Genomic DNA, 72,089 nt, shown 5'->3' on the forward strand with positions numbered 1-72,089 from the left:
TGTTTTTTTTTTTTTTCTTTTATAATGGCTACTCTGCCAAAATCTTGCTTGTATTGCATCAGAATACAAAATTTGGGAATAAGAAGGCAAAACCGACTCAGACCCAGAAAACATTTAGGAAATTGCCGCTCAAGAAACCACAAATCGGCTGAGGCACCCAAAACAATGACAGCAAGCCAGAATTGGAGCAAGCCAACAGCTGTGCCCTGATTGAAAAAGAACCTTCCTCTTGTGCCCTGAACTCAATATACCAGCCTCAAAACCAAAGCTCACATCAGAAAATTCATTACAAACCATGATGAATAAGAAAAATGAGAAAAAAGCCAAAGAAATGCAGGAGTTCTTAGTAATATTGGGCTTGATTTATTGCCATGTGAACGGCTGTTTCCAGATTCATCCACACCTCCCAGCTGAGTGTCTGTGGTTTCTGACTGAATTAACCTGAATATCGCAGTGAAACTCGGTTTGGAGGCAATTAATATCTGTCACCTCAGCCAAAGTGTTCCATTTTATTTGCCAAAACTCAAAAACTCACCTTAGTCTTCTTACCTGTAGATTTCAAAACTTCAAATGCCTATTTGTTTTGTTTTTTTATTTCATAATTGCTACTCTGTCCAAACTCTTGTTTGTATTGCGTCAGAATACAAAATTTGGGAAGGAAGAAGGCAAAACCAACTCAGACTCAGAAAACATTTAGGAAATTGCCACTCAAGAAACCAAAAGTCAGCTGAAGAACCCACAACAATGACAGCAAGCCAGAATTGGAGAAAGCCAACAGCTGTGCCCTGATTGAAAAAGAACCTTCCTCTTGTGCCCTGAACTCAATATACCAGCCTCAAAACCAAAGCTCACATCAGAAAATTCATTACAAACCATGATAAAGAAGAAAAATGAGAAAAAAGCCAAAGAAATGCAGGAGTTCTTAGGGATATTGGGCTTGAATTATGGCCATGTAAATGGCTGTTTCCAGATTCATCCACACCTCCCAACTGAGTGTCTTTGGTTTCTGAATGAATTAACAAAAAAATCGCAGTGAAACTCGGTTTTGGAGGCAATTAATATCTGTCACCTCAGCCAGAGTGTTCAATTTTACTTTCGAAAACACAAAAACTTACCTTGCTCGTGTTACCTATACATATATAAGCTTCAAACGCATATTTGTTGTGTTTTTTATTTCATAATGGCTACTCTGTCCAAACTCTTGTTTGTATTGTGTCAGAATACAACATTTGGGAAGGAAGAAGGCAAAACCAACTCAGACCCAGAAAACATTTAGGAAATTGCCGCTCAAGAAACCACAAATCAGCTGAGGCACCCAAAACCTTGAAAGCAAGACAGAATTGGAGCAAGCCAACAGCTGTGCACTGATTGAAAAAGAACCATTCTCTTGTGCACTGAACTCCATATTGCAGCCTCAAAACCAAAGCTCACATCAGAAAATTCATTATTCTGTCCAAACTCTTGTTTGTATTGCGTCAGAATACAAAATTTGGGAAGGAAGAAGGCAAAACCAACTCAGACCCAGAAAACATTTAGAAAATTGCCTCTCAAGAAACAAAACACCGCTGAGGCACCCAAAAACTTAAAACAAGACAGAATTGGAACAAGCCAACAGCTGTGCCCTGATTGAAAAAGAACCTTCCTCTAGTGCCCTGAACTCAATATGCCAGACTCAAAACCAAAGCTCACATCAGAAAATTCATTACAAACCATGATAAATAAGAAAAATGAGAAAAAAGCCAAAGAAATGCAGGAGTTCTTAGTAATATTGGGCTTGATTTTTTGCCATGTAAACGGCTGTTTCCAGATTCATCCACACCTCCCAGCTGAATGTCTGTGGTTTCTGACTGAATTAACCTGAAAATCGCAGTGAAACTCGGTTTGGAGGCAATTAATATCTGTCACCTCAGCCAAAGTGTTCCATTTTATCTTCCAAAACTCAAAAACTCACCTTAGTCTTCTTACCTGTAGATTTCAAAACTTCAAATGCCTATTTGTTTTGTTTTTTATTTCATAATGGCTACTCTGCCCAAGCTCTTGTTTGTATTGCGTCAGAATACAAAATTTGGCAAGGAAGAAGGCAAAACCAACTCAGACCCAGAAAGCATTTAGGAAATTGCCACTCAAGAATCCAAAAGTCAGCTGAGGAACCTACAACAATGGCAGCAAGCCAGAATTGGAGCAAGCCAACAGCTGTGCCCTGATTGAAAAAGAACCTTCCTCTTGTGCCCTGAGCTCAATATACCAGCCTCAAAACCAAAGCTCACATCAGAAAATTCATTACAAACCATGATAAATAAGAAAAATGAGAAAAAAGCCAAAGAAATGCAGGGGTTCTTAGGGATATTGGGCTTGAATTATGGCCATGTAAACGGCTGTTTCCAGATTCATCCACACCTCCCAACTGAGTGTCTTTGGTTTCTGAATGAATTAAAAAAAAAATGCAGTGAAACTCGGTTTTGGAGGCAATTAATATCTGTCACCTCAGCCAGAGTGTTCAATTTTACTTTCGAAAACACAAAAACTTACCTTGCTCGTGTTACCTGTACATATATAAGCTTCAAACGCCTATTTGTTGTGTTTTTTATTTCATAATGGGTACTCTGTCCAAACTCTTGTTTGTATTACGCCAGAATACAAAATTTGGAAAGGAAGAAGGCAAAACCAACTCAGACCCAGAAAACATTTAGGAAATTGCCACTAAAGAAACCAAAAACAGCTGAGGCACGCAAAACAATGACAGCAAGCCAGAATTGCAACAAGCCAACAGCTGTGTCCTGTTTGAAAAAGACCATTGATCCGGTGCCCTGAACTCAATATGCCAGCCTCAAAACCAAAGCTCACATCAGAAAATTCATTACAAACCATGATAAATCAGAAAAATGAGACAAAAGCCAAAGAAATGCACGAGTTCTTAGTGATATTTGGCTGGATTTAGACACAAGGAAACTGGCTGTTTAAAGATTCATCCCCCCTTCCACTGACTGACTTTGGAATTCTGATTGATTTCACCTCAAAATCGCACTCACACTCAATTTGGAGGGAATTAGAATCTGTCCCCTCAGCAGAAGGGTTCCATGTCATTTTCCAAAACACAGAAACTAATGTTGATCATGTTGCCAGTAGATTTCTAATCCTGAAAGGGCAATTTCTGTGTTTTTTTTTTCTTTCATAATGGCTACTCTGTCCAAATCTTGCTTGTATTGCATCAGAATACAAAATATGGGAATAAGAAGGCAAAACCGACTCAGACCCAGAAAACATTAAGGAAATTGCCGCTCAAGAATCCACAAATCAGCTGAGGCACCCAAAACAATGACAGCAAGCCAGAATTGGAGCAAGCCAACAGCTGTGCCCTGATTGAAAAAGAACCTTCCTCTTGTGCCCTGAATTCAATATGCGAGCCTCCAAACCAAAGCTCACATCAGAAAATTCATTACAAACCATGATAAATAAGAAAAAAGAGAAAAAAGCCAAAGAAATGCAAGAATCAAGAATGATATTGGGCTTGATTTAGTCGCAAGGAAACCGGCTGTCCCCAGATTCATCCATACCTCCAGCTGTCTGCCTGTGGAATTCTGACTGAATTACCCTGAAAATCGCAGTGAAACTCAGTTTGGAGTCAATTAATATCTGTGACCTCAGCCAAAGTGTAACATTTTTTTTTGCAAAACACAAAAACTCACCTTGGTCATGTAACCTGTAGATTTTTAAGCTTCAAATGCCCATTTGTTGTGTTTTGTATTTCATAATCGGTACTCTGCCCAAACTCATGTTTGTATGGCGTCAGAATACAAAATTTGGGAAGGAGGAAGGCAAAACCAAATCAGACCAAGAAAACATTTAGGAAATTGCCGCTCAACAAACCAAAATTGAGCTGAGGCACCCAAAACAATGACAGCAAGCCAGAATTGGAGCAAGCCAACAGCTGTGCCCTGTTTGAAAAAGACCATTCCTCCAGTACCCTGAACTCCATATTCCAGCCTCAAAACGAAAGCTCACATCAGAAAATTCATTACAAACCATGATAAATAAGGGAAATGAGAAAAAACCAAAGAAATGCAAGCCTGTGGAATCCTAACTGAATTAACTGAATTAATCTGAAAATCGCAGTGAAACTCGGTTTTGGAGGCAATTAATATCTGTCACCTCAGCCAGAGTGTTCAATTTTAATTTCGAAAACAAAAAATCATACCTTGGTCTTGTGACCAGTACATATATAAGCTTCAAACGCATATTTGTTGTGTTTTTTATTTCATAATGGCTACTCTGTCCAAACTCTTGTTTGTATTACGCCAGAATACAAAATTTGGGAAGGAAGAAGGCAAAACCTACTCAGAGCCAGAAAACATGTAGGAAATTGCCGCTCAAGAAACCACAAATGGGCTGAGGCACCCAAAACCTTGAAAGCAAGCCAGAATTGGAGCAAGCCAACAGCTGTGCCCTGATTGAACTAGACCATTAATCCAGTGCCCTGAACTCCATATTCCAGCCTCAAAACCAAAGCTCACAAAAAAAAAATCATTACAAACAATGATAAATAAGGGAAATCTGAGAAAGCCAAAGTAATTCAAGAGTCCTTTGTGGTATTTGGCTGGATTCAGACAGAAGGAAACAGGCTGTTTCCGGATTCATCCCCCCCTTCCACAGACTGACTTTGGAATTCTGACTCAATTCACCTCAAAATCGCACTCACACTCAATTTGGAGGGAATTAGTATCTGTCCCCTCAGCAGAAGTGTTCCATGTCATTTTCCAAAACACAAAAACTCATCTTAGTCGTGTTGCCTGTAGACTTCTAATCCTGAAAGGGCAATTTACTGTGTTTTTTTTTTCTTTCATAATGGCTACTCTGTCCAAAATCTTGCTTGTATTGCGTCAGAATACAAAATTTGGGAATAAGAAGGCAAATCCGACTCAGACCCAGAAAACATTTAGGAAACTGCAGAAAAAGAATCCACAAATCAGCTAAGGAATCCAAAACAATGACAGCAAGCAGAACTGGAGCACGCCAACAGCTGTGCCCTGATTGAAAAAGAACCTTCCTCTTGTGCCCTAAACTCAATATGCCAGCCACAAAACCAAAGCTCACATCAGAAAATTCATTTCAAACCATGATAAATAGGAAAAATCTGAAAAAAGCCAAAGAAATGCAAGTTTTCTTAGTGATATTGGGCTTGATTTATTCCTAAGTAAACAGCTGTTTCCAGATTCATCCAAAACTCCCAGCTGAGTGAATAGGGATTCTGACTGAATTAACCACAAAATAGCAGTGAAATTCGGTTTGGAGACAATTAATATCTGTCACCTCAGCCAAAGTGTTCCATTTTATTTTCCAAAACAAAAAAACTCACTTTGGTCATGTTTCCTATAGATTTCAAAGCGTCAAACGCCTATTTGTTGTGTTTTTTATTTCATAATGGCTACTCTGTCCAAAATCTTGCTTGTATTGCATCAACATACAAAATTTCGGAAGGTAGAAGGCAAAGCCAACTCAGACCCAGAAAACATTTAGGAAATTGCCACTCAAGAAACCAAAAGTCAGCTGAGGCTCCCAAAACCATGACAGCAAGCCAGAATTGGAGCAGGCAATCAGCTGAGTCCTGATTGAAAAAGGCCATTCTTCCGGTACCCTGAACTCCATATTCCAGCCTCAAAACCAAAGCTCACATCAGGAAATTCATTACAAACCACGATACATAAGAAAAATGAGAAAAAAGCCAAGAAATGCAAGAAACCATAATGATATTGAGCTGGATATAGTTGCAAGGAAACGGGCTGTTCCCAGATTCATCCAATACTCCAGCTGACTGCGTGTGGAATTCTGACTGAATTAACCTGAAAATTGCAGTGAAACTCAGTTTGGAGGCAATTAATATCTGTCACCTCAGCCAAAGTGTTCCATTTGATTTTCCAAAACACAAAAACTCACCTTGGTCTTGTTACCTGTAGATTTCCAAGCTTCAAATGCCTATTTGTTGTTTTGTTTATTTCATAATGGCTACTCTGTCCAAACTCTTCTTTGCATTGCATCAGAATACAAAATTTGGGAATAAGAAGGCAAATCCAACTCAGACACAGAAAACATTTATGAAATTGCCACTCAAGAAACCACGAATCTTCTGAGGCATCCAAAACAATGACAGCAAGCCGGAATTGGAGCAAATCAACAACTGTGCCCTGATTGAAACAGAACCATCCTCTTGTGCCCTGAACTCAATAAGCCAGCCTCAAAACCAAAGCTCACATCAGAAAATGCATTACAAACCATGATAAATAAGAAAAATGAGAAAAAAGCCAAAGAAATGCAAGAATCCATAATGATATTGGACTTGATTTAGTCGCAAGGAAACCGGATGTTCCCGCATTCATCCACCCCTACAGCTGACTGCCTGTGGAATTCTGACTGAATTAACCTGAAAAATGCAGTGAAACTCAGTTTGAAGGCAATAAATATCTGTCACCTCAGCCAAAGTGTTCCATTTGATTTTTCAAAACTCAAAAACTCACCTTGGTCATGATACCTGTAGAATCATAACCTTCAAACGCCTATTTGTTGTGTTTTTTATTTCATAATCGGTACTCTGTCTGAACACATGTTTGTATTGCGTCACAATACAAAATTTGGGAAGGAAGAAGGCAAAAACCTCTCAGACACAGAAAACATTTAGGAAATTGCAGTTCAAGAAACCAAAAGTCAGCTAAGGCACCCAAAACAATGACAGCAAGGCAGAATTGGAGCAAGTCAACAGCTGTGCCCTTTTTGAAAAATAACCTTCCTCTTGTGCCCTGAACTCCATATTGCAGCCTCAAAACCAAAGCTCACATCAGAAAATTCATTACAAACCATGATAAATAAGAAAAATGAGAAAAAAGCCAAAGAAATGCTAGAATCCATAATGATATTGGGCTTGATTTAGTCGCAAGGAAATTGGCTGTTCCCAGATTCATCCACCCCTCCAGCTGACTGCCTGTGGAATTCTGACTGAATTAACCTGAAAATCGCAGTGAAACTCAGTTTGGAGGCCATTAATATCTGTCACCTCAGCCAAAGTGTTCCATTTTATTTCCCAAAACACAAAACCTCATCTTGTCCTGTTACCTGTAGATTTCTGAGCTTCAAACGCCTATTTGTAGTGTTTTTTATTTCATAATGGCTACTCTGCCCAAACTCTTGTTTGTATTGCGTCAGAATAAAAAATTTGTTAAGGAAGAAGGCAAAACCAACTCAGACCCAGAAAACGTTTAGGAAATTGCCGCTCAAGAAACCACAAATCGGCTGAGGCACTCAAAACAATGACAGCAAGCCAGAATTGGAGCAGGCCAACAGCTGTGCCCTGTTTGAAAAAGACTATTCCTCCGGTGCCCTGAACTCCATATTGCAGCCTCAAAACCAAAGCTGACATCAGAAAATTCATTACAAACCATAATAAATAAGAAAAATGAGAAAAAAGCCAAAGAAATGCAAGAATCCATAATGATATTGGGCTTGGGTCAGTCACAAGGAAACCGGCTGTTCCCGGATTCATCCACCCCTCCAGCTGACTGCCTGTGGAATTCTGACTGAATTAACCTGAATATCGCAGTGAAACTCCGTTTGGAGGCAGTAAATAACTGTCACCTCAGCCAAAGTGTTCCATTGTATTTTCCAAAACACAAAAACTCCCCTTGGTCGTGTTACCTGTAGGTTTCTAAGCTTCAAAAGCCTATTTGTTGTGTTTTTTATTTCATAATAGCTACTCTGCCCAAACTCTTGTTTGTATTGTGTCAGAATACAACATTTGGGAAGGAAGAAGGCAAAACCAACTCAAGACCCAGAAAACATTTAGGAAATTGCCGCTCAAGAAACCAAAAACAGCTGAGGCATGCAAAACAATGACAGCAAGCCAGAATTGCAACAAGCCAACAGCTGTGTCCTGTTTGAAAAAGACCATTGCCCCGGTGCCCTGAACTCTATATTGCAGCCTCAAAACCAAAGCTGACATCAGAAAATGCATTACAAACCATGATAAATAAGAAAAATGAGAAAAAAGCCAAAGAAATGCAAGAATCCATAATGATATTGGGCTTGATTTAGTCTAAAGGAAACCGGCTGTTCCTGGATTCATCCACCCCTCCAGCTGACTGCCTGTGGAATTCTGACTGAATTAACCTGAAAATCGCAGTGAAACTCAGTTTGGAGGCAATTAATATCTGTCACCTCAGACCATTTTATTATCTAAAACACAAACACTCACCTTGCTCGTGTTACCTGTAGATTTCTAAGATTCAAACGCCTATTTGTTGTATTTTTTATTTCATAATGGCTACTCTGTCCAGAAAACATTTAAAATTTCCGCTCAAGAAACCACAAATCGGCTGAGGTACTTAAAACAATGACAGCAAGCCAGAATTGGAGCAGGCCAACAGCTGTGCCCTTTTTGAAAAAGACCATTCCTCCGGTGCCCTGAACTCAATATGCCAGCCTCAAAACCAAAGCTCACATCAGAAAATTCATTACAAACCATGATAAATAAGAAAACGGAGAAAAAAGCCAAAAAATGCAAGAATCCATAATGATATTGGGCTTGAGTTAGTCGCAAGGAAACCGGCTGTTCCCGGATTCATCCACCCCTTCAGCGGACTGCCTGTGGAATTCTGACTGAATTAACCTGAATATCGCAGTGAAACTCAGTTTGGAGGCAATTAATATCTGTAACCTAGCCAAAGTGTTCCATTGCATTTTCCAAAACACAAAAACTCCCCTTGGTCGTGTTACCTGTAGATTTCTAAGCTTAAAACGCCTATTTGTAGTGTTTTTTATTTCATAATGGCTACTTTAAACAAACTCTTGTTTGTATTGCGTCAGAATACAAAATTTGGGAAGGAAGAAGGCAAAACCAACTCAGACCTAGAAAACATTTAAGAAATTGCCGCTCAAAAAACCACTAATCGGCTGAGGCACTCAAAACAATGACAGCAAGGCAGAATTGGAGCAGGCCAACAGCTGTGTCCTGTTTGAAAAAGACCATTCCTCCGGTGCCCTGAACTCCATATTGCAGCCTAAAAACCAAAGCTCACATCAGAAAATTCATTTAAACCATGATAAATAAGAAAGATGAGAAAAAAGCCAAAGAAATGCAAGAATCCATAATGATATTGGGCTTGATTGAGTTGCAAGGAAACCGGCTGTTCCCGGATTCATCAACCCCTCCAGCTGACTGCCTGTGGAATTCTGACTGAATTTACCTGAAAATCGCAGTGAAACTCAGTTTGGAGGCAATTAATATCTGTCACCTCAGCCAAAGTGTTCCATTTGATTTTCCAAAACACAAAAACTCACCTTGGTCGTGTTACCTGTAGATTTCTAAGGTTCAAAAGACTATTTGTTGTGTTTTGTATTTCACACTGGCTACTCGCCCCAAACTCTTGTTTGTATGGCGTCAGAATACAAAATTTGGGAAGGAAAAAGGCAAAACCAACTCAGACTCAGAAAACATGTAGGAAATTGCAGCTCAAGAAACCAAAAGTCAGCTGAGGCACTCAAGACAATAACAGCAAGCCAGAATTGGAGCAGGCCAAAAGCTGTGACCTGTTTGAAAAAGACCATTCCTCCGGTGCCCTGAACTCCATATTGCAGCCTCAAAACCAAAGCTCACATCAGGAAATTCATTACAAACCATGAAAAATAAGGAAAATGAGAAAAAAGCCAAAGAATTCCAAGAATGCATAATGATATTGGGCTTGATTTAGTCTCAAGGAAACCGGCTGTTCCAGGATTCATCGACCACTACAGCTGACTGCCTGTGGAATTCTGACTGAATTCAGCTGAAAATCGCAGTGAAACTCAGTTTGGAGGCAATTAATGTGTGTCACCTCAGCCAAAGTGTTCCATTTGATTTTCCAAAACACAAAAACTCACCTTGGTCGTGTTACCTGTAGAGTTCTAAGCTTTAAACGACTATTTGTTGTGTTTTTTATTTCATAATGGCTACTTTAACCAAACTCTTGTTTGTATTGCATCAGAATACAACATTTGGGAAGGAAGAAGGCAAAACCAACTCACACCCAGAAATCATTTAGGAAATTGCCGCTCAAGAAACCAAAAGTCAGCAGAGGTACCCAAAGCAATGACATTAAACCAGATTGGAGCAAGCAAAGAGGTGTGCCCTGATTGAAAAAGAACCATTCTCTTCTGCACTGAAGTCTATATTGCAGCCTCAAAATAAAGCTCACATCAGAAAATTCATTACAAACCATGATAAATAAGAAAAATGAGAAAAAAGCCAAAGAAATGCAAGAATCTATAATGATATTGGGCTTGATTTAATCGCAAGGTACCGGCTATTCCCAGATTCATCCACCCCTCCAGCTGACAGCCTGTGGAATTCTGACTGAATTCACCTGAAAATTGCAGTGAAACTCAGTTTGGAGGCAATTAATATCTGTCACCTCAGCCAAAGTGTTCCATTTTATTTTCCAAAACACAAAAACTCACCTTGCTCGTGTTACCTGTCGATTTCTAAGCTTCAAATGATTATTTGTTGTGTTTTTTATTTCATAATGGCTACTCTGCCGAAACTCTTGTTTGTATTGCGTCAGTATACAAAATTTGGGAAGGAAGAAGGCAAAACCAATTCAGGCCCAGAAAACATGTAGTAAATTGCCGCTCAAAAGACCAATAATCGGCTGAGGCACCCAAAACAATGACAGCAAGCATGAATTGGAGCAGGCCAACAGCTGTGCCCTGTTTGAAAAAGACCATTCCTCTGTTACCCTGAAATCCATATTGCAGCCTCAAAACCAAAGCTCACATCAGAAAATTCATTACAAACCATGATAAATAAGAAAACGAAGAAAAAAGCCAAAGAAATGGAAGAATCCATATTGATATTGGGCTTGATTGAGTCGCAAGGAAATTGGCTGTTCCCAGATTCATCCACCCCTCCAGCTGACTGCCTGTGGAAATATGACTGAAGTAACCGGAAAATCGCAGTGAACCTCAGTTTGGAGGCAATTAATATCTGTCACCTCAGCCAAAGTGTTCCATTTGATTTTTCAAAACACAAAAACTCACCTTGGTCATGTTACCTGTAGATTTCTAAGCTTCAAACGCCTATTTGTTGTGTTTTTTATTTCATAATCGGTACTCTGTCTGAACTCATGTTTGTATTGCGTCACAATACAAAATTTGGGAAGGAAGAAGGCAAAAACCTCTCAGACACAGAAAACATTTAGGAAATTGCCGCTCAAGAAACCAAAAGTCAGCTAAGGCACCCAAAACAATGACAGCAAGGCAGAATTGGAGCAAGCCAACAGCTGTGCCCTTTTTGAAAAATAACCTTCCTCTTGTGCCCTGAACTCCATATTGCAGCCGCAAAACCAAAGCTCACATCAGAAAATTCATTACAAACCATGATAAATAAGAAAAATGAGAAAAAAGCCAAAGAAATGCTAGAATCCATAATGATATTGGGCTTGATTTAGTCGCAAGGAAATTGGCTGTACCCAGATTCATCCACACCTCCAGCTGACTGCCTGTGGAATTCTGACTGAATTAACCTGAAAATCGCAGTGAAACTCGGTTTGGAGGCCATTAATATCTGTCACCTCAGCCAAAGTGTTCCATTTTATTTGCCAAAACACAAAACCTCATCTTGTCCTGTTACCTGTAGATTTCTGAGCTTCAAACGCCTATTTGTAGTGTTTTTTATTTCATAATGGCTACTCTGCCCAAACTCTTGTTTGTATTGCGTCAGAATACAAAATTTGGGAAGGAAGAAGGCAAAACCAACTCAGACCCAGAAAACATTTAGGAAATCGACGCTCAAGAAACCACAAATCGGCTGAGGCACTCAAAACAATGACAGCAAGCCAGAATTGGAGCAGGCCAACAGCTGTGCCCTGTTTGAAAAAGACTATTCCTCCGGTGCCCTGAACTCCATATTGCAGCCTCAAAACCGAAGCTGACATCAGAAAATTCATTACAAACCATGATAAATAAGAAAAATGAGAAAAAAGCCAAAGAAATGCAAGAATCCATAATGATATTGGGCTTGGTTCAGTCGCAAAGGAAACCGGCTGTTCCCGGATTCATCCACACCTCCAGCTGACTGCCTGTGGAATTCTGACTGAATTAACCTGAATATCGCAGTGAAACTCCGTTTGGAGGCAGTAAATAACTGTCACCTCAGCCAAAGTGTTCCATTTGATTTTCCAAAACACAAAAACTCCCCTTGGTCGTGTTACCTGTAGATTTCTAAGCTTCAAAAGCCTATTTGTTGTGTTTTTTATTTCATAATAGATACTCTGCCCAAACTCTTGTTTGTATTGTGTCAGAATACAACATTTGGGAAGGAAGAAGGCAAAACCATCTCAGACCCAGAAAACATTTTGGAAATTGCCGCTCAAGAAACCACTAATCGGCTGAGGCACTCAAAACAATGACAGCAAGCCAGAATTGGAGCAGGCCAACAGCTGTGCCATGTTTGAAAAAGACCATTGCCCCGGTGCCCTGAACTCCATATTGCAGCCTCAAAACCAAAGCTGACATCAGAAAATGCATTACAAACCATGATAAATAAGAAAAATGAGAAAAAAGCCAAACAAATGCAAGAATCCATAATGATATTGGGCTTGATTTAGTCGCAAGGAAACCGGCTGTTCCTGGATTCATCCACCCCTCCAGCTGACTGCCTGTGGAATTCTGACTGAATTAACCTGAAAATCGCAGTGAAACTCAGTTTGGGGGCAATTAATATCTGTCACCTCAGACCATTTTATTATCCAAAACACAAAAACTCCCCTTGGTCGTGTTACCTGTAGATTTCTAAGCTTCAAAAGCCTATTTGTTGTGTTTTTTATTTCATAATAGCTACTCTGCCCAAACTCTTGTTTGTATTGTGTCAGAATACAACATTTGGGAAGGAAGAAGGCAAAACCAACTCAAGACCCAGAAAACATTTAGGAAATTGCCGCTCAAGAAACCAAAAACAGCTGAGGCATGCAAAACAATGACAGCAAGCCAGAATTGCAACAAGCCAACAGCTGTGTCCTGTTTGAAAAAGACCATTGCCCCGGTGCCCTGAACTCTATATTGCAGCCTCAAAACCAAAGCTGACATCAGAAAATGCATTACAAACCATGATAAATAAGAAAAATGAGAAAAAAACCAAAGAAATGCAAGAATCCATAATGATATTGGGCTTGATTTAGTCTAAAGGAAACCGGCTGTTCCTGGATTCATCCACCCCTCCAGCGGACTGCCTGTGGAATTCTGACAGAATTAACCTGAAAATCGCAGTGAAACTCAGTTTGGAGGCAATTAATATCTGTCACCTCAGACCATTTTATTATCTAAAACACAAACACTCACATTGCTCGTGTTACCTGTAGATTTCTAAGATTCAAATGCCTATTTGTTGTATTTTTTATTTCATAATGGCTACTCTGTCCAGAAAACATTTAAAATTTCCGCTCAAGAAACCACAAATCGGCTGAGGTACTTAAAATAATGACAGCAAGCCAGAATTGGAGCAGGCCAACAGCTGTGCCCTTTTTGAAAAAGACCATTCCTCCGGTGCCCTGAACTCAATATGCCAGCCTCAAAACCAAAGCTCACATCAGAAAATTCATTACAAACCATGATAAATAAGAAAACGGAGAAAAAAGCCAAAAAATGCAAGAATCCATAATGATATTGGGCTTGAGTTAGTCGCAAGGAAACCGGCTGTTCCCGGATTCATCCACCCCTTCAGCGGACTGCCTGTGGAATTCTGACTGAATTAACCTGAATATCGCAGTGAAACTCAGTTTGGAGGCAATTAATATCTGTCACCTAGCCAAAGTGTTCCATTGTATTTTCCAAAACACAAAAACTCCCCTTGGTCGTGTTACCTGTAGATTTCTAAGCTTAAAACGCCTATTTGTAGTGTTTTTTATTTCATAATGGCTACTTTAAACAAACTCTTGTTTGTATTGCGTCAGAATACAAAATTTGGGAAGGAAGAAGGCAAAACCAACTCAGACCCAGAAAACATTTAAGAAATTGCCGCTCAAAAAACCACTAATCGGCTGAGGCACTCAAAACAATGACAGCAAGGCAGAATTGGAGCAGGCCAACAGCTGTGTCCTGTTTGAAAAAGACCATTCCTCCGGTGCCCTGAACTCCATATTGCAGCCTAAAAACCAAAGCTCACATCAGAAAATTCATTTAAACCATGATAAATAAGAAAGATGAGAAAAAAGCCAAAGAAATGCAAGAATCCATAATGATATTGGGCTTGATTGAGTTGCAAGGAAACCGGCTGTTCCCGGATTCATCAACCCCTCCAGCTGACTGCCTGTGGAATTCTGACTGAATTTACCTGAAAATCGCAGTGAAACTCAGTTTGGAGGCAATTAATATCTGTCACCTCAGCCAAAGTGTTCCATTTGATTTTCCAAAACACAAAAACTCACCTTGGTCGTGTTACCTGTAGATTTCTAAGGTTCAAAAGACTATTTGTTGTGTTTTGTATTTCACACTGGCTACTCGCCCCAAACTCTTGTTTGTATGGCGTCAGAATACAAAATTTGGGAAGGAAAAAGGCAAAACCAACTCAGACTCAGAAAACATGTAGGAAATTGCAGCTCAAGAAACCAAAAGTCAGCTGAGGCACTCAAAACAATAACAGCAAGCCAGAATTGGAGCAGGCCAAAAGCTGTGCCCTGTTTGAAAAAGACCATTCCTCCGGTGCCCTGAACTCCATATTGCAGCCTCAAAACCAAAGCTCACATCAGGAAATTCATTACAAACCATGAAAAATAAGGAAAATGAGAAAAAAGCCAAAGAATTCCAAGAATGCATAATGATATTGGGCTTGATTTAGTCTCAAGGAAACCGGCTGTTCCAGGATTCATCGACCACTGCAGCTGACTGCCTGTGGAATTCTGACTAAATTCAGCTGAAAATCGCAGTGAAACTCAGATTGGAGGCAATTAATATCTGTCACCTCAGCCAAAGTGTTCCATTTGATTTTCCAAAACACAAAAACTCACCTTGGTCGTGTTACCTGTAGAGTTCTAAGCTTTCAACGACTATTTGTTGTGTTTTTTATTTCATAATGGCTACTTTAACCAAACTCTTGTTTGTATTGCATCAGAATACAACATTTGGGAAGGAAGAAGGCAAAACCAACTCACACCCAGAAATCATTTAGGAAATTGCCGCTCAAGAAACCAAAAGTCAGCAGAGGTACCCAAAGCAATGACATTAAACCAGATTGGAGCAAGCAAAGAGGTGTGCCCTGATTGAAAAAGAACCATTCTCTTCTGCACTGAAGTCTATATTGCAGCCTCAAAATAAAGCTCACATCAGAAAATTCATTACAAACCATGATAAATAAGAAAAATGAGAAAAAAGCCAAAAAAATGCAAGAATCTATAATGATATTGGGCTTGATTCAATCGCAAGGAAACCGGCTATTCCCAGATTCATCCACCCCTCCAGCTGACTGCCTGTGGAATTCTGACTGAATTCACCTGAAAATCGCAGTGAAACTCAGTTTGGGGGCAATTAATATCTGTCACCTCAGACCATTTTATTATCCAAAACACAAAAACTCACCTTGCTCGTGTTACCTGTAGATTTCTAAGATTCAAACGCCTATTAGTTGTATTTTTTATTTCATAATGGCTACTCTGTGCAGAAAACATTTAAAATTTCTGCTCAAGAAGCTACAAATCGGCTGAGGTACTTAAAACAATGACAGCAAGCCAGAATTGGAGCAGGCCAACAGCTGTGCCCTGTTTGAAAAAGACCATTCCTCTGGTGCCCTGAACTCAATATTCCAGCCTCAAAACCAAAGCTCACATCAGAAAATTCATTACAAACCATGATAAATAAGAAAACAGAGAAAAAAGCCAAAAAATGCAAGAATCCATAATGATATTGGGCTTGAGTTAGTCGCAAGGAAACCGGCTGTTCCCGGATTCATCCACCCCTTCAGCGGACTGCCTGTGGAATTCTGACTGAATTAACCTGAATATCGCAGTGAAACTCAGTTTGGAGGCAATTAATATCTGTCGCCTAGCCAAAGTGTTCCATTGTATTTTCCAAAACACAAAAACTCCCCTTGGTCGTGTTACCTGTAGATTTCTAAGCTTCAAAAGCCTATTTGTTATATTTTTTATTTCATAATAGCTACTCTCCCCAAACTCTTGTTTGTATTGTGTCAGAATACAACATTTGGGAAGGAAGAAGGCAAAACCAACTCAGACCCTTAAAACATTTTGGAAATTGCCGCTCAAGAAACCACTAATCGGCTGAGGCACTCAAAACGATGACAGCAAGCCAGAATTGGAGCAGGCCAACAGCTGTGCCGTGTTTGAAAAAGACCATAGCCCCGGTGCCCTGAACTCCATATTGCAGCCTCAAAACCAAAGCTGACATCAGAAAATGCATTACAAACCATGATAAATAAGAAAAATGAGAAAAAAGCCAAAGAAATGCAAGAATCCATATTGATATTGGGCTTGATTTAGTCGCAAGGAAACCGGCTGTTCCTGGATTCATCCACCCCTCCAGCTGACTGCCTGTGGAATTCTGACTGAATTGACCTGAAAATCACAGTGAAACTCAGTTTGGGGGCAATTAATATCTGTCACCTCAGACCATTTTATTATCCAAAACACAAAAACTCACCTTGCTCGTGTTACCTGTAGATTTCTAAGATTCAAACGCCTATTAGTTGTATTTTTTATTTCATAATGGCTACTCTGTCCAGAAAACATTTAAAATTTCCGCTCAAGAAGCCACAAATCGGCTGAGGTACTTAAAACAATGACAGCAAGCCAGAATTGGAGCAGGCCAACAGCTGTGCCCTGTTTGAAAAGGACCATTCCTCCGGTGCCCTGAACTCAATATGCCAGCCTCAAAACCAAAGCTCACATCAGAAAATTCATTACAAACCATGATAAATAAGAAAGATGAGAAAAAAGCCAAAGAAATGCAAGAATCCACAATGATATTGGGCTTGATTTAGTCGCAAGGAAACCATCTTTCCCGGATTCATCCACCCCTCCAGCTGACTGCCTGTGGAATTCTGACAGAATTAACCTGAAAATCGCAGTGAAACTCAGTTTGGAGGCAATTAATATGTGTCACCTCAGCCAAAGTGTTCCATTTGATTTTCCAAAACACAAAATCTCACCTTGGTCGTGTTACCTGTAGATTTCTAAGCTTCAAACTCCTATTTCTTGTGTTTTTTTTTTTATTTCATAATGGCTACACTGTCCAACCTCTTGTTTGTATGGCGTCAGAATACAAAATTTGGGAAGGAAGCAGGCAAAACCAACTCTGACCCAGAAAACATTTAGGAAATTGCCACTCAACACACCAAAAATCAGCTGAGGCACCCAAAACAATGACAGCAAGCCAGAACTGGAGCAAGCAAATGGCTGTGACCTGTTTGAAAAAGAACCTTCCTCTTGTGCCCTGAACTCCATATTGCAGACTCAAAACCAAAGCTCACATCAGAAAATTCACTACAAACCATGATACATAAGAAAAATGAGAAAAAAGCCAAAGAAATGCAAGAATCCATAATGATATTGGGCTTGATTTAGTCTCAAGGAAATCAGCTCTTCCCAGATTCATCCCCCCCTCCAGCTGACTACCTGTGGAATTCTGACTGAATTAACCTGAAAATCACAGTGAAACTCAGTTTGGAAGCAATTAATATCTGTCACCTCAGCCAAAGTGTTCCATTTGATTTTCCAAAACACAAAAACTCACCATGGTCGAGTTACCTGTAGATTTCTAAGCTTCAAAAGCATATTTGTTGTGGTTTTTATTTCATAATGGCTACTTTAACCAAACTCTTTTTTGTATTGCGTCAGAATACAAAATTTGACAAGGAAGAAGGCAAAACCAACTCAGACCCAGAAAACATTTAGGAAATTGCCGCTCAAGAAACCAAAAGTCAGCAGAGGTACCCAAACCAATTACATTAAACCAGAATTGGAGCAAGCAAAGAGCTGTGCCCTGATTGAAAAAGAACCATCCTCTTCTGCCCTGAACTCCATCTTCCAGACTCAAAACCAAAGCTCACATCAGAAAATTCATTACACACCATGATAAATAAGAAAAATGAGAATAAATCCAAAGAAATGCAAGATTCCATAATGATATTAGGTTTGATTTAGTCGCAAGGAAACCGGTTGTTCCCAGATTCATCCACCCCTCCACTGACTGCCTGTGGAATTCTGACTGAATTAACCTGAAAATCCCAGTGAAACTCAGTTTGGAGGCAATTAATATCTGTCACCACAGCCAAAGTGTTCCATTTTATATTCCAAAACACAAAAACTCACCTTGGTCATGTTACCAGTAGATGTCTAAGCTTCAAACGCCTATTTGTTGTGTTTTTTATTTCATAATGGCTACTCTGTCTAAACTCTTGTTTGTATTGCGTCAGAAGCAACATTTGAAGGAAGAAGGCAAAACCAACTCAGACCCAGAAAACATTTAGGAACTTGCCGCTCAAGAAAGCAAACTCAGCTGAGGCCCCCAAACCAATGACAGTAAGCCAGAATTGGAGCAAGCAAAGGTCTGTGCCCTGATTGAATATGGCCATTCCTCCGGTGCCCTGAACTCCATCTTGCAGACTCAAAACCAAAGCTGACATCAGAAAATTCATTACAAACCATGATAAATAAGAAAAATGAGAAAAAAGACAAAGAAATGCAAGAATCCATAATGATATTGGGCTGGATTTATTCGCAAGGATACCGGCTGTTCCCAGATTCATCCACCCCTCCATCTGGCTACCTGTGGAATTCGACTGAATTAACCTGAACATCGCAGTGAAACTCAGTTTGGAGGCAATTAATATCTGTCACCTCAGCCAAAGTGTTCCATTTGATTTTCCAAAACACAAAAACTCACCTTGGTCGTGTTTTCTGTACATGTATAACCTTGAAATGCTTGTTTGTTGTGTTTTTTATTTCATAATGGTTACTCTGCCGAAACTCTTGTTTGTATTGCATCAGAATACAAAATTTGGGAATAAGAAGGCAAAACCAACTCAGACCCAGAAAACATTTAGGAAAATGTCGCTCAAGAAACCACAAATCGGCTGAGGCACCCAAAACAATGACAGCAAGCCAGAATTGGAGCAAGCCAACAGCTATGCCCTGATTGAAAATGACCATTCCTCTTGTGCCCTGAACTCCATATGCCAGCCTAAAAACCAAAGCGCACATCAGAAAATTCATTACAAACCATGATAAATAAGAAAAATAAGAGCCAAAGAAATGCAAGAATCCATAATGATATTGGGCTTGATTTAGTCGCAAGGAAACTGGCTGTTCCCGGATTCATCTACCCCTCCAGGTGACTGCCTGTGGAATTCTGACTGAATTAACCTGAATATCGCAGTGAAACTCAGTTTGGAGGCAATTAATATCTGTCACCTAGCCAAAGTGTTCCATTTGACTTTCCAAAACACAAAAACTCACCTTGGTCGTGTTACCTGTAGATTTCTAAGCTTCAAACGCCTATTGGTTGTGTTTTTCATTCTATAATGGCTACTCTGTCCAAACTCTTGTTTGTATGCCGTCAGAATACAAAATTTGGGAAGGAAGAAGGCAAAACCAACTCAGACCCTGAAAACATTTAGGAAATTTCCACTCAAGAAACCAAAAGTCAGCTGAGGCTCCCAAAATAATGACAGCAAGCCAGAATTGGAGCAAGCCAACAGCTGTGCCCTGATGGAAAAAGGCCATTCCTCCGGTGCCCTGAACTCCATATTGCAGCTTCAAAACCAAAGCTGACATCAGAAAATTCATTACAAACCATGATAAATAAGAAAAATGAGAAAAAAGACAAAGAAATGCAAGAATCCATAATGATATTGGGCTGGATTTATTCGCAAGGATACCGGCTGTTCCCAGTTCATCCACCCCTCCAGCTGACTGGCTGTGGAACTGTGACTGAATTCACCTGAAAATCGCAGTGAAACTCAGTTTGGAGGCAATTTATATCTGTCACCTCAGCCAACGTGTTCCATTTGATTTTCCAAAACACAAAACCTCACCTTGGTCATGTTACCTGTAGATTTCTAAGCTTCAAATGCCTATTTGCTGTGTTTTTCATTACAAAATGGCTGCTCTGCCCAAACTTTTGTTTGTATGGCGTCAGAATACAAAATTTGGGAAGGAAGAAGGCAAAACCAACTCAAACCCTGAAAACATGCCGGAAATTGCTGCTCAAGAAACCAAAAGTCAGCTGAGGCACTCAAAACAATGACAGCAAGCCAGAATTGGAGCAGGCCAACAGCTGTGCCCTGTTTGAAAAAGGCCATTCCTCCGGTGCCCTGAACTGCATATTGCAGCCTCAAAACCAAATCTCACATCAGAAAATTCATTACAAACCTTGATAAATAAAAAATGAGAAAAAAGCCAAAGAAATGCAAGAATCCATAATGATATTAGGCTTGTTTTATTCGCATGGAAACCGGCTGTTCCTGGATTCATCCACCCCTCCAGCTGACTGCCTGTGGAATTCTGACTGAATTAACCTGAAAATCGCAGTGAAACTCAGTTTGGTAGCAATTAATATCTGTCACCTCAGCCAAAGCGTTCCATTTTATGTTCCAACACACAAAAACTCACCATGGTCGTGCTACCTGTAGATTTCTAAGCTTCCAAATCCTATTTCTTGTGGTTTTTATTTCATAATGGCTACTCTGCCCAAACTCTTGTTTGTATGGCATCAGAAAAGATAATTTGGGAAGGCAGACAGCAAAACCAACTCAGACCCAGAAAACCCATAATGATATTGGGCTGGATTTATTCGCAAGGATACCGGCTGTGCCCAGATTCATCCACCCCTACAGCTGACTGCCTGTGGAATTGTGACTGAATTCACCTGAAGTCAGCCGCGGCACCCAAAACAATGACGGGAAGCAAGAATTGGAGCAGGCCAACAGCTGTGCCCTGTTTGAAAAAGACCATTCCTCTTGTGCCCTGAACTCCATATGCCAGCCTCAAAACCAAAGCTCACATCAGAAAATTCATCACGAACCATGATAAATAAGAAAAAGGAGAAAAAAGCCAAAGAAATGCAAGAATCCATAATGATATTCAGCTTGATTTCATCACAAGGAAACCGGCTGTTCCCGGATTCATCCACCCCTCCAGCGGACTGCCTGTGGAATTCTGACGGAATTCACCTGAAAATCGCAGTGAAACTCAGTTTGGAGGCAATTACTATCTGTAACCTCAGCCAAAGTGTTCCATTTGATTTTCTAAAACAAAAAAATTCACCTTGGTCGTATTACCTGTAGATTTCTAAGCTTTAAACGCATATTTGTAGTGTTTTTTATTTCATAATGGCTACTCTGCCGAAACTCTTGTTTGCATGCCATCAGAAAAGAAAATTTGGGAAGGAAGAAGGCAAAACCAACTCAGACCCAGCAAACATTTAGGAAATTGTCGCTCAAGAAACCAAAAGTCAGCTGAGGCACCCAAAGAAATGACAGCAAGCCAGATTTGGAGCAGGCCAACAGCTATGCCCTGTTTTAAAAAGAGTATTCCTCCGGTACCCTGAACTCCATATGCCAGCCTCAAAACCAAAGCTCACATCAGAAAATTCATTACAAACCATGATAAATAAGTAAAATGAGAAAAAAGCCAAAGAAATGCAAGAATCCATAATGATATTGGGCTTGATTGAGTCGCAAGGAAACCGGCTGTTCCCAGATTCATCCACCCCTCCAGCTGACTGCCTGTGGAATTCTGACTGAATTAACCTGAACGGAGGCAGTTAATATCTGTCACCACAGCCAACTTGTTCCATTTGATTTTCCAAAACACAAAATCTCACCTTGGTCGTGTTACCTGTAGCTTCAAAAGCCTATTTGTTGTGTTTTTTATTTCCTAATGGCAACTCTGTCCAAACTCTTGTTTGTATTGTGTCAGAATACAAAATTTGGGAAGGAAGAAGGAAAACCAACTCAGACCAAGAAAACATTTAGGATATTGATGCTCAAGAAACTTCAAATCGGCGGAGGCACCCAAAACAATGACGGCAAGCCAGAATTGGAGCAAGCCAACAGCTGTGACCTGATTGAATAAGAACCTTCCTCTTGTGCCCTGAACTCCATATGCCAGCCTCAAAACCAAAGCTCACATCAGAAAATTCATTACAAACCACTAAAATTAAGAAAAATGAGAAAAAGGCCAAAGAAATTCAAGATTTCATAATGATATTGGGCTTGATTTAGTCGCAAGGAAACCGTATATTCCCAGATTCATCCACCTCTCCAGCTGATGGCTGAGGAATATTGACTGAATTAACCTGAACGGAGGCAGTTAATATCTGTCACCACAGCCAAAGTGTTCCATTTCATTTTTCAAAACAAAATCTCACCTTGGTCGTGTTACCTGTAGCTTTCAAAAGCCTATTTGATGTGTTTTTTATTTCATAATGGCTATTCTGTCCAAACTCTTGTTTCTGTTGCGTCAGAATACAAAATTTGGGAAGGAAGAGGACAAAACCAACTGAGACTCAGAAAACGTTTAGGAAATTGCCACTCAAGAAACCTCAAATCGGCGGAGGCACCCAAAACAATGACAGCAAGCCAGAATTGGAGCAGGCCAACAGCTGTACCCTGATTGAAAAAGACCATTCCGCCGGCGCTGCGGCTCACTAGGCTAATCCTCCACCTAGCGGCGCCGGCACACCGGGTTCTAGTCCCGGTCGGGGCGCCGGATTCTGTCCCGGTTGCCCCTCTTCCAGGCCAGCCCTCTGCTGTGGCCCGGGAGTGCAGTGGAGGATGGCCCAGGTGCTTGGGCCCTGCACCCCATGGGAGACCAGGAAAAGCACCTGGCTCCTGGCTCCTGCCATCGGATCAGCGCGGTGCACTGGCCGCAGCGCGCCTGCCGCGGCGGCCATTGGAGGGTGAACAAACGGCAAAAGGAAGACCTTTCTCTCTGTCTCTCTCTCTCACTGTCCACTCTGCCTGTCAAAAAAAAAAAAAAAAAAAAAAAAAAAAAAAAAAAAGAAAAAGACCATTCCTCCGGTGCCCTGAACTCCATACTGCAGCCTCAAAACCAAAGCTCACATCAGAAAATTCATTACAAACCATGATAAATAAGAAAAATGAGAAAATAGACAAAGAAATGCAAGAATCAAGAATGATATTGGGCTGGATTTAGTTGCAAGGAAACCGGCTGTTCCCGGATTCATCCACCCATCCAGCTGACTGCCTGTGGAATTCTGACTGAATTAACCTGAACGGAGGCAGTTAATATCTGTCACCACAGCCAAAGTGTGCCATTTTATTTTCCAAAACACAAAATCTCACCTTGGTCGTGTTACCTGTATCTTCAAAAGCCTATTTGTTGTGTTTTTTATTTCCTAATGGCTACTCTGTCCAAACTCTTGTTTGTATTGTGTCAGAATACAAAATTTGGGAAGGAAGAAGGAAAACCAACTCAGACCCAGAAAACATTTAGGAAATTGCCACTCAAGAAACCACAAATCGGCTGAGGCACCCAAAACAATGACAGCAAGCCAGAATTGGAGCAAGCCAACAGCTGTGCCCTGATTGAAAAAGAACCTTCCTCTTGTGCCCTGAACTCACTATGCCAGCCTCAAAACCAAAGCTCACATCAGAAAATTCATTACAAACCATGATAAATAAGAAAAATGAGAAAAAAAGTCAAAGAAATGCAAGAATCCAGAATGATATTGGCCTTGATACTGTCGCAAGGAAACCGGCTGTTCCCAGATTCATCCACCCCTCCAGCTGACAGCCTGTGGAATTCTGACTGAATTAACCTGAACGAAGGCAGTTAATATCTGTCACCACAGCCTAAGTGTTCCATTTTATTTTTTCAAAACACAAAATCTCACCTTGGTCGTGTTACCTGTAGCTTAAAACACCTATTTGATGTGTTTTTTATTTCATAATGGCTACTCCGCCCAAACTCTTGTTTGTATTGCGTCAGAATACAACATTTGGGAAGGGAGAAGGCAAAACCAACTCAGACCCAGAAAACGTTTAGGAAATTGCCATTCAAAAATCCAAATTCAGCTGAGGCACCGAAAACAATGACAGCAAGCCAGAATTGGAGCAGGCCAACAGCTGTGCCCTGTTTGGAAAAGACCATTCCCCCGGTGGCCTGAACTCCATATTGCAGCCTCAAAACCAAAGCTCACATCAGAAAATTCATTACAAATCATGATAAATAACAAAAATGAGAAAAAAGGCAAAGAAATGCAAGAATCCAGAATGATATTGGGCTTGATTCAGTTGCAAGGAAACTGGCTGTTCCCGGATTCATCCACCCCTCCATCTGACTGCCTGTGGAATTCTGACTGAATTAACCTGAAAATCGCAGTGAAACTCTGTTTGGAGGCAATTACTATCTGTCACCTCAGCCAAAGTGTTCCATTTTATTTTTCAAAACACAAAAGCTCACCTTGGTCGTGTTACCTGTAGATTTCTAAGCTACAAATGCCTATTTGTTGTGTTTTTCATTACAAAATGGCTACTCTGTCCAAACTCTTGTTTCTACTGCGGCAGAATACAAAATTTGGGAAGGAAAAAGGCAAAACCAACACAGACCCAGAAAACTTTCAGGAAAATGCCACACAAGAAACCAAATTTGGAGGGAATTAGAATCTGTCCCCTCAGCAAAAGGGTTCCATGTCATTTTCCAAAACACAGAAACACATCTTGTTCATATTGCCTACATTTCTCATTCTGAAAGGGCAATTTGATGTGTTTTTTTTTTTCTTTCGTAATGGCTACTCTGTCCAAAATCTTGCTTGTATTGCATCAGAATACAAAATTTGGGAATAAGAAGGCAAAACCGACTCAGACCCAGAAAACATTTAGGATATTGGCACTCAAGAAACCACAAATCTCCTGAGGCACCCAAACAATGACAGCAAGCCAGAATTGGAGCGGGCCAACAGCTGTGACCTGATTGAAAAAGAACCTTCCACTTGTGCCCTGAACACAATATGCCAGCCTCAAAACCAAAGCTCACACCAGAAAATTCATTACAATCCATGATAAATAAGAAAGATGAGAAAAAAGCCAAAGAAATGCAAGAATCCATAATGATATTGGGCTTGATTTAGTCGCAAGGAAATCGGCTGTTCCCAGATTCATCCACAGCTCCAGCTGACTGCCTGTGGAATTCGGACTGAATTTATCAGAAAATCGCAGTGAAACTCAGTTTGGAGGCAATTAATATCTGTCACCTCAGCCAAAGTGTTCCATTTTATTTTCCAAAACAAAAAAAATCATATTGGCGTGTTACCAGCAGATTTATAATCTGTAAATGTCTATTTGTTGCATTGTGTCAGAATACAAAATTTGGGAAGGAATAAGGCAAAACTAACTCAGACCCAGAAAAAATTTAGAAAATTGCCGCTCAAGAAACCAAAAGTCAGCTGAAACCCCAAAACCAATGACAGCAACCCAGAACTGGAGCAAGCTAACAGCTGTGCCCTGTTTTAAAAAGACCATTCTTCCGGTGCCCTGAACTCCATATTGCCGTCTCAAAACCAAAGCTCACATCAGAATATTCATTACAAACCTTGATAATAAGGGAAATGTGAAAAAGTCAAATAAATGCAAGAGTCCTTTGTGATATTTGGTTGGATTTAGACACAAGGAAACTGGCTGTTTCCAGATTCATCAACCCCTTCCACAGACTGACTTTGGAATTCTGATGGAATTCACCTCAAAATCGCACTCACACTCAATTGGAAGGTAATTAGAATCTGTCCCCTCAGCAGAAGTGTTCCAAGTCATTATCCAAAACACAGAAACTCATCTTGGTCTTGTTCCCTGTAGCTTTTGAATCCTGAAAGGGCTTTTTGCCGTATTTTCTTTTTTTTCATAATAGCTACTCTGTCCAAAATCTTGCTTGTATTGCATCAGAATACAAAATTTGGGAATAACAAGGCAAAACCAACTCAGACCCAGAAAACATTTAGTAAATTACCACTCAAGTAACCACAAATCAGCTGAAGCACCCAAAACAATGACAGCAAGCCAGAATTGGAGCAAGCCAACAGCTGTGCCCTGATTGAAAAAGAACCATCCTCTTGTGCTCTGAACTCAATATGCCAACCTCAAAAACAAAGCGCACATCAGAAAATTCATTACAAACCATCATTTAACAAAAATGAGAAAAAAGCCAAAGAAATGCAAGAATCCATAATGATATTGGGATTGATTTAGTTGTAAGGAATCCGGCTATTCCTGGATTCGTCCACCCCTCAAGGTGACTGCCTGTGCAATTCTCACTGAATTAACCTGAAAATCACAGGGAAACTCAGTTTGCAGGCAATTAATATATGTCACCTGAGCCAAAGTGTTCCATTTTATTTTCCAAAACACAAAAACTCACCTTGGTCGTGTTACCTGTAGATTTCTAAGCTTCAAACGCCTATTTGTTGTGTTTTTTATTTCATAATGGCTACTCTGTCCAAACTCTTGTTTGTATTGAGTCAGAATAAAAAATTTGGGAATAAGAAGAAAAAACCGTGTCAGACCCAGAAAACATTTAGGAAATTGCCACTCAAGAAACCTCAGATTTGCTGAGGCACCCAAAACAATGACAACAAGCCACAATTAGAGCAAGCCAACAGCTGTGCCCTGATTGAAAAAGAACATTTCTCTTGTGCCCGGAAGTTCTTATTGCAGCCTCAAATTCAAAGCTCACATCAAAAATTCATAACCAACCATGATAAATAAGAAAAAAGAGAAAAAAGCCAAAGAAATGCAAGAATCCATAATGATATTGGGCTTGATTTAGTCGTAAGAAATCTGGCTAGTCCTGGATTCATCCACCCCTCCAGGGGACTGCCTGTGCAATTCTCACTGAATTAACCTGAAAATCACAGTGAAACTCAGTTTGGAGGCAATTAATATCTGTCACCTCAGCCAAAGTGTTCCATTTGATTTTCCAAAACACAAAAACTCACCTTGGTCGTGTTACCTGTAGATTTCTAAGCTTCAAACGCCTATGTGTTGTGTTTTTTATTTCATAATGGCTACTCTGTCCAAACTCTAGTTTATATTGCGTCAGAATACAAAATTTGGGAAGGAAGAAGGCAAAACCAACTCCGACCAAGAAAACATTTAGGAAATTGCCGCTCAAGAAACCAAAAGTCAGCTGAGGCACCCAAAACAAGGACAGCAAGCCAGAATTGGAGCAAGCCAACAGCTGTGCCCTGATTGAAAAAGAACCTTCCTCTTGTGCCCTGAACTCAATATGCCAGCCTCAAAACCAAAGCTCACATCAGAAAATTCATTACAAACCATGATAATAAGAAAAATGAGAAAAAAGCCAAAGAAATGCAGGAGTTCTTAGTGATATTGGGCTTCATGTATTCCCATGTAAACTGCTGTTTCCAGATTCTTCCACACCTCCCAGCTGAGTGAATGTGTATTCTGACTGAATTAACCTGGAAATCGCAGTGAAACTCACTTTGGAGGGAATTAGAAATTGTCCCCTCAGCAGAAGTGTTCCATGACATTTTCTAAAACACAAAAACTCACCTTGGTCGTGTTACCTATCGATTTCTAAGCTTCAAACGCGTAATGTTGTGTTTTTCATTTCATAATGGCTACTCTGTCCAAACTCTTGTTTGTATTGCGTCAGAATAGAAAATTTGGGAAGGAAGAAGGCAAAACCAACTCAGACCCAGAAAACATTCAGAAAATGTGGATCAAAAAACAACAACGCTGAGGCACCCAAAACCTTTAAAGCAAGACAGAATTGTAGCAAACCAATAGCTGTGCCCTGATTGAAAAAGAACCTTCCTCTTGTGCCCTGAACCCAATATGCCAGCATCAAAACCAAAGCTCACATCAGAAAATTCATTACAAACCATGATAAAAAGAAAAATGAGAAAATAGCCAAGGAAATGCAAGAATCCATAATGATATTGGGCTTGATTCAGTCACAACGAAACCGACTGTTCCCAGATCGATCCACCCTTCCAGCTGACTGCCTGTGGACTTCTGAATGAATTAACCTGAAAATCACAGTGAAACTCAGTTTGGAGACTATTAATATCTGTCACCTCAGCCAAAGTGTTCCATTTTATTTTCCAAAACACAAAAACTCACCTTAGTCGTGTTACCTGTAGATTTCTAAGCTTCAAACGCCTATTTGTTGTGCTTTTAATTTCATAATGGCTACTCTGTCTAAACTCTTGTTTATATTTCTTCAGAATACAAAATTTGGGAAGGAAGAAGGCAAAACCAACTCAGAACCAGTAAACATTTAGGAAATTGCCACTGAGGAAACGACAAATTGGCTGAGGCACCCAAACCAATGACAGCAAGCCAGAATTTGAGCAAGGCAACAGCTGTGCCCTGATTAAAAAAGACCATTCCTCAGGTTCCCTGAACTCCATATTGCAGCCTCAAAACCAAAGAACACATCAGCAAATTCATTACAAACCATGATAAATAAGAAAAATGAGAAAATAGACAAAGACATGCAAGAATCCATAATGATATTGGGCTGGATTTAGTCGCAAGGAAACCGGCTGTTCCCGGATTCATCCACCCCTCCAGCTGACTGCCTGTGGAATTCTCACTGAATTCACCTGAAAATCACAGTGAAACTCAGTTTGGAGGCAATTAATATCTGTCACCTCAGCCAAAGTCTTCCATTTCATTTTCCAAAACACAAAACCTCACCTTGGTTGAGTTACCTGTAGATTTCTAAGCTTCCAACGCCTATTTGTTGTGTTTTTTATTTCATAATGGCTACTCTGCCCAAACTCTTGTTTGTATGGCGTCAGAATACAAAATTTGGGAAGGAAGAAGGCAAAACCAACTCAGACCCAGAAAACATTTAGGAAATTGCCGCTCAAGTAACCAAAAGTCAGCTGAGGCACACAAAACAAGGACAGCAAGCCAGAAGTGGAGCAAGCCAACAGCTGTGCCCTGATTGAAAAAGAACCTTCCTCTTGTGCCCTGAACTCAATATGCCAGCCTCAAAACTAAAGCTCACATCACAAATTTCATTACAAACCATGATAAATAAGGGAAATGTGAAAAAGCCAAAGAAATGCAAGGGTCCTTTGTGATATTTGGCTGGATTTAGACAGAAGGAAACTGGCTGTTTAAAGATTCATCCCCCCCTTCCACAGACTGAGTTTGGAATTCTGACTCAATTCACCTCAAAATCGCACTCACACTCAATTTGGAGGGAATTACTATCTGTCCCCTCAGCAGAAGTGTTCCATGTCATTTTCCAAAACACAGAAACTCATCTTGCTCATGTTGCCTGTAGATTTCTAATCCTGAAAGGGTAATTTGGTGTTTTTTTTTTTCTTTCATAAGGGCTACTCTGTCCAAAATCTTGCTTGTATTGCATCAGAATACAAAATTAGGGAATAAGAAGGCAAAACCAACTCAGACCCAGAAAACATTTAGGAAATTACCACTCAAGAATCCACAAATTGGCTGAGGGACACAAAAAAACGACAGCAAGCCAGAATTGGAGCAAGCCAACAGCTGAGCCCTGTTTGAAAAAGACCATTCCTCTGGTGCCCTGAACTCAATATGCCAGCCTCAAAACCAAAGATCACACAAGAAAATTCATTACAAACCATGATGAATAAGAAAAATGAGAAAAAAGCCGAAGAAATGCAAGAATCCATAATGATATTGGGCTTGATTTAGTCTCAAGGAAACCGGCAGTTCCCGGATTCATCCAACCCTAAAGCTGACTGCCTGTAGACTTCTGACTAAATTAACCTGAAATTCGCAGTGAAACTCAGTTTGGAGGCAATATATAACTGTCACCTCAGCCACAGTGTTCCATTTTATTTTCCAAAACACAAAAACTCACCTTGTTCGTGTTACCTGTAGATTTATAAGCTTCAAATGCCTATGTGTTGTGTTTCTTATTTCATAATGGCTACTCTGTCCAAACTCTTGTTTGTATTGCATCAGAATACAAAATTTGGGGAGGAAGAAGGCAAAACCAACTCAGACCCAGAAAACATTTAGGAAATTGCTGCTCAAGAAACCTCAAATCGGCTGGGGCACCTAAACCAATGACAGGAAGCCAGAATTGGAGCAAGCCAACAGCTGTGCCCTGATTGAAAAAGAACCATTCTCTTGTGCACTGAACTCCATATTGCAGGCTCAAAACCAAAGCTCACATCAGAAAATTCATTATTCTGTCCAAACTCTTGTTTGTATTGCGTCAGAATACAAAATTTGGGAAGGAAGAAGGCAAAAACAACTCAGACCCAGAAAACATTTAGAAAATTGCCACTCAAGAAACCAAACACCGCTGAGGCACCCAAAAACTTAAAACAAGACAGAATTGGAACAAGCCAACAGCTGTGCCCTGATTGAAAAAGAACCTTCCTCTTGTGCCCTGAACTCAATGTGCCAGACTCAAAACCAAAGCTCACATCAGAAAATTCATTACAAAGCATGATAAATAAGAAAAAAGAGAAAAAAGGCAAAGAAATGCAGGAGTTCTTAGTAATATTGGGCTTGATTTATTGCCATGTAAACGGCTGTTTCCAGATTCATCCACACCTCCCAGCTGAATGTCTGTGGTTTCTGACTGAATTAACATGAAAATCGCAGTGAAACTCGGTTTGGAGGCAATTAATATCTGTCACCTCAGCCAAAGTGTTCCATTTTATCTTCCAAAACTCAAAAACTCACCTTAGTCTTCTTACCTGTAGATTTCAAAACTTCAAATGCCTATTTGTTTTGTTTTTTATTTCATAATGGCTACTCTGCCCAAGCTCTTGTTTGTATTGCGTCAGAATACAAAATTTGGCAAGGAAGAAGGCAAAACCGACTCAGACCCAGAAAACATTTAGGAAATTGCCACTCAAGAATCCAAAAGTCAGCTGAGGAACCTACAACAATGACAGCAAGCCAGAATTGGAGCAAGCCAACAGCTGTGCCCTGATTGAAAAAGAACCTTCCTCTTGTGCCCTGAGCTCAATATAGCAGATTCAAAACCAAAGCTCACATCAGAAAATTCATTACAAACAATTATAAATCAGAAAAATGAGAAAAAAGCCAAAGAAATGCAGGAGTTCTTAGTAATATTGGGCTTGATTTATTGCCATGTAAACGGCTGTTTCCAGATTCATCCACACCTCCCAGCTGAGTGTCTGTGGTTTCTGACTGAATTAACCTGAAAATCGCAGTGAAACTCGGTTTGGAGGCAATTAATATCTGTCACCTCAGCCAAAGTGTAACATTTTATTTTCCAAAACTCAAAAACTCACCTTGGTCGTGTTACCTGTAGATTTCTAAGCTTCAAATGCCTATTTGTTTTGTTTTTTATTTCATCATTGCTACTCTGTCCAAACTCTTGTTTGTATTGCGTCAGAATACAAAATTTGGGATTAAGAAGGAAAAACCGTGTCAGACCCAGAAAACATTTAGGAAATTGCCACTCAAGAAACCAAAAGTCAGCTGAGGAACCCACAACAATGACAGCAAGCCAGAATTGGAGAAAGCCAACAGCTGTGCCCTGATTGAAAGAGAACCTTCCTCTTGTGCCCTGAACTCAATATGCCAGCCTCAAAACCAAAGCTCACATCAGAAAATTCATTACAAACCATGATAATAAGAAAAATGAGAAAAAAGCCAAAGAAATGCAGGAGTTCTTAGGGATATTGGGCTTGAATTATGGCCATGTAAACGGCTGTTTCCAGATTCATCCACACCTCCCAACTGAGTGTCTTTGGTTTCTGAATGAATTAACAAAAAAATTGCAGTGAAACTCGGTTTTGGAGGCAATTAATATCTGTTACCTCAGCCAGAGTGTTCAATTTTACTTTCAAAAACACAAAAACTTACCTTGCTCGTGTTACCTCTACATATATAAGCTTCAAACGCATATTTGTTGTGTTTTTTATTTCATAATGGCTACTCTGTCCAAACTCTTGTTTGTATTACGTCAGAATAGAAAATTTGGAAAGGAAGAAGGCAAAACCAACTCAGACCCAGAAAACATGTAGGAAATTGCCGCTAAAGAAACCAAAAACAGCTGAGGCACGCAAAACAATGACAGCAAGCCAGAATTGCAACAAGCCAACAGCTGTGTCCTGTTTGAAAAAGACCATTGATCCGGTGCCCTGAACTCAATATGCCAGCCTCAAAACCAAAGCTCACATCAGAAAATTCATTACAAACCATGATAAATCAGAAAAATGAGACAAAAGCCAAAGAAATGCACGAGTTCTTAGTGATATTTGGCTGGATTTAGACACAAGGAAACTGGCTGTTTAAAGATTCATCCCCCCTTCCACTGACTGACTTTGGAATTCTGATTGATTTCACCTCAAAATTGCACTCACACTCATTTTGGAGGGAATTAGAATCTGTCCCCTCAGCAGAAGGGTTCCATGTCATTTTCCAAAACACAGAAACTAATGTTGATCATGTTGCCAGTAGATTTCTAATCCTGAAAGGGCAATTTCTGTGTTTTTTTTTTCTTTCATAATGGCTACTCTGTCCAAATCTTCCTTGTATTGCATCAGAATACAAAATATGGGAATAAGAAGGCAAAACCGACTCAGACCCAGAAAACATTAAGGAAATTGCCGCTCAAGAAACCACAAATCAGCTGAGGCACCCAAAACAATGACAGCAAGCCAGAATTGGAGCAAGCCAACAGCTGTGCACTGATTGAAAAAGAACCATCCTCTTGTGCCCTGAAGTCAATATGCCAGCCTCAAAACCAAAGCTCACATCAGAAAATTCATTACAAACCATGATAAATAAGAAAAAAGAGAAAAAAGCCAAAGAAATGCAAGAATCCTTAATGATATTGGGCTTGATTTAGTCGCAAGGAAACCGGCTGTCCCCAGATTCATCCACCCCTCCAGCTGTCTGCCTGTGGAATTCTGACTGAATTACCCTGAAAATCGCAGTGAAACTCAGTTTGGAGGCAATTAATATCTGTCACCTCAGCCAAAGTGTTCCATTTTATTTTCCAAAACACAAAAACTCACCTTGGTCTTGTTACCTGTAGATTTCCAAGCTTCAAATGCCTATTTGTTGTGTTGTTTATTTCATAATGGCTACTCTGTCCAAACTCTTCTTTGCATTGCATCAGAATACAAAATTTGGGAATAAGAAGGCAAATCCAACTCAGACACAGAAAACATTTATGAAATTGCCACAAAAGAAACCACGAATCTTCTGAGGCATCCAAAACAATGACAGCAAACCGGAATTGGAGCAAATCAACAACTGTGCCCTGATTGAAACAGAACCATCCTCTTGTGCCCTGAACTCAATATGCCAGCCTCAAAACCAAAGCTGACATCTGAAAATGCATTACAAACCATTACAAATAAGAAAAATGAGAAAAAAGCCAAAGAAATGCAAGAATCCATAATGATATTGGACTTGATTTAGTCGCAAGGAAACCGGATGTTCCCGCATTCATCCACCCCTACAGCTGACTGCCTGTGGAATTCTGACTGAATTAACCTGAAAAATGCAGTGAAACTCAGTTTGAAGGCAATTAATATCTGTCACCTCAGCCAAAGTGTTCCATTTGATTTTTCAAAGCTCAAAAACTCACCTTGGTCATGATACCTGTAGAATCATAACCTTCAAACGCCTATTTGTTGTGTTTTTTATTTCATAATCGGTACTCTGTCTGAACACATGTTTGTATTGCGTCACAATACAAAATTTGGGAAGGAAGAAGGCAAAAACCTCTCAGACACAGAAAACATTTAGGAAATTGCCGCTCAAGAAACCAAAATTCAGCTAAGGCACCCAAAACAATGACAGCAAGGCAGACTTGGAGCAAGTCAACAGCTGTGCCCTTTTTGAAAAATAACCTTCCTCTTGTGCCCTGAACTCCATATTGCAGCCTCAAAACCAAAGCTCACATCAGAAAATTCATTACAAACCATGATAAATAAGAAAAATGAGAAAAAAGCCAAAGAAATGCTAGAATCCATAATGATATTGGGCTTGATTTAGTCGCAAGGAAATTGGCTGTTCCCAGATTCATCCACCCCTCCAGCTGACTGCCTGTGGAATTCTGACTGAATTAACCTGAAAATCGCAGTGAAACTCAGTTTGGAGGCCATTAATATCTGTCACCTCAGCCAAAGTGTTCCATTTTATTTGCCAAAACACAAAAACTCACCTTGGTCGTGTTACCTGTAGATTTCTGAGCTTCGAACGCCTATTTGTAGTGTTTTTTATTTCATAATGGCTACTCTGCCCAAACTCTTGTTTGTATTGTGTCAGAATACAACATTTGGGAAGGAAGAAGGCAAAACCAACTCAGACCCAGAAAACATTTAGGAAATTGCCGCTCAAGAAACCACAAATCGGCTGAGGCACTCAAAACAATGACAGCAAGCCAGAATTGGAGCAGGCCAACAGCTGTGCCCTGTTTGAAAAAGAATATTCCTCCGGTGCCCTGAACTCCATATTGCAGCCTCAAAACCAAAGCTCACATCAGAAAATTCATTACAAACCATGATAAATAAGAAAAATGAGAAAAAAGCCAAAGAAATGCAAGAATCCATAATGATATTGGGCTTGATTTAGTCTCAAGGAAACCGGCTGTTCCCGGATTCATCCACCCCTCCAGCTGACTGCCCATGGAATTGTGACTGAATTAACCTGAATATCGCAGTGAAACTCCGTTTGGAGGCAGTAAATAACTATCACCTCAGCCAAAGTGTTCCATTTGATTTTCCAAAACACAAAAACTCCCCTTGGTCGTGTTACCTGTAGATTTCTAAGCTTCAAAAGCCTACTTGTTGTGTTTTTTATTTCATAATAGCTACTCTGCCCAAACTCTTGTTTGTATTGTGTCAGAATACAACATTTGGGAAGGAAGAAGTCAAAACCAACTCAGACCCAGAAAACATTTTGGAAATTGCCGCTCAAGAACCACTAATCGGCTGAGGCACTCAAAACAATGACAGCAAGCCAGAATTGTAGCAGGCCAACAGCTGTGCCGTGTTTGAAAAAGACCATTGCACAAGTGCCCTGAACTCTATATTGCAGCCTCAAAACCAAAGCTGACATCAGAAAATGCATTACAAACCATGATAAATAAGAAAAATGAGAAAAAAGCCAAAGAAATGCAAGAATCCATAATGATATTGGACTTGATTTAGTCACAAGGAAACCGGATGTTCCCGCATTCATCCACCCCTACAGCTGACTGCCTGTGGAATTCTGACTGAATCAACCTGAAAAATGCAGTGAAACTCAGTTTGAGGGCAATTAATATCTGTCACCTCAGCCAAAGTGTTCCATTTGATTTTTCAAAGCTCAAAAATTCACCTTGGTCATGATACCTGTAGAATCATAACCTTCAAACGCCTATTTGCTGTGTTTTTTATTTCATAATCGGTACTCTGTCTGAACACATGTTTGTATTGCGTCACAATACAAAATTTGGGAAGGAAGAAGGCAAAAACCTCTCAGACACAGAAAACATTTAGGAAATTGCCGCTCAAGAAACCAAAATTCAGCTAAGGCACCCAAAACAATGACAGCAAGGCAGACTTGGAGCAAGTCAACAGCTGTGCCCTTTTTGAAAAATAACCTTCCTCTTGTGCCCTGAACTCCATATTGCAGCCTCAAAACCAAAGCTCACATCAAAAATTCATTACAAACCATGATAAATAAGAAAAATGAGAAAAAAGCCAAAGAAATGCTAGAATCCATAATGATATTGGGCTTGATTTAGTCGCAAGGAAATTGGCTGTTCCCAGATTCATCCACCCCTCCAGCTGACTGCCTGTGGAATTCTGACTGAATTAACCTGAAAATCGCAGTGAAACTCAGTTTGGAGGCCATTAATATCTGTCACCTCAGCCAAAGTGTTCCATTTTATTTGCCAAAACACAAAACCTCATCTTGTCCTGTTACCTGTAGATTTCTGAGCTTCAAACGCCTATTTGTAGTGTTTTTTATTTCATAATGGCTACTCTGCCCAAACTCTTGTTTGTATTGCGTCACAATACAAAATTTGGGAAGGAAGAAGGCAAAACCAACTCAGACCCAGAAAACATTTAGGAAATTGCCGCTCAAGAAACCACAAATCGGCTGAGGCACTCAAAACAATGACAGCAAGCCAGAATTGGAGCAGGCCAACAGCTGTGCCCTGTTTGAAAAAGACTATTCCTCCGGTGCCCTGAACTCCATATTGCAGCCTCAAAACCAAAGCTCACATCAGAAAATTCATTACAAACCATGATAAATAAGAAAAATGAGAAAAAAGCCAAAGAAATGCAAGAATCCATAATGATATTGGGCTTGCTTCAGTCGCAAGGAAACCGGCTGTTCCCGGATTCATCCACCCCTCCAGCTGACTGCCCGTGGAATTGTGACTGAATTAACCTGAATATCGCAGTGAAACTCCATTTGGAGGCAGTAAATAACTGTCACCTCAGCCAAAGTGTTCCATTTGATTTTCCAAAACACAAAAACTCCCCTTGGTCGTGTTACCTGTAGATTTCTAAGCTTCAAAAGCCTACTTGTTGTGTTTTTTATTTCATAATAGCTACTCTGCCCAAACTCTTGTTTGTATTGTGTCAGAATACAACATTTGGGAAGGAAGAAGGCAAAACCAACTCAGACCCAGAAAACATTTTGGAAATTGCCGCTCAAGAACCACTAATCGGCTGAGGCACTCAAAACAATGACAGCAAGCCAGAATTGTAGCAGGCCAACAGCTGTGCCCTGTTTGAAAAAGACCATTCCTCTGTTACCCTGAACTCCATATTGCAGCCTCAAAACCGAAGCTCACATCAGAAAATTCATTACAAACCATGATAAATAAGAAAACGAAGAAAAAAGCCAAAGAAATGCAAGAATCCATAATGATATTGGGCTTGATTTAGTCGCAAGGAAATTGGCTGTTCCCAGATTCATCCACCCCTCCAGCTGACTGCCTGTGGAAATATGACTGAATTAACCGGAAAATCGCAGTGAACCTCAGTTTGGAGGCAATTAATATCTGTCACCTCAGCCAAAGTGTTCCATTTGATTTTCCAAAACACAAAAACTCACCTTGGTCATGTTTCCTGTAGATTTCTAAGCTTCAAACGCCTATTTGTTGTGTTTTTTATTTCATAATCGGTACTCTGTCTGAACTCATGTTTGTATTGCATCACAATACAAAATTTGGGAAGGAAGAAGGCAAAAACCTCTCAGACACAGAAAGCATTTAGGAAATTGCCGCTCAAGAAACCAAAAGTCAACTAAGGCACCCAAAACAATGACAGCAAGGCAGACTTGGAGCAAGTCAACAGCTGTGCCCTTTTTGAAAAATAACCTTCCTCTTGTGCCCTGAACTCGATATTGCAGCCTCAAAACCAAAGCTCACATCAGAAAATTCATTACAAACCATGATAAATAAGAAAAATGAGAAAAAAGCCAAAGAAATGCTAGAATCCATAATGATATTGGGCTTGATTTAGTCGCAAGGAAATTGGCTGTTCCCAGATTCATCCACCCCTCCAGCTGACTGCCTGTGGAATTCTGACTGAATTAACTTGAAAATCGCAGAGAAACTCAGTTTGGAGGCCATTAATATCTGTCACCTCAGCCAAAGTGTTCCATTGTATTTTCCAAAACACAAAAACTCCCCTTGGTCGTGTTACCTGTAGATTTCTGAGCTTCGAACGCCTATTTGTAGTGTTTTTTATTTCATAATGGCTACTCTGCCCAAACTCTTGTTTGTATTGTGTCAGAATACAACATTTGGGAAGGAAGAAGGCAAAACCAACTCAGACCCAGAAAACATTTTGGAAATTGCCGCTCAAGAAACCACTAATCGGCTGAGGCACTCAAAACAATGACAGCAAGGCAGAATTGGAGCAGGCCAACAGCTGTGCCGTGTTTGAAAAAGACCATTCCTCCGGTGCCCTGAACTCCATATTGCAGCCTCAAAACCAAAGCTCACTTCATAAAATTCATTACAAACCATGAAAAATAAGGAAAATGAGAAAAAAGCCAAAGAATTCCAAGAATGCATAATGATATTGGGCTTGATTTAGTCTCAAGGAAACCGGCTGTTCCTGGATTCATGGACCACTGCAGCTGACTGCCTGTGGAATTCTGACTGAATTCACCTGAAAATCGCAGTGAATCTCAGTTTGGAGGCAATTAATATCTGTCACCTCAGACCATTTTATTATCCAAAACACATAACCTCACCTTGGTCGTGTTACCTGTAGATTTCTAAGCTTCAAACGCCTATATGCTATGTTTTTCATTACAAAATGGCTACTCTGCAAAAACTCTTGTTTGTATTGCGTCAGAATACAAAATTTGGGAAGGAAGAAGGCAAAATCAACTCAGACCCAGAAAACATGTAGGAAATTGCCGCTCAAGAAACCACAAATCGGCTGAGGCACTCAAAGCAATGACAGCAAGCCAGAATTAGAGCAGACTAACAGCTGTGCCCTGATTGAAAAAGACCATTCCCCCGGTGCCCTGAACTCCATATTGCAGCCTCAAAACCAAAGCTGACATCACAAAATTCATTACAAACCATGATAAATAAGAAAAATGCGAAAAATCCAAAGAAATGCAAGAATCCATAATGATATTGGGCTTGATTTAGTCGCAAGGAAACGGGCTGTTCCCGGATTCATCCACCCCTCCAGCTGACTGCCTGTGGAATTCTGACTGAATTAACCTGAAAATCGCAGTGAAACTCAGTTTGGAGGCAATTAATATCTCTCAAATCAGCCAAAGTGTTCCATTTTATTTTCCAAAACACAAAAACTCACCTTGGTCGTGTTACCTGTAGATTTCTAAGCTTCAAACGCCTATGTGTTGTGTTTTTTATTTCATAATGGCTACTCTACCCAAACTCTTCTTTCTATGGCGTCAGAATACAAAATTTGGGAAGGAAGGGGGCAAAACCAACTCAGACCTAGAAAACATGTAGGAAATTGCCGCTCAAGAATCCACAAATCGGCTGAGGCACTCAAAAGAATGACAGCAAACCAGAATTGGAGCAGGGCAACAGCTGTTCCGTGTTAGAAAAAGACCATTCCTCCGTTACTCTGAACTCCATATTGCAGCCTCAAAACCAAAACTCACATCAGAAAATTCATTAGAAACGATGATAAATATGAAAACGAAGAAAAAAGCCAAAGAAATGCAAGAATCCATAATGCTATTGGGCTTGATTGAGTCACAAGGAAACCAGATGTTCCCGGATTCATCCACCCCTCCAGCTGACAGCCTGTGCAATTCTGACTGAATTAACCTGAAAATCGCATTGAAACTCTTTTTGGAGGCAATTAATATCTGTCACCTCAGCCAAAGTGTTCCATTTGATTTTCCAAAACACAAAAACTCACCTTGGTCTTGTTACCTGTAGATTTCTAAGCTTCAAACTCCTATTTGTTGTGTTTTTTATTTCATAATGGCTACTCTGCTGAAACTCTTGTTTGTATTGCGTCAGAATACAAAATTTGACAAGGAAGAAGGCAAAAGCAACTCAGACCCAGAAAACATTCCGAAAATTGCCGCTCAAGAAACCACAAATAAGCTGAGGCACCCAAAATAAAATGACAGCAAGCCAGAATTGGAGCAGGCCAACAGCTGTGCCCTGTTTGAAAAGGACCATTCCTCCGGTGCCCTGAACTCCATATTGCAGCCTCAAAACCAAAGCTCACATCAGAAAATTCATTACAAACCATGATAAATAAGAAAGATGAGAAAAAAGCCAAAGAAATGCAAGAATCCACAATGATATTGGGCTTGATTTAGTCGCAAGGATACCATCTTTCCCGGATTCATCCACCCCTCCAGCTGACTGCTTGTGGAATTCTGAATGAATTAACCTGAAAATCGCAGTGAAACTCAGTTTGGAGGCAATTAATATGTGTCACCTCAGCCAAAGTGTTCCATTTGATTTTCCAAAACACAAAATCTCACCTTGGTCGCGTTACCTGTAGATTTCTAAGCTTCAAACTCCTATTTCTTGTGTTTTTTTTTATTTCATAATGGCTACTCTGTCCAACCTCTTGTTTGTATGGCGTCAGAATACAAAATTTGGGAAGGAAGAAGGCAAAACCAACTCAGACCCAGAAAACATTTAGGAAATTGCCGCTCAAGAAACCAAAAGTCAGCTGAGGTACCCAAACCAATTACATTAAACCAGAAATGGAGCAAGCAAAGAGCTGTGCCCTGATTGAAAAAGAACCAACCTCTTCTGCCCTGAACTCCATCTTCCAGACTCAAAACCAAAGCTCACATCAGAAAATTCATTACACACCATGATAAATAAGAAAAATGAGAATAAATCCAAAGAAATGCAAGATTCCATAATGATATTAGGCTTGATTTAGTCGCAAGGAAACCGGTTGTTCCCAGATTCATCCACCCCTCCACTGACTGCCTGTGGAATTCTGACTGAATTAACCTGAAAATCACAGTGAAACTCAGTTTGGAGGCAATTAATATCTGTCACCACAGCCAAAGTGTTCCATTTTATATTCCAAAACACAAAAACTCACCTTGGTCATGTTACCAGTAGATGTCTAAGCTTCAAACGCCTATTTGTTGTGTTTTTTGTTTCATAATGGCTACTCTGTCTAAACTCTTGTTTGTATTGCGTCAGAAGCAACATTTGAAGGAAGAAGGCAAAACCAACTCAGACCCAGAAAACATTTAGGAACTTGCCGCTCAAGAAAGCAAACTCAGCTGAGGCACCCAAACCAATGACAGTAAGCCAGAATTGGAGCAAGCAAAGGTCTGTGCCCTGATTGAATATGGCCATTCCTCCGGTGCCCTGAACTCCATCTTGCAGACTCAAAACCAAAGCTCACATCAGAAAATTCATTACAAACCATCATAAATAAGAAAAATGAGAAAAAAGCCAAAGAAATGCAAGAATCCATAATGATATTGGGCTTGATTCAGTCGCAAGGAAACCGGCTGTTCCCAGATTCATCCACCTCTCCATCTGGCTACCTGTGGAATTCGACTGAATTAACCTGAACATCGCAGTGAAACTCAGTTTGGAGGCAATTAATATCTGTCACCTCAGTCAAAGTGTTCCATTTGATTTTCCAAAACACAAAAACTCACCTTGGTCGTGTTTTCTGTACATGTATAACCTTGAAATGCTTGTTTGTTGTGTTTTTTATTTCATAATGGCTACTTTGACCAAACTCTTGTTTATATTGCATCAGAATACAAAATTTGGGAAGGAAGAAGGAAAAACCAACTCAGACCCAGAAAACATTTAGGAAAATGCCGCTCAAGAAACCACAAATCGGCTGAGGCACCCAAAACAATGACAGCAAGCCAGAAGTGGAGCAAGCCAACAGCTGTGCCCTGATTGAAAAAGAACCTTCCTCTTGTGCCCTGAACTCAATATGCCAGCCTCAAAACCAAAGCTCACATCAGAAAATTCATTACAAACCATGATAAATAAGAAAAATGAGAAAAAAAGTCAAAGAAATGCAAGAATCCAGAATGATATTGGCCTTGATACTGTCGCAAGGAAACCGGCTGTTCCCAGATTCATCTACCCCTCCAGGTGACTGCCTGTGGAATTCTGACTGAATTAACCTGAATATCGCAGTGAAACTCAGTTTGGAGGCAATTAATATCTGTCACCTAGCCAAAGTGTTCCATTTGACTTTCCAAAACACAAAAACTCACCTTGGTCGTGTTACCTGTAGATTTCTAAGCTTCAAACGCCTATTGGTTGTGTTTTTCATTCCATAATGGCTACTCTGTCCAAACTCTTGTTTGTATGCCGTCAGAATACAAAATTTGGGAAGGAAGAAGGCAAAACCAACTCAGACCCAGAAAACATTTAGGAAATTTCCACTCAAGAAACCAAAAGTCAGCTGAGGCTCCCAAAATAATGACAGCAAGCCAGAATTGGAGCAAGCCAACAGCTGTGCCCTGATGGAAAAAGGCCATTCCTCCGGTGCCCTGAACTCCATATTGCAGCTTCAAAACCAAAGCTGACATCAGAAAATTCATTACAAACCATGATAAATAAGACAAATGAGAAAAAAGACAAAGAAATGCAAGAATCCATAATGATATTGGGCTGGATTTATTCGCAAGGATACCGGCTGTTCCCAGTTCATCCACCCCTCCAGCTGACTGCCTGTGGAATTGTGACTGAATTCACCTGAAAATCGCAGTGAAACTCAGTTTGGAGGCAATTTATATCTGTCACCTCAGCCAACGTGTTCCATTTGATTTTCCAAAACACAAAACCTCACCTTGGTCATGTTACCTGTAGATTTCTAAGCTTTAAATGCCTATTTGCTGTGTTTTTCATTACAAAATGGCTGCTCTGCCCAAACTCTTGTTTGTATGGCGTCAGAATACAAAATTTGGGAAGGAAGAAGGCAAAACCAACTCAGACCCTGAAAACATGCAGGAAATTGCTGCTCAAGAAACCAAAAGTCAGCTGAGGCACTTAAAACAATGACAGCAAGCCAGAATTCGAGCAGGCCAACAGCTGTGCCCTGTTTGAAAAAGGCCATTCCTCCGGTGCCCTGAACTGCATATTGCAGCCTCCAAACCAAATCTCACATCAGAAAATTCATTACAAACCTTGATAAATAAAAAATGAGAAAAAAGCCAAAGAAATGCAAGAATCCATAATGATATTGGGCTTGGTTCAGTCGCAAAGGAAACCGGCTGTTCCCGGATTCATCCACCCCTCCAGCTGACTGCCTGTGGAATTCTGACTGAATTAACCTGAATATCGCAGTGAAACTCCGTTTGGAGACAGTAAATAACTGTCACCTCAGCCAAAGTGTTCCATTTGATTTTCCAAAACACAAAAACTCACCATGGTCGTGCTACCTGTAGATTTCTAAGCTTCAAAATCCTATTTCTGTGGTTTTTATTTCATAATGGCTACTCTGCCCAAACTCTTGTTTGTATGGCATCAGAAAAGATAATTTGGGAAGGCAGACAGCAAAACCAACTCAGACCCAGAAAACCCATAATGATATTGGGCTGGATTTATTCGCAAGGATACCGGCTGTGCCCAGATTCATCCACCCCTACAGCTGACTGCCTGTGGAATTGTGACTGAATTCACCTGAAGTCAGCCGCGGCACCCAAAACAATGACGGGAAGCAAGAATTGGAGCAGGCCAACAGCTGTGCCCTGTTTGAAAAAGAAAATTCCTCTTGTGCCCTGAACTCCATATGCCAGCCTCAAAACCAAAGCTCACATCAGAAAATTCATCACAAACCATGATAAATAAGAAAACGAAGAAAAAAGCCAAAGAAATGCAAGAATCAATAATGATATTCAGCTTGATTTCCTCACAAGGAAACCGGCTGTTCCCGGATTCATCCACCCCTCCAGCGGACTGCCTGTGGAATTCTGACGGAATTCACCTGAAAATCGCAGTGAAACTCAGTTTGGAGGCAATTACTATCTGTAACCTCAGCCAAAGTGTTCCATTTGATTTTCTAAAACACAAAAACTCACCTTGGTCGTATTACCTGTAGATTTCTAAGCTTTAAACGCATATTTGTAGTGTTTTTTATTTCATAATGGCTACTCTGCCGAAACTCTTGTTTGCATGCCATCAGAAAAGAAAATTTGGGAAGGAAGAAGGCAAAACCAACTCAGACCCAGCAAACATTTAGGAAATTGCCGCTCAAGAAACCAAAATTCAGCTGAGGCACCCAAAGAAATGACAGCAAGCCAGATTTGGAGCAGGCCAACAGCTATGCCCTGTTTGAAAAAGAGTATTCCTCCGGTACCCTGAACTCCATATGCCAGCCTCAAAACCAAAGCTCACATCAGAAAATTCATTACAAACCATGATAAATAAGTAAAATGAGAAAAAAGCCAAAGAAATGCAAGAATCCATAATGATATTGGGCTTGATTTAGTCGCAAGGAAACCGGCTGTTCCCAGATTCATCCACCACTCCTGCTGACTGCCTGTGGAATTCTGAGTGAATTAACCAGAAAATCGCAGTGAAACTCACTTTGGAGGCAATATATATCTGTGACCTCAGCCAAAGTATTCCATTTGATTTTGCAAAACATAAAAACTCACCTTGGTTATGTTCCTTGTAGATTTCTAAGCTTCAAAGGCCTATTTGTAATGTTTTTTAATTCATAATGGCAACTCTGTCCAAACTATTGGTTGTATCGTGTCAGAATACAATATTTGGGAAGGAAGAAGGCAAAACCAACTAAGATCCACAAAACATTTAGTAAATTGCCACTCAAGAAACCAAAAGACAGCTGAGGTACCCAAAACAATGACAGCAAGCCAGAATTGGAGCATGCCAACAGCTGTGCCCTGATTGAAAAAGAACCTTCCTCTTGTGCCCTGAACTCAATATGCCAGCCTCAAAACCAAAGCTCACATCAAAAAATTCATTACAAACCATGATAAATAAGAAAAATGAGAAAAAAGCAAAAGAAATGCAAGAATCCATAATGATATTGGGCTGGATTTAGTCGCCAGGAAACCGGCTATTCCCGGATTCATCCACCGCTCCTGCTGATTGCCTGTGGAATTCTGACTGAATTCACCTGAAAATCGCAGTGAAACTCAGTTTGGAGGCAATTAATATCTGTCTCCTCAGGCAAAGTGTTCCATTTGATTTTCCAAAACACAAAAACTCACCTTGGTCGTGTTACCTGTAGATTTCTAAGCTTCAAACGCCTATTTGCTGTGTTTTTCATTACAAAATGGCTACTCTGCTCAAACTCTTGTTTGTATTGCATCAGAATACAAAATTTGGGAAGGAAGAAGGCAAAACCAACTCAGACGCAGAAAACATTTAGGATATTGCCGCTCAAGAAACCACAAATCATCTGAGGCTCCCAAAACAATGACAGTAAGCCAGAATTGGAGCAGGCCAAGAGCTGTGCCCTGTTTGAAAAAGACCATTCCCAGCCGGCTCCGAGGCTCATAAAGCTAATCCTCCACCTAGCGGCCCCAGCACACCAGGTTCTAGTCCCGGTCTGGGTGCGGATTCTGTCCCGGTTGCCCCTCTTCCAGGTCAGCCCTCTGCTGTGGCCAGGGAGTGCAGTGGAGGATGGCCCAAGTGCTGGGGCACTGCCCCCCATGGGAGACCAGGAAAAGCACCTGGCTCCTGGTTCCTGCAATTTGATCAGCGCGGTGCGCCCGCCGCAGCACACTGGCCGCGGCGGCCATTGGAGGGTGAACCAACGGCAAAGGAAGAAATTTCTCCCTGTCTCTCTCTCTCACTGTCCACTCTGCCTGTCAAGAAAAAAAAAAAAAAAAGGAAAAAGACCATTCCCCCGGATCCTGAACTCCATATTGCAGCTTCAAAACCAAAGCTCACCTCAGAAAATTCATTACAAACCATGATAAATAAGAAAAATAAGAAAAAGGCCAAAGAAATGCAAGAATCCATTATGATATTGGGCTTGATTCACTCGAAGGAAACAGGCTGTTCCAGGATTCATCCACCCCTGCAGCTGACTGCCTGTGGTATTCTGACTGAATTAACCTGAAAATCACAGTGAAACTCAGTTTGGAGGCAATTAATATCTGTCACCTCAGCCAAAGTGTTCCATTTGATTTTCCAAAACACAAAAACTCACCTTGGTCGTGTTACCTGTAGATTTCTAAGCTTCAAACGGCTATTTGTTGTGTTTTTTATTTCATAATACCTACTCTGTCCAAACTCTTGTTTGTATTGCATCAGAATACAAAATTTGGGAAGGAAGAAGGCAAAACCAACACAGACCCAAAAAACATCTAGTAAATTGACACACTAGAATCCACAAATTTGCTGAAGCACTCAAAACATTGACAGCAAGCCAGAATTGGAGGAGGCCAACAGCTGTGCCCTGATTGAAAAGAACCATCCTCTTGTGCCCTGAACCCAATACGCCAGCCTTAAAACCAGAGCTCACATCAGAAAATTTATTACAAACCATGATACATGAGAGAAATGAGAAAAAGCCAAAGAAATGCAAGAATCCATAATGATATTGGGTTGATTTAGTAGCAAGGAAACCGGCTGTTCCTGGATTCATCCACCCCTGCAGCTGAATGCCTGTGGAATTCTGATGGAATTAACCTGAAAATCGCAGGGAAACTCAGTTTGGAGGCAATTAATATCTGTCACCTCAGCCAAAGTTTCCATTGTATTTTCCAAAACACAAAAACTCACCTTGGTCGTGTTACCTGTAGATTTCTGAGCTTCAAACGCCTATTTGTTGCACTTTTTATTTCATAATAGCTACTCTGTCCAAACTCTTCTTTGTATTGCATCAGAATACAAAATTTGGGAAGGAAGAAGGCAAAACCAACTCAGACCCAGAAAATATTTAGGAAATTACTGCTCAAGGAACCAAAAGTAAGCTGAGGCATGCAGAACAATGACAGCAAGACAGAATTGGAGCAAGCCAACAGCTGTGCCCTGATTGAAAAAGAACCATTCTCTTGTACCCTGAAATCCATTTTGCAGCCTCAAAACCAAAGCTCACATCAGAAAATTCATAACAAACCATGATAAATAAGGGAAATGTGAAAAAGCCAAAGAAATGCAAGAGTCCTTTGTGATATTTGGCTGGATTTAGACACAAGGAAACTGGCTGTTTCAGGATTCATCCCACCCTTAAACAGACTGACTTTGGAATTCTGATTGAATTCACCTCAAAATTGCACTCACACTCAATTTGGAGGAAATTAGTATCTGTCCCCTCAGCAGAAGGGGTCCATGTCACTATCCAAAACAAAGAAACTCATCTTGATTGTGTTGCCTGTACAGTTCTAATCCTGAAAGGCCAATTTGCTTTTTTTTTTTTTCTTTCATAATGGCTACTCTGTAAAAATCTTGCTTGTATTGCATCAGAATACAAAATTTGGGAATAAGAAGGCAAAAGTAACTCAGACCCAGAAAGCATTTAGGATATTGCCACTCAAGAATCCACAAATCAGCTGAGGCACCCAAAACAATGACAGCAAGCCAGAATTGGAGCAACCCAACAGCTGTGCCCTGATTGATAAACAACCCTCCTCTTGTGCCCTGAACTCAATATGCCAGCTTAAAACCAAAGCTCACATCAGAAAATTCATTACAAACCATGATAAATAAGAAAAATGAGAAAAAGCCAAAGAAATGCAAGAATCCATAATGATATTGGGCTTGATTCACTCGAAGGAAACAGGCTGTTCCAGGATTCATCCACCCCTGCAGCTGACTGCCTGTGGTATTCTGACTGAATTAACCTGAAAATCACAGTGAAACTCAGTTTGGAGGCAATTACTATCTGTCACCTCAGCCAAAGTGTTCCACTTTATTTTCCAAAACACAAAAACTCACTTGGTCTTGTTACCTGTAGATTTCTAAGCTTCAAACGGCTATTTGTTGTGTTTTTTATTTCATAATGGCTACTCTGTCAAAACTCTTGTTTGTATTGCCTCAGAATACAAAATTTGGGAAGCAAGAAGGCAAAACCAACTCAGACCCATAAAACATTTAGGAAATTGCCGCTCAAGAAACCAAAATCAGCTGAGGCACCCAAAACAATGACAGCAAGCCAGAATTGGAGCAAGCCAACAGCTGTGCCCTGTTTGAAATAGAACCATCCTCTTGTGCCCTGAACTCAATATGCCAGCCGCAAAACCAAAGCTCACATCAGAAAATTCATTACAAACCATGATACAAAAGAAAAATGAGAAAAATCCAAAGCAATGCAAGAATCCATAATGATATTGGGCTTGATTTAGTTTCAAGGAAAACGGCTGTTCCCGGATTCATCCACCCCTCCAGCTGACTGCCTGTGGAATTCCGACTGAATTAACCTGAAAATTGCAGTGAAACTCAGTTTGGAGGCAATTACTATCTGTCACCTCAGCCAAAGTGTTCCATTTGATTTTCCAAAACACAAAATCTCACCTTGGTCGTGTTACCTGTAGCTTCAAATGCCTATTTGTTGTGTTTTTTATTTCATAATGGCTACTCTGTCCAAACTCTTGTTTGTATTGCGTCAGAATACAAAATTTGGGAAGGAAGAAGGCAAAACCAACTCAGACCCAGAAAATATTTAGGAAATTACTGCTCAAGGAACCAAAAGTAAGCTGAGGCATGCAGAACAATGACAGCAAGACAGAATTGGAGCAAGCCAACAGCTGTGCCCTGATTGAAAAAGAACCATTCTCTTGTACCCTGAAATCCATTTTGCAGCCTCAAAACCAAAGCTCACATCAGAAAATTCATAACAAACCATGATAAATAAGGGAAATGTGAAAAAGCCAAAGAAATGCAAGAGTCCTTTGTGATATTTGGCTGGATTTAGACACAAGGAAACTGGCTGTTTCAGGATTCATCCCACCCTTAAACAGACTGACTTTGGAATTCTGATTGAATTCACCTCAAAATTGCACTCACACTCAATTTGGAGGAAATTAGTATCTGTCCCCTCAGCAGAAGGGGTCCATGTCACTATCCAAAACAAAGAAACTCATCTAGATTGTGTTGCCTGTACAGTTCTAATCCTGAAAGGCCAATTTGCTTTTTTTTTTTTTTTTCTTTCATAATGGCTACTCTGTAAAAATCTTGCTTGTATTGCATCAGAATACAAAATTTGGGAATAAGAAGGCAAAAGTAACTCAGAACCAGAAAGCATTTAGGATATTGCCACTCAAGAATCCACAAATCAGCTGAGGCACCCAAAACAATGACAGCAAGCCAGAATTGGAGCAACCCAACAGCTGTGCCCTGATTGATAAACAACCCTCCTCTTGTGCCCTGAACTCAATATGCCAGCTTAAAACCAAAGCTCACATCAGAAAATTCATTACAAACCATGATAAATAAGAAAAATGAGAAAAAGCCAAAGAAATGCAAGAATCCATAATGATATTGGGCTTGATTTAGTCGCAAGGAAATCGGCTCGTCCAAGATTCATCCCCCCCTCCAGCTGACTGCCTGTGGAATTCTGACTGAATTAACCTGAAAATCGCAGTGACAATCAGTTTGGAGGCAATTACTATCTGTCACCTCAGCCAAAGTGTTCCACTTTATTTTCCAAAACACAAAAACTCACTTGGTCTTGTTACCTGTAGATGTATAAGCTTCAAACGCCTATTTGTTGTGTTTTTTATTTCATAATGGCTACTCTGTCAAAACTCTTGTTTGTATTGCCTCAGAATACAAAATTTGGGAAGCAAGAAGGCAAAACCAACTCAGACCCATAAAACATTTAGGAAATTGCCGCTCAAGAAACCAAAATCAGCTGAGGCAACCAAAACAATGACAGCAAGCCAGAATTGGAGCAAGCCAACAGCTGTGCCCTGTTTGAAATAGAACCATCCTCTTGTGCCCTGAACTCAATATGCCAGCCTCAAAACCAAAGCTCACATCAGAAAATTCATTACAAACCATGATAAATAAGAAAAATGAGAAAAAGCCAAAGAAATGCAAGAATCCATAATGATATTGGGCTTGATTCACTCGAAGGAAACAGGCTGTTCCAGGATTCATCCACCCCTGCAGCTGACTGCCTGTGGTATTCTGACTGAATTAACCTGAAAATCACAGTGAAACTCAGTTTGGAGGCAATTACTATCTGTCACCTCAGCCAAAGTGTTCCACTTTATTTTCCAAAACACAAAAACTCACTTGGTCTTGTTACCTGTAGATGTATAAGCTTCAAACGCCTATTTGTTGTGTTTTTTATTTCATAATGGCTACTCTGTCAAAACTCTTGTTTGTATTGCCTCAGAATACAAAATTTGGGAAGCAAGAAGGCAAAACCAACTCAGACCCATAAAACATTTAGGAAATTGCCGCTCAAGAGACCAAAATCAGCTGAGGCACCCAAAACAATGACAGCAAGCCAGAATTGGAGCAAGCCAACAGCTGTGCCCTGTTTGAAATAGAACCATCCTCTTGTGCCCTGAACTCAATATGCCAGCCGCAAAACCAAAGCTCACATCAGAAAATTCATTACAAACCATGATACAAAAGAAAAATGAGAAAAATCCAAAGCAATGCAAGAATCCATAATGATATTGGCCTTGATTTAGTCACAAGGAAACCAGATGTTCCCGGATGCATCCACCCCTCCAGCTGACTGCCTGTGGAATTCCGACTGAATTAACCTGAAAATTGCAGTGAAACTCAGTTTGGAGGCAATTACTATCTGTCACCTCAGCCAAAGTGTTCCATTTGATTTTCCAAAACACAAAATCTCACCTTGGTCGTGTTACCTGTAGCTTCAAATGCCTATTTGTTGTGTTTTTTATTTCATAATGGCTACTCTGTCCAAACTCTTGTTTGTATTGCGTCAGAATACAAAATTTGGGAAGGAAGAAGGCAAAACCAACTCAGACCCAGAAAATATTTAGGAAATTACTGCTCAAGGAACCAAAAGTAAGCTGAGGCATGCAGAACAATGACAGCAAGACAGAATTGGAGCAAGCCAACAGCTGTGCCCTGATTGAAAAAGAACCATTCTCTTGTACCCTGAAATCCATTTTGCAGCCTCAAAACCAAAGCTCACATCAGAAAATTCATAACAAACCATGATAAATAAGGGAAATGTGAAAAAGCCAAAGAAATGCAAGAGTCCTTTGTGATATTTGGCTGGATTTAGACACAAGGAAACTGGCTGTTTCAGGATTCATCCCACCCTTAAACAGACTGACTTTGGAATTCTGATTGAATTCACCTCAAAATTGCACTCACACTCAATTTGGAGGAAATTAGTATCTGTCCCCTCAGCAGAAGGGGTCCATGTCACTATCCAAAACAAAGAAACTCATCTTGATTGTGTTGCCTGTACAGTTCTAATCCTGAAAGGCCAATTTGCTTTTTTTTTTTTTTCTTTCATAATGGCTACTCTGTAAAAATCTTGCTTGTATTGCATCAGAATACAAAATTTGGGAATAAGAAGGCAAAAGTAACTCAGACCCAGAAAGCATTTAGGATATTGCCACTCAAGAATCCACAAATCAGCTGAGGCACCCAAAACAATGACAGCAAGCCAGAATTGGAGCAACCCAACAGCTGTGCCCTGATTGATAAACAACCCTCCTCTTGTGCCCTGAACTCAATATGCCAGCTTAAAACCAAAGCTCACATCAGAAAATTCATTACAAACCATGATAAATAAGAAAAATGAGAAAAAGCCAAAGAAATGCAAGAATCCATAATGATATTGGGCTTGATTTAGTCGCAAGGAAATCGGCTCGTCCAAGATTCATCCCCCCCTCCAGCTGACTGCCTGTGGAATTCTGACTGAATTAACCTGAAAATCGCAGTGACAATCAGTTTGGAGGCAATTACTATCTGTCACCTCAGCCAAAGTGTTCCACTTTATTTTCCAAAACACAAAAACTCACTTGGTCTTGTTACCTGTAGATGTATAAGCTTCAAACGCCTATTTGTTGTGTTTTTTATTTCATAATGGCTACTCTGTCAAAACTCTTGTTTGTATTGCCTCAGAATACAAAATTTGGGAAGCAAGAAGGCAAAACCAACTCAGACCCATAAAACATTTAGGAAATTGCCGCTCAAGAAACCAAAATCAGCTGAGGCACCCAAAACAATGACAGCAAGCCAGAATTGGAGCAAGCCAACAGCTGTGCCCTGTTTGAAATAGAACCATCCTCTTGTGCCCTGAACTCCATATTGCAGCCTCAAAACCAAAGCTCACATCAGAAAATTCATTACAAACCATGATACAAAAGAAAAATGAGAAAAATCCAAAACAATGCAAGAATCCATAATGATATTGGCCTTGATTTAGTCACAAGGAAACCAGATGTTCCCGGATGCATCCACCCCTCCAGCTGACTGCCTGTGGAATTCCGACTGAATTAACCTGAAAATTGCAGTGAAACTCAGTTTGGAGGCAATTACTATCTGTCACCTCAGCCAAAGTGTTTCATTTGATTTTCCAAAACACAAAATCTCACCTTGGTCGTGTTACCTGTAGCTTCAAATGCCTATTTGTTGTGTTTTTTATTTCATAATGGCTACTCTGTCCAAACTCTTGTTTGTATTGCGTCAGAATACAAAATTTGGGAAGGAAGAAGGCAAAACCAACTGAGACCCAGAAAACATTTAGGAAATTGCCGCTCAAGAAACCACAAATCGGCTGAGGCACCCAAACCAATGACAGCAAGCCAGAATTGGAGCAAGCCAACAGCTGTGCCCTGATTGAAAAAGTTCCTTCCTTTTGTGACCTCAACTCAATATGCCAGCCTAAAAACCAAAGCTCACATCAGAAAATTCATTACAAACCATGATAAATAAGAAAAATGAGAAAAAAGCCAAAGAAATGCAAGAATCCATAATGATATTGGACTTCATTTAGTCACAAGGAAACCGGCTATTACCGGATTCATCCACCCATCCAGCTGACTGACTGTGGAATTCTGACTGAATTAAGATGAATGGAGGCAGTTAATATCTGTCACCACAGCCAAAGTGTTCCATTTTATTTTCCAAAACACAAAAACTCACCTTGGTCGTGTTACCTGTAGATTTCTAAGCTTCAAACACATATTTGTTGTGTTTTTTATTTCATAATGGCTACTCTGTCCAAACTCTTGTTTATATTGTGTCAGAATACAAAATTTGGGAAGAAAGCAGGCAAAACCAACTGAGACTCAGAAAACATTTACCGAATTTCCGCTCAAGAAACCAAAAGTCAGCTGAGGCACCGAAAACAATGACAGCAAGCCAGAACTTGAGCAAGCCAACAGCTGTGCCCTGATTGAAAAAGACCATTAATCCAGTGCCCTGAACTCCATATTGCAGTCTCAAAACCAAAGGTCACATCAGAAAATTCATTACAAACCATGATAAATAAGAAAAATGAGAAAAAAGCCAAAGAATTGCAAGAATCCATAATGATATTGGGCTTGATTTAGTCGTAAGGAAACCGGCTGTTCCCGGATTCATCCACCCCTGCAGCTGACTGCCTGTGGTATTCTGACTGAATTAACCTGAAAATCACAGTGAAACTCAGTTTGGAGGCAATTAATATCTGTCACCTCAGCCAAAGTGTTTCATTTGATTTTCCAAAACACAAAAACTCACCTTGGTCGTGTTACCTGTAGATGTATAAGCTTCAAACGCCTATTTGTTTTGTTGCTTATTTCATAATGGCTACTGTAAACAAACTCTTGTTTGTATTGCATCAGAATACAAAATTTGGGAAGAAAGAAGGCAAAATCAACTCAGACCCAGTAATCATTTAGGAAAATGCCGTTCAAGAAACCAAAAGTCAGCTGAGACACCCAAAACAATGACAGCAAGCCAGAAGTGGAGCAAGCCAACAGCTGTGCCCTGTTTGAAAAAGACCATTCCTCCGGTGCCCTGAACTCCATATTGCCGCCTGAAAAGCAAAGCTCACATCAGAAAATTCATTACAAACCAGGATAAATAAGGGAAATGTGAAAAAAACAAAGAAATGCAAGAGTCCTTTGTGATATTTGGCTGGATTTAGACACAAGGAAACCGGCTGTTCCCGGATTCATCCACCAGTCCAGCTGACTACCTGTGGAATTCTGACTGAATTAACCTGAAAATCGCAGTGAAACTCAGTTTGGAGGCAATTAATATCTGTCACCTCAGCCAAAGTGTTTCATTTGATTTTCCAAAACACAAAACCTCACCTTGGTCATGTTACCTGTAGATTTCTAAGCTTCAAATGCCTATTTGCTGTGTTGTTTACTTCATAATGGCTACTGTGCCCAAACTCTTGTTTCTATTGCGTAAGAATACAAAATTTGGGAAGGAAGAAGGCAAAACCAACTGAGAATCAGAAAACATTTAGGAAATTGCCGCTCAAGAAACTGAAGGACACTGAGGCACCCAAAACCTTGAAAGGAAGACAGAATTGGAGCAAGCCAACAGCTGTGCCCTGATTGAACAAGACCATTAATCCAGTGCCCTGAACTCCATCTTGCAGGTTCAAAACGAAAGCTCACATCAGAAAATTTATTACAAACCATGATAAATAAGAAAAATGAGAAAAAAGCCAAAGAAATGCAGGAGTTCTTAGTAATATTGGGCTTGAATCATTCCCTTGTTAATGGCTGTTTCCAGATTCATCCATACCTCCCAGCTGAGTGTCTGTGGTTTCTGACTGAATTAACATGAAAATCGCAGTGAAACTCGGTTTGGAGGCAATTACTATCTGTCACCTCAGCCAAAGTGTTCCATTTGATTTTCCAAAACACAAAAACTCACCTTGGTCGTGTTACCTGTAGATTTCTAAGCTTCAAATGCATATTTGTTGTGTTGTTTATTTCATAATGGCTACTCTGTCCAAACTCTTGTTTATATTGCGTCAGAATACAAAATTTGGGAAGGAAGAAGGCAAATCCAACTGAGACTCAGAAAACATTTAGGAAATTGCCGCTCAAGAAACCTAAAGTCAGCTGAGGCACCAAAAAAATGACAGCAATCCAGAATTAGAGCAGGCCAACAGCTGTGCCCTGATTGAAAAAGACCATTAATCCAGTGCCTGAACTCCATATTGCAGTCTCAAAACCAAAGCTCACATCAGAAAATTCATTACAAACCATGATAAATAAGAAAAATGAGAAAAAAGCCAAAGAAATGCAAGAATCCATAATGATATTGGGCTTGATTTAGTTGCAAGGAAACCGGCTGTTCCCGGATTCATCCACCCCTCCAGCTGACTGCCTGTGGTATTCTGACTGAATTCACCTGAAAATTGCAGTGAAACTCAGTTTGGAGGCAATTAATATCTGTCACCTCAGCCAAAGTGTTTCATTTGATTTTCCAAAACACAAAAACTCACCTTGGTCGTGTTACCTGTAGATGTATAAGCTTCAAACGCCTATTTGTTTTGTTGCTTATTTCATAATGGCTACTGTAAACAAACTCTTGTTTGTATTGCATCAGAATACAAAATTTGGGAAGAAAGAAGGCAAAATCAACTCAGACCCAGTAATCATTTAGGAAAATGCCGTTCAAGAAACCAAAAGTCAGCTGAGACACCCAAAACAATGACAGCAAGCCAGAAGTGGAGCAAGCCAACAGCTGTGCCCTGTTTGAAAAAGACCATTCCTCCGGTGCCCTGAACTCCATATTGCCGCCTGAAAAGCAAAGCTCACATCAGAAAATTCATTACAAACCAGGATAAATAAGGGAAATGTGAAAAAAACAAAGAAATGCAAGAGTCCTTTGTGATATTTGGCTGGATTTAGACACAAGGAAACCGGCTGTTCCCGGATTCATCCACCAGTCCAGCTGACTACCTGTGGAATTCTGACTGAATTAACCTGAAAATCGCAGTGAAACTCAGTTTGGAGGCAATTAATATCTGTCACCTCAGCCAAAGTGTTTCATTTGATTTTCCAAAACACAAAACCTCACCTTGGTCATGTTACCTGTAGATTTCTAAGCTTCAAATGCCTATTTGCTGTGTTGTTTACTTCATAATGGCTACTGTGCCCAAACTCTTGTTTCTATTGCGTAAGAATACAAAATTTGGGAAGGAAGAAGGCAAAACCAACTGAGAATCAGAAAACATTTAGGAAATTGCCGCTCAAGAAACTGAAGGACACTGAGGCACCCAAAACCTTGAAAGGAAGACAGAATTGGAGCAAGCCAACAGCTGTGCCCTGATTGAACAAGACCATTAATCCAGTGCCCTGAACTCCATCTTGCAGGTTCAAAACGAAAGCTCACATCAGAAAATTTATTACAAACCATGATAAATAAGAAAAATGAGAAAAAAGCCAAAGAAATGCAGGAGTTCTTAGTAATATTGGGCTTGAATCATTCCCTTGTTAATGGCTGTTTCCAGATTCATCCATACCTCCCAGCTGAGTGTCTGTGGTTTCTGACTGAATTAACATGAAAATCGCAGTGAAACTCGGTTTGGAGGCAATTACTATCTGTCACCTCAGCCAAAGTGTTCCATTTGATTTTCCAAAACACAAAAACTCACCTTGGTCGTGTTACCTGTAGATTTCTAAGCTTCAAATGCATATTTGTTGTGTTGTTTATTTCATAATGGCTACTCTGTCCAAACTCTTGTTTATATTGCGTCAGAATACAAAATTTGGGAAGGAAGAAGGCAAATCCAACTGAGACTCAGAAAACATTTAGGAAATTGCCGCTCAAGAAACCTAAAGTCAGCTGAGGCACCAAAAAAATGACAGCAATCCAGAATTAGAGCAGGCCAACAGCTGTGCCCTGATTGAAAAAGACCATTAATCCAGTGCCTGAACTCCATATTGCCGCCTCAAAACCAAAGCTCACATCAGAAAATTCATTACAAACCATGATAAATAAGAAAAATGAGAAAAAAGCCAAAGAAATGCAAGAATCCATAATGATATTGGGCTTGATTTAGTTGCAAGGAAACCGGCTGTTCCCGGATTCATCCACCCCTCCAGCTGACTGCCTGTGGAATTCTGACTGAATTCACCTGAAAATTGCAGTGAAACTCAGTTTGGAGGCAATTAATATCTGTCACCTCAGCCAAAGTTTTCATTTTATTTTCCAAAACACAAAAACTCACCTTGGTCGTGTTACCTGTAGATTTCTAAGCTTTAAACACATATTTGTTGTGTTTTTTATTTCATAATGGCTACCGTGCCCAAACTCTTGTTTGTATTGTGTCAGAATACAAAATTTGGGAAGGAAGAAGCCAAAACCAACTCAGACCCATAAAACATTTAGGAAATTGCCGCTCAAGAATCGAAAAGTCAGCTGAGGCACCCAAAACAATGACAGCAATGCAAAATGGGAGCAAGGCGACAACTGTGCCCTGTTTGAAAAAGACCATTCCTCCTGTGCCCTGAACTCCATATTCCAGCCTCAAAACCAAAGCTCACAGCAGAAAATTCATTACAAACCATGATAAATAAGGGAAATGTGAAAAAGCCAAAGAACTGCAGGAGTCCTTTGTGATATTTGGCTGGATTCAGACACAAGGAAACTGGCTGTTCCCAGATTCATACCCCCTTCCACAGACAGACTTTGGAATTCTGATTGAATTCACCTCAAAATCGCACTCACACTCAATTTGGAGGGAATTAGGATCTGTCCCCTCAGCAGAAGGGTATCATGTCATTTTCCAAAACACAGAAACTCATCTTGGTCGAGTTGCCTGCAGATTTCTAATCCTGAAAGGGCAATTTGCTGTGTTATATTTTCTTTCATAATGGCTACTCTGTCAAAATCTTGCTTGTATTGCATCAGAATACAAAATTTGAGAAGGAAGAAGGTAAAACCGACTCAGACCCAGAAAATATTTAGCAAATTACCGCTCAAGAAACCACAAATCGGCTGAGGCACCCAAAACAATGACAGCAAGCCAGAATTGGAGCAAGCCAACAGCTGTGCCCTGATTGAACAAAACCATTAATCCAGTGCCCTGAACTCCATCTTCCAGCCTCAAAACCAAAGCTCACAAAAAATAATCATTACAAACAATGATAAATAAGGGAAATCGGAGTAAGCCAAAGTAATTCAAGAGTCCTTTGTGGTATTTGGCTGGATTTAGACAGAAGGAAACAGGCTGTTTCCGGATTCATCAACCCCTTCCACAGACTGACTTTGGAATTCTGACTCAATTCACCTCAAAATCGCACTCACACTCAATTTGGAGGGAATTAGTATCTGTCCCCTCAGCAGAAGGGTTCCATGTGAATTTCCAAAACACAGAAACTCATCTTGGTCGTGTTGCCTGTAGATTTCTAATCCTGAAAGGGCAATTTACTGTGTTTTTTTTTTTCTTTCATAATGGCTACTCTGTCCAAAATCTTGCTTGTATTGCATCAGAATACAAAATTTGGGAATAAGAAGGCAAATCCGATCAGAACCAGAAAACATTTAGGAAACTGCAGAAAAAGAATCCACAAATCAGCTGAGGCACCCAAAACCATGACAGCAAGCCAGAATTGGAGCAAGCCAACAGCTGTGCCCTGATTGAAAAAGAACCTTCCTCTTGTGCCCTAAACTCAATATGCCAGCCACAAAACCAAAGCTCACATCAAAAAATTCTTTTCAAACCATGATAAATAGGAAGAATCAGAAAAAAGCCAAAGAAATGCAAGTTTTCTTAGTGATATTGGGCTTGATTTATTCCTAAGTAAACAGCTGTTTCCAGATTCATCCACAACTCCCAGCTGAGTGAATAGGGATTCTGACTGAATTCACCTCAAAATGGTAGTGAAATTCGGTTTGGAGACAATTAATATCTGTCACCTCAGCCAAAGTGTTCCATTTTATTTTCCAAAACAAAAAAACTCACTTTGGTCATGTTACCTATAGATTTCCAAGCTTCAAACGCCTATTTGTTGTGTTTTTTATTTCATAATGGCTACTCTGTCCAAAATCTTCCTTGTATTGCATCACATACAAAATTTGGGAAGGTAGAAGGCAAAGCCAACTCAGACACAGAAAACATTTAGGAAATTGCCACTCAAGAAACCAAAAGTCAGCTGAGGCACCCAAAACCATGACAGCAAGCCAGAATTGGAGGAGGCAATCAGCTGAGTCCTGATTGAAAAAGGCCATTCTTCCGGGACCCTGAACTCCATATTCCAGCCTCAAATCCAAAGCTGACATCAGGAAATTCATTACAAACCACGATACATAAGAAAAATGAGAAAAAAGCCAAGAAATGCAAGAATCCATAATGATATTGAGCTGGATTTAGTCGCAAGGAAACGGGCTGTTCCCGGATGCATCCACCCCTCCAGCTGACTGCCTGTGGAATTCTGACTGAATTAACCTGAAAATCGCAGTGAAACTCAGTTTGGAGGCAATTAATATCTGTCACCTCAGCCAAAGTGTTCCATTTTATTTTCCATATCACAAAAACTCACCTTGGTCGTGTTATCTGTAGATTTCTAAGCTTCAAACACATATGTGTAGTGTTTTTTATTTCATAATGGCTGCTCTGGCCAAACTCTTGTTTGTATTGCGTCAGAATACAAAATTTGGGAAGGAAGAAGGGAAAACCAACTCAGACCCAGAAAACATTTAGGAAATTGCCGCTCAAGAAATCACAAATCAGCTGAGGCACCCAAAAAAATGTCAGGATGCCAGAATTGGAACACACCAACAGCTGTGCCCTGATTGAAAAAGAACCTTCCTCTTGTACCCTGAACTCCATATTGCAGCCTCAAAACCAAAGCTCACATCAGAAAATTCATCACAAACCATGATAAATAAGAAAAATCAGAAAAAAGCCAAAGAAATGCAGGAGTTCTTAGTGATATTGGGCTTGATTTATTCTCTTATTGCTGGCTGGTTGCAGATTCATCAACAACTCCCAGCTGAGTGTCTGTGGTTTCTGACTGAATTAACATGAAAATCGCAGTGAAACTCGGTTTGGAGGCAATTAATATCTGTCACTTCAGCCAAAGTGTTCCATTTTATTTTCCAATACACAAAAACTCACCTTGGTCATGCTACCTGCAGATTTCTAAGCTTCAAACGCAATTTGTTGTGTTGTTTATTTCATAATGGCTACTGTGCCCAAACTCTGGTTTGTATTGTGTCAGAATGCAAAATTTCAAAAGGGAGAAGGCAAAACCAACTCAGACCCAGAAAACATTTAGGAAATTTTCACTCAAGAAACCAAAAGTCAGCTGAGGCACCCAAAACAATGACAGCAAGCCAGAATTGGAGCACGCCAACAGCTGTGCCCTGATTGAAAAAGAACCTTCCTCTTGTGCTCTGAACTCAATATGCCAGCCTCAAAACCAAAGCTCACATCAGAAAATTCATTACAAACCATGATACATAAGAAAAATGAGAAAAAAGCCAAAGAAATGCAAGAATCCCTAATTATATTGGGCTTGATTTAGTCGCAAGGAAACCGGCTGTTCCCGGATTCATTCGCCCCTCAAGCTGACGGCCTGTGGAATTCTGACTGAATTAACCTGAAAATCGCAGTGAAACTCAGTTTGGAGGCAATTAATATCTGTCACCTCAGCCAAAGTGTTCCATTTGATTTTACAAAACAGAAAAACTCACCTTGGTTGTTTTACCTGTAGATGTCTAAGTTTCAACATCCTATTTGTTGTGTTTTTTATTTCATAATGGCTACTCTGTCCAAACTCTTGTTTGTATTGCATCAGAATACAAAATTTGGGAAGGAAGAAGGCAACACCAAATCAGACCCAGAAAACATTTAGGAAATTGCCGCTCAAGAAGCCAAAAGTCACTGAGGCACCCAAAACAATGACAGCAAGCCAGAAGAGGAGCAAGCCAACAGCTGTGCCCTGATTGAAAATGAACCTTCCTCTTGTGCCCTGAACTCAATATGCCAGCCTCAAAACCAAAGCTCACATCAGAAAATTCATTACAAACCATGATAAAGAAGAAAAAAGAGAAAAAAGCCAAAGAAATGCAAGAATCCATAATGATATAGGGCTTGATTTAGTCGCTAGGAAACCGGCTGTTCCTGGATTCATCTACCCCTCCAGCTGACTGCCTGTGGAATTCTGACTGAATTAACCTGAAAATCACAGTGAAACTCAGTTTGGAGGCAATTACTATCTGTCACCTCAGCCAAAGTGTTCCATTTGATTTTCCAAAACACAAAAACTCACCTTGGTAGTGTTACTTGTAGATTTCTAAGCTTCAAACGCCTATTAGTTGTGTTTTTTCTTTCGTAATGGCTATTCTGTACAAACTCTTCTTTGCATTGCATCAGAATACAAAATTTGGGAAGGAAGAAGGCAAAGCCAACTCAGACCCTGAAAACATTTGGGAAATTGCCACACAAGAAACCACAAATCGGCTGAGGCACTCAAAACAATGACAGCAAGCCAAAAGTGGAGCAAGCCAACAGCTGTGCCCTGTTTGAAAAAGAACCATCCTCTTGTGCCCTGAACTCCATATTGCAGCCTCAAAACCAAAGCTCACATCAGAAAATTCATTACAAACCATGATAAATAAGAAAAAAGAGAAAAAAGCCAAAGAAATGCAAGAATCCATAATGATATTGGGTTTGATTTAGTTGCAAGGAAACCGGCTGTTCCCAGATTCATCCACCACTAAAGCTGACTGCCTGTGGAATTCTGACTGAATTAACCTGACAATCGCAGTGAAACTCAAGAAACCAAATTTCAGCTGAGGCACCCAAAACAAAGACAATAGCCAGAATTGGAGCAAGCCAACAGCTGTGCCCTGTTTGAAAAAGACCATTCCTCCGGTGCCCTGAACTCAAAATGCCAGCCTCAAAACCAAAGCTCACATCAGAAAATTCATTACAAACCATGATAAATAAGGGAAATGTGAAAAAGCCAAAGAAATGCAAGAGTCCTTTGTGATATTTGGCAGGATTTAGACACAAAGAAACTGGCTGTTTCCAGATTCATCCCCCCCTTCCACAGACTGACTTTGGAATTCTGATTGAATTCACCTCAAAATCGCTCTCACACTCCATTTGGAGGGAATTAGAATCTGTCCCCTCAGCAGAAGCGTTCCATGTCATTTTCCAAAACACAGAATCTCATCTTGGTTGTGTTGCCTATGGATTTCTAATCCTGAAAGGTCAATTTGCTGTGTGTTTTTTTTTTTTTCTTTCATAATGGCTACTCTCCAAAATCTTGCTTGTATTGCATCAGAATACAAAAATTGGGAAGGAAGAAGGCAAAACCAACTCAGACCCCGAAAACATTTAGGAAATTGCCACACAAGAAACCACAAATCAGCTGAGGCACCCAAAACAATGACAGCAAGCCAGAAGTGGAGCAAGCCAACAGCTGTGCCCTGATTGAAAAAGAACCTTCCTCTTGTGCCCTGAACTCAATATGCCAGCCTCAAAACCAAAGCTCACATCAGAAAATTCATACAAACCATGATAAATAAGGGAAATGTGAAAAAGCTGAAGAAATGCAAGCCTGTGGAATCCTAACTGAATTAACTGAATTAACCTGAAAATCGCAGTGAAACTGAGTTTGGAGGCAATTAATATCTGTTACCTCAGCCAAAATGTTCCATTTCATTTTCCAAAACACAAAAACAGCTTGGTCATGTTACCTGTAGATTTGTATGCTTCAAACACCTATTTGTTGTGTTTTTTATTTCATAATGGCTACTCTGACCAAAATCTTGCTTGTATTGCATCAGAATACAAAATTTGGGAAGGAAGAAGGCAAAGCCAACTCAGACCCAGAGAACATTTAGGAAATTGCCACTCAAGAAACCAAAAGTCAGTTGAGGCACCCAAAACCATGACAGCAAGCCAGAATTGGAGCAAGCCAACAGCTGTGCCCTGATTGAAAAAGAACCTTCCTCTTGTACCCTGAACTCAATATGCCAGCCTCAAAACCAAAGCTCATATCAGAAAATTCATTACAAACCATGATAAATAAGAAAAAAGAGAAAAAAGCCAAAAAAATGCAAGAATGCATAATGATATAGGGCTTGATTTAGTCGCTAGGAAACCAGCTGTTCACGGATTCATCCACCCCTCCAGCTGCTGCCTGTGGAATTCTGAATGAATTAACCTGAAAATCGCAGTGAAACTCAGTTTGGAGGCAATTAATATCTGTCACCTCAGCCAAAGTGTTCCATTTGATTTTCCAAAACACAAAAACTCACCTTGGTCATGTTACCTGTTGATTTCTAAGCTTCAAACGCCTATTAGTTGTGTTTTTTATTTCATAATGGCTACTCTGTCGAAAATCTCGCTTGTATTGCATCAGAATACAAAATTTGGGAAGGAAGAAGGCAAAGCCAACTCAGACCCAGAGAACATTTAGGAAATTGCCACACAGGAAACCACAAATTGGCTGAGGAACCCAAAACAATGACAGCAAGCCAGAATTGCAGCAAGCCAACAACTGTACCCTCTTTGAAAAACACAGGTCCTCCAGTACCCTGAACTCCATATTGCAGCCTCAAAACCAAGCTCACATCAGAAAATTCATTACAAACCATGATAAATCAGGGAAATGTGAAAAAGCCAAAGAAATGCAAGAGTCCTTTGTGATATTTGGCTGGATTCAGATACAAGGAAACTGGCTGTTTCCAGATTCATACCCCCCTTCCACAGACTGACTTTGGAATTCTGATTGAATTCATCTCAAAATCGCACTCACACTCAATTTGGAGGGAATTAGAATCTGTCCCCTCAGCAGAAGGGTTCCTTGTCATTTTCCAAAACACAGAAACTCATCTTGGTCGTGTAGCCTGTAGATTTCTAATCCTGAAAGGGCAATGTGCTGTGTTTTTTTTTTTTTCTTTCATAATGGCTACTCTCCAAAATCTTGCTTGTATTGCATCAGAATACAAAATTTGGGAATAAGTAGGCAAAACCGACTCAGACCCAGAAAACATTTAGGAAATTGGCACTCAAGAAACCACAAATCAGCTGAGACACCCAAAACAATGACAGCAAGGCAGAATTGGAACAAGCCAACAGCTGTGCCCTGATTGAAAAAGAACCTTCCTCTTGTGCCTGAACTCAATATGCCAGCCTCAAAACCAAAGCTCACATCAGAAAATTCATTACAAACCATGATAAATAAGAAAAAAGAGAAAAAAGCCAAAAAATTGCAAGAATCCATAATGATATAGGGCTTGATTTAGTCACAAGGAAACCGGCTGTTCCCGGATTCATCCACCCCTCCAGCTGACTGCCTGTGGAATTCTGACTGAATTAACCTGAAAATCACAGTGAAACTCAGTTTGGAGGCAATTAATATCTGTCACCTCAGCCAAAGTGTTCCACTTTATTTTCATAAACACAAAAACTCACCTTGGTTATGTTACCTGTAGATTTCTAAGCTTCAAACGCCTATTTGTTGTGTTTTTTATTTCATAATGGCTATTCTGTACAAACTCTTCTTTGCATTGCATCAGAATACAAAATTTGGGAAGGAAGAAGGCAAAGCCAACTCAGACCCAGAAAATATTTGGGAAATTGCCACACAAGAAACCACAAATCGGCTGAGGTACTCAAAATAAGGACAGCAAGCCAGAACTGCAGCCAGCCAACAGCTGTGCCCTGATTGAAAAAGAACCATCCTCTTCTGCCCTGAACTCAATATGCCAGCCTCAAAACCAAAGCTCACATCAGAAAATTAATTTCAAACCATGATAAATAAGAAAAAAGAGAAAAAAGCCAAAGAAATTCAAGAGTACTTTGTGATATTTGGCTGGATTTAGACACAAGGAAACTGGATGTTTCCAGATTCATCCCCCCCTTCCACAGACTGACTTTGGAATTCTGATTGAATTCACCTCAAAATCGCACTCACAATCATTTGGGAGGGAATTAGAATCTGTCCCCTCAGCAGAAGCGTTCTATGTCATTTTCCAAAACACAGAAACTCATCTTGGTCGTGTTGCCTGTAGATTTCTAATCCTGAAAGGGCAATGCGCTTTTTTTTTTTTTTCTTTCATAATGGCTACTCTCCAAAATCTTGCTTGTATTGCATCAGAATACAAAATTTGGGAATAAGAAGGCAAAACCGACTCAGACCCAGAAAACATTTAGGAAATTGGCACTCAAGAAACCACAAATCGGCTGAGGCACCCAAAACAATGACAGCAAGCCAGAATTGGAGCAAGCCAACAGCTGTGCCCTGATTGAAAAAGAACCTTCCTCTTGTGCCTGAACTCAATATGCCAGCCTCAAAACCAAAGCTCACATCAGAAAATTCATTACAAACCATGATAAATAAGGGAAATGTGAAAAAGCCAAAGAAATGCAAGAGTCCTTTGTGATATTTGGCAGGATTTAGACACAAAGAAACTGGCTGTTTCCAGATTCATCCCCCCCTTCCACAGACCGACTTTGGAATTCTGATTGAATTCACCTCAAGATCGCTCTCACACTACATTTGGAGGGCATTAGAATGTGTCACCTCAGCAGAAGCGTTCCATGTCATTTTCCAAAACACAGAATCTCACCTTGGTTGTGTTGCCTATGGATTTCTAATCCTGAAAGGTCAATTTGCTGTGTTTTTTTTTTTTCTTTCATAATGGCTACTCTGTCCAAAATCTTGCTTGTATTGCATCATACAAACTCTTGTTTGTATGGCGTCAGAATACAAAATTTGGGAAGGAAGAATGCAAAACCAACTCAGGCCCAGAAAACATTTAGGAAATTGCCACTCAAGAAACCAAGTCAGCTGAGGCACCCACAACAATGACAGCAAGCCATAATTGGAGCAAGCCAACAGCTGTACCCTGTTTGAAAAAGAACCTTCCTCTTTTACCCTGAACTCAATATGCCAGCCTCAGAACCAAAGCTCACATCAGAAAATTCATTACAAACCATGATAAATAAGAAAAAGGAGAAAAAAGACAAAGAAATGCAAGAATCCGTAATGATATCGGGCTTGATATAGTCGCAAGGAAACCGGCTGCTCCCGGATTCATCCACCCCTCCAGCTGACTGCCTATGGAATTTTGACTGAATTAACCTCAAAATAGCAGTGAAACTCATTTTGGAGACAATTAATATTTGTCACCTCAGCTAAAGTGTTCCATTTTATTTTGCAAAACACAAAAACTCACCTTGGTCGTGTTACCTGTAGATTTCTAAACTTCAAATGCCTATTTGTTGTGTTTTTTATTTCATAATGGCTATTCTACCAAAGCTCTTGTTTGTATGGCGTCAGAATACAAAATTTGGGAAGGAAGAAGGGAAAAACAACTCAGACCCAGAAAACATTTAGCAAATTGCCACTCAAGAAACCACAAATCAGCTGAGGATCCCAAACAATGAAAGCAAGACAGAATTGAGGCAGGCCAATAGCTGTGCCCTGTTTGAAACAGAACATTCCTCTTGCTCCCTGAACTCCATTTTGCAGCCTCAAAACCAAAGCTCATATCAGAAAATTCATTGCAAACCATGATAAATAAGAAAAAGGAGAAAAAAGCCAAAGAAATGCAAGAATCCGTAATGTTATTGGGCTTGATTTAGTCACATGGAAGCCGGTTGTTCGCGGATTCATCCACACCTCCAGCTGACAGCCTGTGGAATTATGACTGAATTAACCTGAAAATCGCAGTGAAACTCAGTTTGGAGGCAATTAATATCTGTCGCCTCAGCCAAAGTGTTCCATTTTATTTTCCAAAACACAAAAAATCACCTTGGTCATGTTACCTGTAGATTTCTAAGCTTCAAATGCCTATTTGTTGTGTTTTTTATTTCATAATAGCTACTCTGCCCAAACTCTTGTTTGTATGGCGTCAGAATACAAAATTTGGGAAGGAAGAAGGCAAAACCAACTCAGACCCAGAAAACATTTAGGAAATTGCCACTCAAGAAACCAAGTCAGCTGAGGCACCCACAACAATGACAGCAAGCCATAATTGGAGCATGCCAACAGCGGTACCCTGTTTGAAAAAGAACCTTCCTCTTTTACCCTGAACTCAATATGCCAGCCTCAGAACCAAAGCTCATATCAGAACATTCATTACAAACCATGATAAATAAGAAAAAGGAGAAAAAAGCAAAAGAAAAGCAAGAATCCATAATGATATCGGGCTTGATATAGTCGCAAGGAAACAGGCTGTTCCCGGATTCATCCACCCATCCAGCTGACTGCCTATGGAATTCTGACTGAATTAACCTCAAAATAGCAGTGAAACTCATATAGGAGACAATTAATATCTGTCACCTCAGCTGAAGTGTTCCATTTTATTTTCCATAACACAAAAACTCACCTTGGTGGTGTTACCTGTACATTTCTAAGCTTCAAACGCCTATTTGTTGTGTTTTTTATTTCATAATGGCTACTCTGACCAAACTCTTGTTTGTATGGCGTCAGAATACAAAATTTGGGAAGGAAGAAGGCAAAACCAACTCAGACCCAGAAAACATTTTGCAAATTGCCACTCAAGAAACCACAAATCAGCTGAGGATCCCAAAACAATGAAAGCAAGCCAGAATTGGGGAAGGCCAATAGCTGTGCCCTGTTTGAAACAGAACCTTCCTTTTGCTCCCTGAACTCCATATTGCAGCCTCAAAACAAAAGCTCACATCAGAAAATTCATTACAAACCATGATAAATAAGAAAAAGGAGAAAAAAGCCAAAGAAATGCAAGAATCCGTAATGTTATTGGGCTTGATTTAGTCACATGGAAGCCGGCTGTTCGCGGATTCATTCACCCCTCCAGTTGACTGCCTGTGGAATTCTGACTGAATTAACCTGAAAATCGCAGTGAAACTCAGTTTGGAGGCAATTAATATCTGTCACCTAGCCAAAGTGTTCCATTTGATTTTGCAAAACACAAATCTCACCTTGGTCGTGTTACCTGTAGATTTCTAAGCTTCAAACCCCTTTTGTTGAGTTTTTCTATTTCATAATGCCTACTCTGCGAAACTTTTGTTTCTATTGCGTCAGATTACAAAATTTGGGAAGGAAGAAGGGAAAACCAACTCAGACCCAGAAAACATTTAGGAAATTGCCGCTCAAGAAACAAAGGGCCGCTGAGGAAGCCAAAACCTTGAAAGCAAGACAGAATTGGAGCAAGCCAACAGCTGTGCCCTGATTGAAAAAGACCATTCCTCCGGTGTCCTCAACTCGATATTGCAGCCTCAAAACCAAAGCTCACATCAGAAAATTCATTACAAACCATGATAAATAAGAAAAATCAGAAAAAATCCAAAGAAATGCAGGAGTTCTTAGTGATATTGGGCTTGATTTATTCCCTTGTTAATGGCTGTTTCCAGATTCTTCTATACCTCCCAGCTGAGTGTCTGTGGTTTCTGACTGAATTAAAATGAAATTCGCTGTGAAACTCGGTTTGGAGGCAATTAATATCTGTCACCTCAGCAAAAGTGTTCCATATCTTTTTCCAAAACACAAAATCTCACCTTGGTCGTGTTACCTGTAGCTTTCAAAAGCCTATTTGATGTGTTTTTTATTTCATAATGTCTATTCTGTCCAAAATCTTGCTTGTATTACGTCAGAATACAAAATTTGGGAAGGAAGAGGACAAAAACAACTGAGACTCAGAAAACGTTTAGGAAATTGCCACTCAAGAAACCTGAAATCGGCGGAGGCACCCAAAACAATGACAGCAAGCCAGAATTGGAGCAAGCCAGCAGCTGTGCCCTGATTGAAAAAGACCATTCCTCCGGTGCCCTGAACTCCATATTGCAGCCTCAAAACCAAAGCTCACATCAGAAAATTCATTACAAACCATGATAAATAAGAAATATCAGAATAAAGCCAAAGAAATGCAAGAATCCATAATGATATTGGGCTTCATTTAGTTGCAAGGAAACCGGCTATTCCCGGATTCATCCACCCCTCCAGCTCACTGCCTGTGGAATTCTGACTGAATTAACCTGAACGGAGGCAGTTAATATCTGTCACCACAGCCAACTTGTTCCATTTGATTTTCCAAAACACAAAATCTCACCTTGGTCGTGTTACCTGTAGCTTCAAAAGCCTATTTGTTGTGTTTTTTATTTCCTAATGGCTACTCTGTCCAAACTCTTGTTTGTATTGTGTCAGAATACAAAATTTGGGAAGGAAGAAGGAAAACCAACTCAGACCAATAAAACATTTAGGATATTGATGCTCAAGAAACTTCAAATCGGCGGAGGCACCCAAAACAATGACAGCAAGCCAGAATTGGAGCAAGCCAACAGCTGTGACCTGATTGAATAAGAACCTACCTCTTGTGCCCTGAACTCCATATGCCAGCCTCAAAACCAAAGCTCACATCAGAAAATTCATTACAAACCACTAAAATTAAGAAAAATGAGAAAAAGGCCAAAGAAATTCAAGAATTCATAATGATATTGGGCTTGATTTAGTCGCAAGGAAACCGTACATTCCCAGATTCATCCACCTCTCCAGCTGATGCCTGAGGAATATTGACTGAATTAACCTGAACGGAGGCAGTTAATATCTGTCACCACAGCCAAAGTGTTCCATTTCATTTTCCAAAACAAAATCTCACCTTGGTCGTGTTACCAGTAGCTTTCAAAAGCCTATTTGATGTGTTTTTTTATTTCATAATGGCTATTCTGTCCAAACTCTTGTTTCTGTTGCGTCAGAATACAAAATTTGGGAAGGAAGAGGACAAAACCAACTGAGACTCAGAAAACGTTTAGGAAATTGCAACTCAAGAAACCTCAAATCGGCAGAGGCTCCCAAAACAATGACAGCAAGCCAGAATTGGAGCAGGCCAACAGCTGTGCCCTGATTGAAAAAGACCATTCCTCCGGTGCCCTGAACTCCATACTGCAGCCTCAAAACCAAAGCTCACATCAGAAAATTCATTACAAACCATGATAAATAAGAAATATCAGAATAAAGCCAAAGAAATGCAAGAATCCATAATGATATTGGGCTTCATTTAGTTGCAAGGAAACCGGCTATTCCCGGATTCATCCACCCCTCCAGCTGACTGCCTGTGGAATTCTGACTGAATTAACCTGAATATCGCAGTGAAACTCCGTTTGGAGGCAGTAAATAACTGTCATCTCAGCCAAAGTGTTCCATTTGATTTTCCAAAACACAAAATCTCACCTTGGTCGTGTTACCTGTAGCTTCCAAAGCCTATTTGTTGTGTTTTTTATTTCCTAATGGCTACTCTGTCCAAACTCTTGTTTGTATTGTGTCAGAATACAAAATTTGGGAAGGAAGAAGGAAAACCAACTCAGACCCAGAAAACATTTAGGAAATTGCCACTCAAGAAACCACAAATCGGCTGAGGCACCCAAAACAATGACAGCAAGCCAGAATTGGAGCAAGCCAACAGCTGTGCCCTGATTGAAAAAGAACCTTCCTCTTGTGCCCTGAACTCCATATGCCAGCCTCAAAACCAAAGCTCACATCAGAAAATTCATTACAAACATGATAATTTAGAAAAATGAGAAAAAAAGTCAAAGAAATGCAAGAATCCAGAATGATATTGGCCTTGATACTGTCGCAAGGAAACCGGCTGTTCCCAGATTCATCCACCCCTCCAGCTGACAGCCTGTGGAATTCTGACTGAATGAACCTGAACGAAGGCAGTTAATATCTGTCACCACAGCCTAAGTGTTCCATTTTATTTTTTCAAAACACAAAATCTCACCTTGGTCGTGTTACCTGTAGCTTAAAACACCTATTTGATGTGTTTTTTTTATTTCATAATGGCTACTCTGTCCAAACTCTTGTTTGTATTGCGTCAGAATACAAAATTTGGGAAGGAAGAAGGCAAAACCAACTCAGACCCAGAAAACATTTAGGAAATTGCCATTCAAAAATCTAAATTCAGCTGAGGCACCCAAAACAATGACAGCAAGCCAGAATTGGAGCAGGCCAACAGCTGTGCCCTGTTTGGAAAAGACCATTCCCCCGGTGGCCTGAACTCCATATTGCAGCCTCAAAACCAAAGCTCACATCAGAAAATTCATTACAAATCATGATAAATAACAAAAATGAGAAAAAAGGCAAAGAAAAGCATGAATCCAGAATGATATTGGGCTTGATTCAGTTGCAAGGAAACTGGCTGTTCCCGGATTCATCCACCCCTCCATCTGACTGCCTGTGGAATTCTGACTGAATTAACCTGAAAATCACAGTGAAACTCTGTTTGGAGGCAATTAATATCTGTCACCTCAGCCAAAGTGTTCCATTTTATTTTCCAAAACACAAAAGCTCACCTTGGTCGTGTTACCTGTAGATTTCTAAGCTACAAATGCCTATTTGTTGTGTTTTTCATTACAAAATGGCTACTCTGTCCAAACTCTTGTTTCTACTGCGGCAGAATACAAAATTTGGGAAGGAAAAAGGCAAAACCAACACAGACCCAGAAAACTTTCAGGAAAATGCCACACAAGAAACCAAATTTGGAGGGAATTAGAATCTGTCCCCTCAGCAAAAGCGTTCCATGTCATTTTCCAAAACACAGAAACACATCTTGTTCATATTGCCTACATTTCTTATTCTGAAAGGGCAATTTGATGTGTTTTTTTTTTTCTTTCATAATGGCTACTCTGTCCAAAATCTTGCTTGTATTGCATCAGAATACAAAATTTGGGAATAAGAAGGCAAAACCGACTCAGACCCAGAAAACATTTAGGAAATTGGCACTCAAGAAACCACAAATCTCCTGAGGCACCCAAACAATGACAGCAAGCCAGAATTGGAGCAGGTCAACAGCTGTGCCCTGATTGAAAAAGAACCTTCCACTTGTGCCCTGAACTCAATATGCCAGCCTCAAAACCAAAGCTCACACCAGAAAATTCATTACAAACCATGATAAATAAGAAAGATGAGAAAAAAGCCAAAGAAATGCAAGAATCCATAATGATATTGGGCTTGATTTAGTCGCAAGGAAATCGGCTGTTCCCAGATTCATCCACAGCTCCAGCTGACTGCCTGTGGAATTCCGACTGAATTTATCAGAAAATCGCAGTGAAACTCAGTTTGGAGGCAATTAATATCTGTCACCTCAGCCAAAGTGTTCCATTTTATTTTCCAAAACAAAAAAAATCATATTGGCGTGTTACCAGCAGATTTATAATCTGTAAATGTCTATTTGTTGCATTGTGTCAGAATACAAAATTTGGGAAGGAATAAGGCAAAACTAACTCAGACCCAGAAAAAATTTAGAAAATTGCCGCTCAAGAAACCAAAAGTCAGCTGAAACCCCAAAACCAATGACAGCAACCCAGAATTTGAGCAAGCTAACAGCTGTGCCCTGTTTTAAAAAGACCATTCTTCCGGTGCCCTGAACTCCATATTGCCGTCTCAAAACCAAAGCTCACATCAGAATATTCATTACAAACCTTGATAATAAGGGAAATGTGAAAAAGTCAAATAAATGCAAGAGTCCTTTGTGATATTTGGCTGGATTTAGACACAAGGAAACTGGCTGTTTCCAGATTCATCAACCCCTTCCACAGACTGACTTTGGAATTCTGATGGAATTCACCTCAAAATCGCACTCACACTCAATTGGAAGGTAATTAGAATCTGTCCTCTCAGCAGAAGTGTTCCAAGTCATTATCCAAAACACAGAAACTCATCTTGGTCTTGTTCCCTGTAGCTTTTGAATCCTGAAAGGGCAATTTGCTGTATTTTTTTTTTTTCATAATGGCTACTCTGTCCAAAATCTTGCTTGTATTGCATCAGAATACAAAATTTGGGAATAACAAGGCAAAAC

This window comes from Oryctolagus cuniculus, chromosome 21 (genome assembly GCF_051225735.1).
Source record: "Oryctolagus cuniculus isolate XC-2025 breed Fujian yellow rabbit chromosome 21, ASM5122573v1, whole genome shotgun sequence".
NCBI classification, from domain to species: domain Eukaryota; kingdom Metazoa; phylum Chordata; class Mammalia; order Lagomorpha; family Leporidae; genus Oryctolagus; species Oryctolagus cuniculus.